This window comes from Hyaena hyaena, unplaced genomic scaffold (genome assembly GCF_003009895.1).
Source record: "Hyaena hyaena isolate Hyena2069 unplaced genomic scaffold, ASM300989v1 scaffold_371, whole genome shotgun sequence".
In the NCBI taxonomy this organism is placed as follows: domain Eukaryota; kingdom Metazoa; phylum Chordata; class Mammalia; order Carnivora; family Hyaenidae; genus Hyaena; species Hyaena hyaena.
This window is the reverse complement of record NW_024081003.1, coordinates 743,086-814,275: the sequence shown is the minus strand read 5'-3', so window position 1 is coordinate 814,275 and position 71,190 is coordinate 743,086. Positions and strand designations below refer to the sequence as shown.

Genomic DNA, 71,190 nt, shown 5'->3' with positions numbered 1-71,190 from the left:
CACGGCAATGAGAAAGAATGAAATCTGGCCATGTGTAGCAACATGGATGGACCTTGAGGGTGTTATGCTGAGCGAAATAAGTCAGGCAGAGAAGGACAAATATCATATGTTTGCACGTATAGGAGGATTAGGAGGAACTTAACTGAGGACCATGGGGGAGAAGAAGAGGGGAAATGGTGGGGGAAAGGGAGAGAGGCAAACCATGAGAGACTCTTGAATGCTGACAAAAACTGAGGACTGATGGATGTAGGGGGGAGGGGGGATGGGCATGGAGGAGGGCACTTGTGGGGATGAGCACTGGGTGTTATATGGAAACCAACTTGACAATAAACTATTTGTAAATTAAAAAATGTTAAAAAAAAAAAAAGACAATAGGAAGCAGGCTACTAAAACCAGACATAAAGCCCAGAAACAGACCCAAATATATATACCCAGAACTTGATATGTGACCAAAGCAGAAGTAAAATAAGCAAGGAAAGGACAAACATGAATACCCAATAGAAATGTATATATTATATATAATATATATTCAATTATATATTATACATATATAATTGAATCCTAACTCTGCTCCATAAATAAAATAATTCCTGGTGGATTAAAGATTAAAATGTCAAAAGAAAAACTTTAATACTTTTAGAAAGAAACAGAGACTATATTTCTGACCTTCGATTAAGAAAGGATTTCCTGGGACGCCTGGGTGTTTCAGTCAGTTAAGTGTCCAACTTCAGCTCAGGTCATGATCTTACAGTTCATGAGCTTGAACCCTCATCAGGCTCTGTGCTGACAGCTCGGAGCCTGGAGCCTGTTTCAGATTCTGCGTCTCCCTCTCTTTCTGTCCCTCCCCTGCTCTCACTCTGTCTCTCTTTCAAAAACAAAGATTTCAAGAACAAATCTTTCAAAAACAAAGATTTAAAAAAAGAAGAAGGATTTCCTAAGTTAGATTTTAAAGAGCAGAAAACATAAAGAAAAAATTAAATCAACCATATTAAATGTTAAAATTCTACTCATCCAAAGACACTATTAAAAATATTTAATAAATACCACAGATTGAAAATGCTAATGGGCAGGTCAAACAGAAAGGATGCCATTCCTTATTATATAGATAGTCGACAAGTCAACGAGAAAAACACAAAGAACTTTATAAAAAAAAAAAAGAGTCAAGAATATGGCAATTTATAAAAGACCAAACTAAAATGGCCATTAAACATATAAAAGTAGTTCAACTTCATTTGGAATCAGGGAAATGTGGCAAATTAAAACCCCAGTGAGATTCACTTCACAACCAAAAACTGACAAAAATTTAAAAACCTCCCAATGTGGATTGTGAAATAATTTGGAGAAATGTCATTTCTTATACACATTTGGGTGACAGGGCTTATAAACTTAATTAGCACCAATATTTTAGAGAGCAATCTGGCAGTATCTGATAACATTGGAAGACATGCATACCCATCAAAACATCACTTTGTGCACCTTAAATACATAAAATTTTTATTTGTTAACTATACCTCAATAAAGCTGGGGGAGAACCCTCAAGAGCTTTAAAAAAAAAAAAAAAAAAAGACCTGCATTTCCTTAGACTCAGCAATTCTACTTACTCCTAGTTACATATCCTAGAAATTGTATAGTAGTTCATATTTTTATATGAACTATCTATGTAGTACTTACTGTGTGCCAGGCACTATTCATAGGTTTTTGTTTGCTTATTTATTGTTTGCAAATATTAACCCATTTAATCCTCATTACAACTCCATGAGTTAGGTACTATTATAATCACCTGTTTACTTTTTATTTCATTTTTGAATCTCATTCTACAACATTGGATTAGTCAGTAACCTTTGTTCAGGATAGCATCTCTTCATGTATCCATGCACAGCTTACTTTCACCTGCTTGTTGGTTTGTTAATTATGTTAATGGGATAAAAACCAGAAGAAATTGCCAGCATCCCTGCTTTTAACCCCTACACCATGCTTTCAGCTTCTGAAGTGACAGGCAGAGAAAGGAAAACAAATAGTATTTCTCAACAGAGAATGGATCCCTATATAAAACTGTATTTACAAAATGAAATCACAGAAGTTAAAAATAAACTATAAAATATAGTCCATATATATAAATGGATCTCAAAATCATGATGTTGAGTCAAAAAACAGTGCAGAACTATAGATAGAGCATGAAACCATTTTAATGAAATTTGAAACAATACTAAGCTATAACAACATGCTTGAAAATAGGAAGTATCAACTTCAAGAAATGGTTAACTAGTTATGCAATGAGAAAAAAATCAGATTAGAAGGGGTAGAAAAGAAATAACAATTATTGTATATTTATTTTAAAAAAATACCAAAAGCAAACATGGCAAAAAAAAAAAAAAAAGTAAGACTTCATAAAGATGATTGGTAGACTCACAGGTAATTATTATAATATGCACTATAATTTCATATATTTTAAAAATGTTTTTTAAGAAAAATGGGTTAGTGTAATGTACTAAATATTCACAACCCATTATAATAGTTAAGGAAGGAACATTATACAGATCAGAATTATGGAGTGACTTTATAGACTGGGTATTCTTTTCACTTTTCACTTCATCCCCAAATGAGACACTTTTTCCAGTCCAAGATTTATAATACTCCTCCTTTCGAAATATACAATTCAAATTAAAAATAATACAGAGAGGGGTGCCTGGGTGGCTCAGTCGGTTGAGCGTCCAACTCAGGTCACGATCTCATGGTTCATGAGTTCAAACCCCGCATCCGGCTCTGTGCTGAAGCCTGCTGTGGATTCTGGGTCTCCTTCGCTCTCTCTTCCCCTCCCCGCTCATGGTCTGTCTCGCTCTGTCTCTCAAAAATAAATAAACATTTAAAAAAATTTTTAATGAAAATAATACTGAGATATTAATATAAGGAAATCCAAAGTAGCTCTGTTTGTACCAGTAATAATTACAGAAAATAAGACAACCTGTTGAGAACTGACTTATATGACAGGCAATACAGTTTTCTAAGACAACTCTCATACTTTTTATGACATATTTTTCCAAATAACTTTTCAGACAAAAAAGGAATGAGAATGCTGTTGTCATATGGGGGGCTAACCAGCCAGTACTGAAGCATGTTTTTATTCTGCCTATTGGATAAATCCAGTGCTGTCACCCCACCCCTACCAAACTCCTAGTACAAATAACCAAAAGACAATTAATTCAACCTATCAACCATATATGACCTGCCACCTCCTTTGAGTAATTTCACCAAGAGCTAGCTGCATACTCAAATGTCTTTGGAAATCAGGCACATAAAAGTAGGAAGTTTCTAGGTACATAGCAGCAGTAGGGACCATTAGCGAGAGTATTTCCAACCCATGAAAAGGCACACAAATTCTATTTTTGTTTAAATATTGGGCTGGGCTATAACATAAGGTTGTTGATAGAGATTTCCAGCCTAAATCTACCCACAAACATTTTAATAACTCTTGGATTAAATAAATCCACACATATTTGCTTCACCATTCAAATAAACTGCATTAATAACTTCATTCAATAGGTTGATTTATGTGTTTTTAGTTCTTTTTAGTGTGTATGCAGTCATTTTACGGCATCTACCCACAGATCCTTTAGATCAAAGTCAGCTCTCCTAAACTCTAGGACAGAGCCTCCCAGTCTTTTCTATTTCTTGACACATATACAAGTGGTATTTAAACTAGCACTCTGGGTAAGAAGGAAAGGCTGTTCACCAAGTTGGGCAAATTGGTCTTGGAATTCCTGTCAACTCTGAGACTGAGAGTCTCAAAACACCTGAACCCCACTCACCATTTTGCGACACACAAATTTGGGAGGTTTGCTCTGGGATATCTTATTCAAATACCTTAAAACAGCATGATACAATGATTAAGAGCAGAGACTCAGAGTTGAACAGTCTGTGTTGAGTCCTTGCTCTATCATTAGCACGTGACCTTGAGCAAATTACTCAATCATACCATGCTTCAGCTACATCACCTGTAAAATGGAAAGAATAAAACCAGTATGAACTCTATAGAGTCGGAAGCCTTAAGTGAAAGGACCAATCATAATCTGTTCTGCACTGGCAGTGCAGAACCTGCTTGGGATTCTCTCTCTCTCTCTCTCTCGATTTGTCCTTCCCCTACTCATGCTATCTCTGTATCTCTCAAAATAAATAAATAAACTTTAAAAAAATAAATAAATGAAAGGACAAACGTATTTAGAATTGTATGTACATACACACAGGGAACATGCCACTTTTCACCTATTTAAATTACCAGCAAAATTCTTAAGAAACATTTTGGCGTACATAGGGGTGTAGTGAAAGATGTTATTAAAAGTTGAAGTGAGGGGCACTTGGGTGGCTCAGTAGGTTAAGCTCTGATTTTTTATTTCAGCTCAGATCATGATCTCATAGTCATGAGATGGAGCCCTGTATTGGTCTGGGCGTGGAGCCTGCTTAAGATTCTCTGTTTCTCCCTCTGCCCTTCCTCTGCGTGTTCCCTCTCTTAAAAGAGAGAGAGAGAGAGAGAGAATAATTTTTTTTAAGGTGAAGTGAGATTGACCATTTTCCATGGCCAAAATGTAGGTCTGGCTCTCTGACTTTTCAATATACAAGGTCAATGGGGATGTCTCTTACAAGTCTAACCCAAACGGCTTTGCTAACACAATAGCAAATATGGTATTGCATTTCAGTCCCTAATCCTAGACTTTCATCTGCTATCTTCTTTCTCTCCGGAGCCCTGCCGAGATTTTTGAAATATTTAAGAATGAATAATTCAAGGCATGGTTCTGAAGTATCTTCTGACAAAACACACATGCCTATACTCACACGTTTGCACAACAAACTCATTCCACCAGGAAAAGAGCTCATTCCTTTATTAGGAATAGATGGCAGCTCTAAAAAATAGGTCATCTTTATCATTAGCTAAATTCAAGTAGTCTTCAAGCAGACTGACCAAAGTTATAGGAACTTCATTAAGATCCACATAGACATTACTCAACAGAATTCAAAATCAGTGTATTGTTTGTTTGTTTCAAAACTTTAATTTTTTGAGCAGTCTTAGCTTTAGTGTCAGAGCAAACAGAAGAAAGTACAGACATTTCCCAGTGCCTCCTGCCACCCCCACATGCATAGCTTCCCACATTCTTAACATACAACACTTGTTGTAACCTATGAATGTGCATGTACACATCAAAATCACCCGAAATTCATAGTTTACATTAGTGGTTCACTCTCAGTCTCACAAATTCTATGGGCTTGAACAGTTGCATAATGACATGTATCCATCATTACAGTATCACACAGTGTGTCTTCACTGCCCTAAAAATCCTCTGTGCTCTGCCTTTTCATCCGTTATCCACTCCCCACCCCCAACTCCTGGCAACCACTGGTATTTGTATTGTCTCAAATCTTTTGCCTTTTCCATAATAATGCCAAATAGCTGGAAACCTAGAGTATGGAGCCTTTCCAGATTGGCTTATTTTACTTAGTAATAGGCAGTTAGGCTTCCTCCATGCCTTTTGACAGCTTGGAAGGTCATTTCTTCTTACCACGGAATCATATTTTGCTGTCGGGATGTTCTACTTATCTATTCACCTACTGAAGAACATCTTGGTTGCTTCCAAGCTTTGGCAATTATGAATAAAATTAACATCCTTGTGCAGGTTTTTATGTAGATTTTCAACTCCTTTAGGTAAATACCATGGGGGGGGGTGGCAATTGATGGATTATGTGTTAAAGTACAGGAAACCACCAAACTGCCTTCCAGAATGGCTGTAACCATTCTGCACTCCCACGAGCACTGTATGAAAGTTCCCGTGATCCACATCCTTGTCAGCACATGGAGTTGCCAGTGTGCTGGATTCTAACCATTCCAATAGGTATATAATGGTATCTCATTGTTTTTCATTATTGTTTTAATTTGCATTTCCCTGAAGTGGAGCACCTTTCACATGCTTACTTGCCCTCTGTGTGTCTTCTTTAGTGAGCTGTTAATGTTAAATATTTTTTCTTCTGTTTTGTTCTGTTTTGACTGACCACATATAAAACATTTCATGATGACAGTATCGTTACCCTGGGCGGCGCCCCTGTATGTGTTACGTTTTCCTGAGCATAGTAGCACCACTTCTGCTGCCCTCTGGCTGTTGTGTTTCTTTTTGTTAGATGAGCCCCAGGTAACTGTCGCTTGTGTCCCATTATAGCTGCCTATAATGGAAAGCGGGAGTGGGGGGGCAGGGGGTCTTCAAACTGGGGCTTTATGTATTCCACAAGGTTCAGGATAACAACGTGGAGCATGTACTTTTATGTATCAATTTGCAGATTCTCAATTTCCACTTCTACTCTTTCCTAAAGTTGATCTGGGAAAGAATATGAGAGTACCAGTTTTCTCCTGCTGCTGCCTTCTCATAAAGTCCCTCCCCTCCCATAAAAAAAAGGGAGCAAACTGGGGCGCCTAGGTGCCTCAGTCGGTTAAGCGTCCGACTTCGGCTCAGGTCATGATCTCACGGTTTGTGGGTTCAAGCCTCGCATCGGGCTCTGTGCTGACAGCTCGCTCGGAGACTGGAGCCTGTTTCGGAATCTCTGTCTCCCTCTCTCTCGATCCTCCCGTGCTAATGCTGTCTCTATCTCTCTCTCAGAAATAAATAAAACATTAAAAATTAAAAAAAAAAAGCAAACCACTTTTACACTGCATCTTTCTAGGGTACACGGTATCAGGGTATAATAATCACTGGGGGGCCAAGAATATGCACAGTTCAAATTTTACCACTATCAATTTGAGAAAGCAAATGACCTTATTGTCCGATTAACAAATTCTTTGGCAACTGAAGTGATTTCCGATGCTTTACTTTGAACAAAACTAAAGAAGGGCCTAATTCAGTTACCAGCTGCTCCTTAAAAGCAATTTTTGATAACAAATTGTTACGTGTGTTTGGCATGTGACATGGAAGCCAGTCAAAGAACTGAATAACCTATTATAATAAAGTAGTTTTTTTAAGTTTATTTATTTATTTTGAAAGGGGGGGGGCAGAAGAGGGGCAGAGAAAGATAGAAACCCAAGTAGGTTCCGTGCTGTCAGCGCAGAGCGCAATGTGGAGCTCAGACTCACAAACTGTGAGATCATGACCTGCACCGGGACCAGGAGCCAGACACCTAACTGACTGCCACGCAAGTGGCCCTGACCTGTTATAATAAAATCTCCTTTTATTGTCGTTTATTACTCATGTGAACCAGATTTCTCAATATTATAACTATAAAAACAACAGTAGAAATGGAATTGTCATTGAAGCCCTGTTTTATCCTGCTAATACGAGTTATTCAATCAAGAAGAGCTAGGGGGCACCTAGGTGGCTCAGTCAGTTGGGCATGACTTCGGCTCAGGTCATGATCTCACGATTCGTGAGTTCAAGTCCCACATCGGGCTTTCTGCTGTCAGCACAGAGCCCACTTCCAATCCTCTGTCCTGCTTTCTCTCTGCCCTCCCCCACATGCACTTTCTCTCTCAAAAATAAACATTAAAAAATTTTTTTAAACACAAGAAGAACTAAAATAAGTCTCATCCATCTCTCTAAGAAGTGCTATTTCCAAGAAAATTGTACTTTTTTAAAAAATGCAACGATTCTCAAATATTTTAATACATTTGAGCTATTTGGATAAATTCTATACTGCTAATAATTGCAATGGTAACAATTCAGTAGAAGATGTCTTAGCACTTAAAGCCTTATAGTCATGGGAGATTTTTAAATAATTATTTTAAATTTATCTGCATTTTTATTGGCAAGAAGTATGATACAATGGTCAACAACAACAAATTGGCACAAAAATGTGTTTCAATACAAAGTAATTCTCTGCAGGAAGGGGAAGGAAATATACATTTAAGGAGAAATATAATGTCAAATTGAGCTGTTGATCTTGTTTATTTCTTGAATGCATGACAGAGGTCTTAAAAATGCTATTATTCCAATTTCATTGGCTACATTTAAAAGAATGATGTAATGGTATCACTGTTAAATGACTATCAGGAAATCACATTATTTGCAACAGTTTAAATTCATGTAAAAATGTTAGATGTCAACTAAAAATGTTCAGAGGCAAATAGTTTTTCAAAATTCTTTTAGGGGATACAAAAACTACAGGAGCTTATATAAACATTGAACTTCTACAGCCTAGGCTTCTTCTTACATATTCATTTGCCCTTTGATCCACCAACCTGCCTTTAGATATTTATTTCAAGGATACACTATGAAAAACATGAAAAGACATACATTGGTTAAAAAACAAAACAAAACAAAAAGCAATGAGAGGCAAGTCATGGCAAGACAATAACACCAAAAAAAAAAAGAAAAGAAAAGAAAAAAAGAAAAAAGAAAAGAAAAGAAAAAACTGGGAAGAATCCAAATGTTCATCAAGAAGTAGCAAACTATTATGGCATATTCACAAAATGGAGTTCCCTACAGCTCTGAAGAAATCTCAAGAATATCCTGTTAAGTAAAAAAAGCAAGATAAGGAAAATGTATATAGTATGCTATCACTTATCTGATAAAAGGTGTTGTAAATATATTTATAAATATATACCCCAAATGGCCTATAATGTGAAAAACAATGAAAAATCTAAACCAAAACTTAAAAATTGTTAATTAAAGGGGAAGAGAAGGTACATGATAGAGAAAAAAGATAGTTTGCATAATTATAAAATTAAATTCTAATGCAGGAATTCCTAAAAACAAAACTCCTAAAATAAATGTGTGGCCAGCTGGAGGCCTGACTAAATAGACAAGGACTACACCAAATGATTTAAAACAAGTAATTTGTATATCCCACATGAAATATATACACAAACAAAAAGAATTGGGGAAGAACATATACTTGACAGTAATCACACTGTTGGTCATAGTTTTGATATTATTTTGAGACTCGGTACATACTGTGAAATAAATGAAAAGAGTAATTATTTGATATACTAGTCCTATCATTTCTGGGGCCCAGAAAACAGAATTCTGGTGAGCAAAGAGAGACAGATGTAAGACAGAAGAAGACAAATGGACTAACTCATCATTTTGAAAACTTCCTAGGTGAACTGTACCAAAAGATGAGCAAATTGAGGATTTAGTATTTTTCTCTTTACAGCAGTATTGGTGGAAATACCACCAATAAAAGAAAAGGAACTATAAATTTATAAAAGAAGAATGAATTCTAGAATCAGAATATCACCATTTTGCACTTCCTAAAAATTAGTGGATCTGTGCATTTTTCCTCAATAAACAAATAAGCCTTCATTATTCCACATCCACATGTAAAAACATACCACACAATCTATGAAGTTCTATCCAAAAGAAAATCTAAATCTGATAGAGCTTTTAAATTTAACTGCCAAATTACAAGGAATAAAAGAACATATTCAATGATACCACTAAATGAATTGTAATCACGGGGATGCAGTCAGCAAACAAGGACCTAGTTTCTTTAGCAAGTGAGTTGAAAAAGAAACAAAAAAGAGAAGGAGAAACCAACAGATCAAAAGAGATTCGGAGCACCTAGGTGGCTCAGTCGGTTGAGTATCCAACTCTTGATTTTGGCTCAGGTCATGATCTTGCGGTTCATGGGAGTGAGCTCCACATTGGGCTCTGTGCTGACAGTGCAGAGCCTGCTTGTGATTCCCTCTCACCCTAGCTCTCTGCTCTGCCCCTCTCTCCCCCTCAAAATAAATAAATAAAAACATTTAAAAATAAACTTAAAAAAAAAGAGAGATTCAAGAGACAGGTCAACCAATTACAATGTATGGATCTTTTTTTTTTTTTTTTAATTTATTTCTAGGAGAGAGAGAGAGACAGCGTGAGCAGGGAAGGGTCAGAGAGAGAAGGAGTCACAGACTCTGAAACAGGCTCCAGGCTTTGAGCTGGCAGTCAGCACAGAGCCCGACGCGGGGCTCTAACCCACGAACCGCGAGATCATGACCTAAGCGAAAGTCGGACGCTTAACCGACTAAGCCACCCAGGCGCCCCTTGTGGATCTTTAAAAAACAAAAAAAAATTAAAAAACAAACAAAAATTATGATATTTAATAGACAATTAGAAATATAAACTTCCTGATTATCTGATTATATTTAAGGAATTATTATTGAAGTTTTAGGTATGATACAAGTTTTAGGTATTATTTAAGATTTATGGGGCGCCTGGGTGGCTTAGTCGGTTAAGCGTCCGACTTTCCCTTAGTTCGTGATCTCGCGGTTCCTGGGTTCAAGCCCCGCGTCGGGCTCTGTGCTGACTGCCAGCTCAGAGCCTGGAGCCTGTTTCAGTCTGTGACTCCCTCTCTCTCTGACCCTCCCCTGCTTTGTCTGTCTGTCTGTCTGTCTCTCTCTCTCTCTCTCTCCTAGAAATAAATAAAACATTAAAAAAAAAAAAAGATTCTCTTCTTAAAAAAAAAAATTTCGATACTATGTTTAGGTTAGGATTCATTTTTTTCTTAATTCTTATCTCTCAGAGATACAAGTGAAATATGTAGAGCTGAGATATTATGTTGTCTTCAATTTTCTTCAAAATAAATGGGTGGGGTATAGATGAAATCAGATTAGCCAAGAGTCTGTGTTTGTTAAGGTTGAGTAATAGGTAAATAAGAGTCCATTCTACTATTCTTCCTAGTTTTGTAGGAAGTTTTGTTTAAAATTTTCCACTATAAAAAGCAAGCCAAAGCTTTTGGTTTCTACCTCAAAATGGCACATTTATTTTTGATGAACATTTTCTAGTTATGAGCTCTTCTTCAATACTATGATACTATAGAATCTTTAAAAAAAATAAAAGTATGTGATTTTAGTATGAAATATTTTATTTTATTTTTTTATAGTTTATTTTTTGAGAGAGAGAGAGAGAGAGAGACAGAGCATGAGCAGGGGAGGGGCAGAGAGAGAGAGAAGGAGACACAGAATCTGAAACAGGCTCCAGGCTCTGAGCTGCCAGAACAGAACCCGATGCAGGGCTCAAACCCACGAACCGTGAGATTATGACCTGAGCTGAAGCTGGACGCCCAACCAACTGAGCCACTCAGGAGCACCATATTATGAAATTATTTTAAAAGTACCAAAAGTAAGTATATGGGGGCACCTGGGTGGCTCAGTTGGTTAAGCATCCGTCTTTGACTCAGGTCATGATATCATGGTTTGGGGGTTCGAGACCTGTGTCCAGCTCTGTGCTGACAGCTCAGAGCCTGGAGCTTTCTCTGGATTCTGTGTCTCTCTCTGCCCCAACCTGCTCATACTTTGTCTGTCTCTTTCTCTCTGTCTCTCTCTCTCTCAAAAATAAATAAAACATGTAAAAAAATATTTTTAAAAAGCACCAAAAGCATAAAAAGTTATATATAGCCATATACTACAAAATATATAATATCAGAAAAATTATTTTCTCCATTTATATTTCCCCCCTGTCTACTTTCTGCTACCCTCTCCAAAGGGAACCTTTTTTGAATTCAGTGATGAACAGTGCCTCAAATGGTAACTAGTCTTCAAAGATAGTTCTCTAGTTGAACAACACATCTCGATGTTCGTGCCTTTGGGTAGGCCCTTGAATTTGGCTTAGCACTAACACTTTGCTTTTGATCAACAGAATGTGGTGAAACTGATACTGTGTCACCTCTTAGGATGGGTCATAAGAGGCCTGGCAATTTCTACCAGAGCCTCTTAGGTAACTCCATTTTGAAGCCCAGTCACTATGCTGTAAGAAGCCCAGACCACAGGGATAGGCCATGCAAAGAAAGAACTCTCAGCTGAAAGCCAGTTCCAACATCAACTTTCAGCCAAATGAGGCATTTTTCTTCAAAATCCAGAGCAACTGAGCCGTTTCTGATGACTCTAGCCCAGTCCAAGCTGCTGTCTGAGTAAGAGAGTTGAGCCAAGTCTACCAGGAGAAATATAAGAGAGAAGAAATAATTGATGTATTAAGCCACTAAGTTTGTGAAAGACTTTTTTACACAGCAATACATAACCAGAATACCACACGTCTTATCCTCTGAGTACTTATTAATAAAATAAAGAACTTTAAAGGAGCAAAAGCTCATAGTAAAAATAATACCTGCCATTTATGGATACCTTTTCACCACTGCACTTGGCACACAGATAAGATACAGACCAGAAGTCCACAAGCAACAATGCAGTAGGCAGCAAATCTGCCTACTTTTGTACAGTCCAGCACACTTAGAATAATCCTACATTTTTAAGTGATTGAAAACAATCAAAAATAAAACTATTTCATGACACACAAAAATCATTTGAAATTCAAATTTTGGGAGCCATAACGAAACTTTATTGGAACACATGCATACTCATTCCTTCGTGTACTATCTATGTGACTGTCTTCAGCTGTTTCCAAGCTGCAACACCAGGGTTGCATAGGTGTGACAAAGACCCCATGCATTGCAAAGCCTAAGTATTTACTGTCTGGCCCTTTTACTAAAAGTTTGCCAACCATTACCATAAACTTACTTACCAAATGCTTCCCATGGAGAAGAAAAACTCATTACAGTAGCTGAATAACAAGAAACTGACCCATAAGAACAAAGGGGAGACTAGCCTTTAAAAAAACATCAAAAACAAAGTCTGGTAAGAAAAAACAATCATTACCCTACCACCAGATAAATTTATCAGTAGATTAAAGGAAAGGTGGGAGAGGAGGAAAATGGTTTCAAGGTCATTTGAACTCCTTATTCATGAGAAGAGAATAGTTAGCATGGGTCTTACAGAGTATGGGAAGTAGGTTTTCCTCCCAGAACAGAACAACTTCAAACTGAAGTGGTGAGGCAGGGGAACAGGGGGTGAGGCACACTGGAAATCAATTATATGCAGAAAACACATTTAAGCATGTCTCCTAAGTTACGCAAAATGACTATATGCAGGAAGTACTCTGCAGATGAATAATAAGAAGATGTTAAGTGCCAACAATTTTCCAAACATTTATATCCATTATCTCCTTATAACTGGAAGGCAGACAATATCTTTAATACCTGATTGTTTCTTCACTATCAAAGGTTGACATTTCTCAAGTGAGCTCTTATGAGGTTCAAGCAAAGCTCTAAACAGCTTTGGTTTTGGAATTTAATCTGTAGACCGTGAACCCCAAGAAAGTGAGGATGTTTTAAAAGTTTAAAACAATAACAGTGGTAAAAACTGGAATACTATTATTTTCATTGTATTAAGGATTAGCAAAATTAAGTAACCACTCAAAGTCACAGAGCAAACACATGGCAGAGTCTGGCTTCAGTCCCAGATGGTCTGATTCCAGGGTTGTGCTCTTGACCTCTACACCTTATTGCCTCTCCAAAAGTTAACTGTGAATAGCCAACTAAGTATCAGCCTAATCATATGGAGGTGGAATCAAAATCAAACAATATGCCATTAGCATCTAAGAATTTTTAAAATCACTCCAGGTAAGTGTCAAATACAGTATTTTTATCACTTCATTTCACATCAGTATTAGTTTTGTTTCTCTTTCTATACTATCTGAATTTAATACCAGTTGAGATTAAAAAAAAAAAACAACTCAGCTCTACAATGCATTTTAATCAAAGCTGATGGACTACTTAGCATGCGTACATAGCAGCAATCAGCATATGCCAAAAGTCTGAAGGAAGTGCAGTATAATTACACAGAAAACATATCCAAAACACTTGAGCTTTTAAAGTAAAAGACCTTTATCCAGCAACTCAAAAGATAACCTCAGAAAAAGCAATCGATTATAGTGATAAAGTAAGAGAGATCTAAAGAACTTTAATAATGTTGTCTCTCTGATATTTTCTAACAAAGAAACTCTACAAAGAAGAAGTACAAAGGCCATGTAAGGAAATGAGTGTAAATTCAAGTGGGAATACAGATGCACTGGACAGTTACTGTTCCATTCAGACTTCAAATGTATTTTTAGTAGAGGGTTATGGTTAGCAACCAGAAATGCATTTTCCCCACAAAATATGTAAGTACAAAGAACACCAAGGGCATTCCTTGGAGCAGGCAGCACCTCTGCGAGCTCATCAAGCACAATGACACAATGACACGAGAGCCATCACGGCCTTGGGGGTTTGTGATCTCTGGTATGTAGTACTGTCCTGGTTTTGCTTCCTACTACAGCTTCTTCTTTACTGACTCTATGAGAGTTTGAACACTGCTTTACTCTCCCTCATATTTTAGAGTGTAATATGGATATAATTGGTTTGATGAAACATTGGATGTTCATGAACAGTATATACATTTTTTTCTATGGACTCATTTGTTCTCAAAATTCCACAAAATGCCCCAATTCCTGCCATTGTTTCTGGCAGACAAATTGTTCACGTTTACTAGACTTAACTAACAAAATCAAGTCAAACAACTTGTAGAACACATCACAAATACTTAAAGCACAATAAACTCAGGCCTATAAACTAATTTATACTTGATACTCAAGAAAATATTTTGAACATAATTTGACCATATATTTGAAACCAACACAAATAAAAATTGCTGTGATACTAGGGAGACACAAACAAAGGCAGTATTCATAGCAGTCAATATTCTTGAGTGTGAATACACACACGTCTGTTCATATACACATATTCATATATGATTCGCACCTATAATATATAAGTGTTCAAGTATGTAAATAGTCCTTCACTATAAATTCTAGTTACAATCAATACTTAATATAATGCCACTTTTGCCAAAACAAAAAATAAAATAAAACAACAAAAAGTAACTGCAAACCTTCTAGTCACAATCACCATTATAATAGAATAACTAGTCAGAATCACTATTATGAATAATTTAGAACATATAAAATCTAATTTTAGACTACAGAGATTCTAATGTGAAATTATTAGGAGGCTACATTATACTATGTCACTTTTTAAATCTAAAATTCTCAAAAGTCATTGTGAAACCCTCCATTTAAAAGAGGATGTTTTACTATTAACATAGTATTAGAAGTCCTGGCATCAGCAGTCAGACAACAAAATGAAATAAAAGGCATCAAAATAGGCAAAGAAGAAGTCAAACTTTCACTTTAGCAGACGACATGATACTCTATATGGAAAACCCAAAAGACTACACCAAAAGACTACTAGAACTGATACATGAATTTAGCAAAGTCGCAGGGTACAAAGTCAATGTACAGAAATTGGCTGCATTTTTATACACAAATAATGAAGCAACAGAAGGAGAAATAAAGAAACTGATCCCATTTACAGTTGCATCAAGAACCATAAAATATCTAGGAATAAATCTAACCAAAGATGTAAAAGATCTATATTCTGAAAACTATAGAAAGTTCATGAAGGAAATTGAAGAAGACACAAAGAAATGGAAAAACATTCCATGCTCATGGATTGGAAGAATATTGTTAAAATATCAATACTACACAAAGCAATCTACACATTCAATGTAATCCCAATCAAAATTGTACCAGCATTCTTCTCAAAGCTAGAACAAACAATCCAAAAATTTGTATGGAACCACAAAAGACCCTGAATAGCCAAAGTAATATTGAAGAAGAAAACCAAAGCAGGGGGCATCACAATCTCAGACTTTAGCCTCTACTACAAAGCTGTAATCCTCAAGATAGTAAGGTATTGGCACAAAAAGAGACACATAGACCAACAGAATAGAATAGAATAGAATAGAGAGCTCAGAATTGAACCCACAAACGTATGGCCAATTAATCTTCAACAAGGCAGGAAAAAACATCCAATGGAAAAAAAGGCAGTCTTTTTAGCAAATGGTGCTGAGAAAACTGGACAGCAACATGCAGAAGAATAAAACTAGACCCCTTTCTTACACCATACACAAAAATAAACTCAAAATGGATGAAAGACCTGAATGTGAGACAGGAAATCATCAAAACCCTAGGGGAGAAATCAGGCAACAACCTCTTTGACCTCAGCCACAGCAATTTCTTACTCGACACATCTCCAAAGGCAAGGGAATTAAAAACAAAAATGAACTATTGGGACCTCATCAAGAGAAAAAGTTTCTGCACTGCAAAGGAAATAATAATAATAAAAAAGAAAGCAACTGACAGTATGAGAAAAGATATTTGCAAATGACATATCAGATAAAGGGCTAGTATCCAAAATTTATAATGAACTTACCAAACTCAACACCCAAAAACTAAATAATCCAGTGAAGAAATGAGCAGAAGACATGAATAGACACTTTTCCAAAGAAGACATCCATATGGCCAACAGATACATGAAAAGATGTTCAACATCATTCATCATCAGGGAAATACAAATCAAAGCCATGCTGAGATACCACCTCACACCAGTCAGAGTGTGAGGAACTGAGGAAACTATAGATGCTTGTGAAGATGTGGAGAAATGGGAACCCTCTTGCACTGTTGGTGGGAATGCAAAGTGGTGTAGCCATTCTGGAGGACAGTGTGGAGGTTCCTCAAAAAATTAAAAATAGAACTACCCTATGACCTAGACTACTAGGAATTTACCCAAGAGATACAGGAGTGCTGATGCATAGGGGCACATGTACCCCAATGTTTATAGCAGCCCTTTCAACAATGCCAAATTATGGACAAAACCTAAATGTCCATCAACTGATGAATGGATAAAGAAGATGTGGCTTATATAAAGAATGGAAATACTACTTGGCAATGAGAAAGAATAAAATCATGCCATTTGCAGCAATGTGGATGAAACTGGAAGGTATTATGCTGAGTAAAATAAGTCAGTCAGAAAGGACAGGTATCATATGTTTTCACTCATAAGTGGAGCTTGAGAAACTTAACAGAAGATCATGGGGGAGGGGAAGGGGAAAAAATAGTTACAAACAGAGAGGGAGGGAGGCAAACCACAAGAGACCCTTAAATACAGAGAACAAACTGAGGGTGGATGGGGCGGTGGGGGAGAGGGGAAAATAGGTGATGGGCATTGAGAAGGGCACTTGTTGGCATAAGCACTGGGTATTATATGTAAGCCAATTTGACAATGAATTATTTAAAAAAAAAAAGAGGATGTTTTAACCATTCACATTAAAATCCACATTTTCACATTTCAATTGATTTAAGTTCTTGGCTTGCCTGGAATTAATACATACACAAGTATGGGGCAGGTATGTGAAAGTAAAGCCTCAATTCTAAACTTGTTAAAGTTTGTAATTTAAGTCTAAAATCATCAAACAAAAATGCTACAATAATTATAAGAATATGACAGAATTGCATATATCTTGACTTGGACTAGTCTATAAGGTTTTCCTGAAACTGAACAAAAATAGTTCTGATGAAGCTAGACATAACTAGGCATGATCATAGAAGTGACAGTGGCTAAAGTGACCACAGGCTTTCTTGGAGGTGCTGTGTGCACTTGCTCTTCCCACATTTTCATGACTCACTCACTCGGCCACTTCAGTCCTGCAGGCTGTCTCCAACCAGTGTTTTCTCTTAGTAGAGACACCATTGTCAGTGTTCTCTGAATCCTTCTTATTACATCAACATATTTAGTTTAGTTTGGAGAGTTTAACACTTCAATAAGTGCCAGTCTTGCCTTTCAAAAATGAAAAAGCAGTTCTTGGATCAAAGCTTTAAGCAAGCTACAGTATCTACCTAGAATTTTGCAGCATTGTTTTATTTTCATCAAGATTTTTGTTTACTTTCTATTTCAGTAAAACCATAGGGTTTTCAATTTGCAATAGCGTTATCAAGTTTCCTTTCAAAGAAAAAATGATATTTGTAAAACATGAGTTGACTTAAAGAACAGTACTTAACGTGGCATCTGGATATAGCAAAAAAAATCATAAGCATCAGAGCCAGATTGCCTAGGATTGAAGGTGAGCTCTGTCTCTTAATCTGTGATCTGTGTGTGACCTTAATCCATTGCTCTAATCTCTCGAATCTTCAATTCCCTCATCCATAAAATGGGATCAGTAACTACACCTGCTTCATAGCAGTTTTGTAAGAATCAAATGAGCTAATACAATTGATGATTTTAAAACCACTGTTTTCACATAGCAGACTGTTAACAAATGTGAACTCTTAACCATTCAAATCCAAGGCAGGAAGATGTACCAAATTTCAATGAGCTATTTTTTTTAAATAACTTTTGTCAATTGGAAGAATTTAAATATCTAGAATATTATTTTCTTTCCTTGGAAAGCACACAAGACAGGAAATGCTACATTCAAGGAACACAAGAGGCCAGAAAAATAACGCACAAAATATATTTACTTGGTAGACCCTGCAACAAAGCTGTGTGTTAGCAAAGTAGTAGCCAAAATTCTGTACTAAGAGAAAGGGTGGGGCAAATTAGATAACCACAAAACTGGGAATCTTATCAAATGACTCCAAATTTGATGCTTACTTTTACCTTGTAGTATTCCTAGTCCAGGCAAGTAATAGTCATAGTTACACCTCTGGGGTCTGGGAAGGCTTGAGCATTTAAAATTCTAGGGGTCCCAGTCTTAATAGAGCTCCAATACTCTCACGAGTTTCACCTCAAGGAACCCCACAAAGGTCTCAGAGTAAAGACTGAAGAAAACATCCTCTCATGTTTCTGGCAGAGAGAGGGACAGGTAGTCATTTTAAAATATACCCTGAGCTCTATTTCCTTAACAAAAGGCAGCCCTTGGGAAAAACTAATTTGCAAAAGCCTAACTAGGTTTTATCGGAGCCTAACCTACCTGAGAGAAAGAAAATGCCCACTGCCAGCATGCCTTAGACTTCCTTTCTCTCCTAAGGTTAAAAAGAAAGGATGAGAAGCACTTTGAAGGCTGCAGTACAGGGACACAGGTTCACTAAAAGACTCAGACTTAATCAGTCTGGCTTCTGTATGGTAACAGATTACAGCTGATGAACTGCAGACACCAAACCACAGATCCAGGAAGCTCAGACTATACCATGTATGATAAATACTAAAAAATCTGCACTTTGACATATCATATCCAAAACTGCAGAAAATCAAACAAGAGAAAATTCCTGAAAGCAAGAGTAAATAAACACCTTACTGAAAGAGGCACAAATATAAGAATTATATACAATTTCTCCTCAGTAACTATGCAAACAAGAAAACAGTGGCATGAAATATTTAAAGTCCTAAAAGAAAAAAAAAACTACCTAAAAATATGTATCCAATGAGATTATTCATAATAGTAATGAGCAGTAAAGACTTTCTCAGTCTAACAAAAATTAGTTTGTTGCCAGTAGACCTGCCTTGCAAAAAATGTTAAAAAGAAGTTCTTCAAAAAGAAGGAAAATGATGTAAGTCAGAAGCTCAAATCTATATTAATAAGAGTGTTACAGAAGGAATAAATTAAGGTAAAATAAAATATTTTACTTTTCTTATTAAATTATCTAAAAGACAAGAGTTTCTCCAATAACAACTTGTTCAGTAATAACAGCGACAATCTATTCAGTCATTATAGCTTACGGATAAGTGAAATGAATGACAACAATGTTATAAGAAGGAGAAACTGAGAATATTGTATCATAAGTTATTTGTATTACTTGTGTAGTAGATGGTGTTATTTGAAATGGGACATGGATTAGCTATAGATTAATATAACCAACTCTACAGCAAATACTAAGAAAATCTTTTAAAGGAGCATAATATTATATGTTAAGAGAGGGGAGAAAAATGGAATCATCATACAAAATACTCACTTAAAACCAGAGAAGGCCAAGAAAAAAAAAAAAATCCCACTGGAAAACAAAAAAGAAACAGAAGAGGGCAACAAATTGAAAAAGAATTTAAAATATGGTAGATATTAAGCCAGCTACATAAATAACCACTTCAAATATGAATGGTCTAAATACCCAAATTAAAAGACAGAGACTGTTAGAATGCACTAAAGAAAAAAAAAAGAAGACCCAAATACCAGAATCCCACTTTAAATATAAACACATACATAGGTTAAAAGTAAAAGGATGAAGAAAGACATGTCATGCCAACATGAGCTAAAAAAAAAAAAAGTAGAGTAAATTTAATTTTAGAAAAAGCTGACTTTAAAGCAAGGAAAAATATCAAGGATAAAAAGGAGTATTACATAATGATTTAAAAGGTAAATATTCTAAAAAGAAATAACAATCATTAATGTACATGTGTCTAACAACAGAATGTCAAAATATGTAAAGCAAGGGGCGCCTGGGTGGCTTAGTTGGTTAAGCGTCCGACTTTCGCTTGGGTCATGATCTCGCAGTTCGTGGGTTCGAGCCCCGCGTCGGGCTCTGTGCTGACTGCCAGCTCAGAGCCTGGAGCCTGTTTCAGTCTGTGACTCCCTCTCTCTCTGACCCTCCCCTGCTCACGCTGTCTCTCTCTCTCCTAGAAATAAATAAAACATTAAAAAAAAAATTAAAAAAAAATATGTAAAGCAAAAACTGATAGGGGTGCCTGGTGACTCAAGTCAGTTAAGCATCCAACTTTGGCTCAGGTCGTGATTTCACAACTTGTGGTTTCGAGCCCCATGTCGGACTCTGTACTGACAGCTCAGAGTCTGGAGCCTGCTTCAGATTCTGTCTCCGGAGCTCTCTCTCTGCCCCTCTCCGGCTCGTGCTCTCTCTCTGTTTCTCAAAAACAAATAAATGTTTTTAAAAAATATAAATCAAAAACTGACAGAACTACAAAGAAAAATTGATAAATCAACTATTATTTGGAGACTTCACTACTCTTATCAGTAATTGACAGATCCAGCAGACAAAAAAATCAGGAAGGACACAGATGAACTAAACAGTAACACTACACAATTAAATCTAATTGCCATTTATAGAATATGTCATCCAACAACAGCAGAATACACATTGTTCTCAAGTTTACATGGCACATTCACCAAGATAGATCATTCTGATAAACCATAAAACACACCTTAACAAATTCAGACAAAAGAAATGATATGAAGTATTCTCAGATCACATTGGAATTAAATTTGGAATTAATTACAGAAAGATAGCTGAAAACTCTCAAAATAGAAATTAAACAACACACTTCTAAATAATACATCAATGAAAGAAGAAATTTCAAGTTAAATTTAAAATATATTGAACTAAATGAAAATGAAAATACAACATATCAAAATATGTGATGCAGTGAAAACAAACAATGGTTCTTAGAAAACTCATAACATCGAATGAATAATTAGAAAAGAAGAAAGATCTACAATCAATAATCTAAGCTTCAAACTTAGAAAACCAGAGAACTAAGAACAATGTAAGTCTAAAGCAGAAGAAAATAAATAATAATAAAAATTAGAGCACAAATCCATGAAATTGAAAACAGGTAATCAACAAAACCAAAAGGGGATCTTTGAAAAGACCAAGAGTTGATTAGGCTCTAGCCAAGCTAGCCAAGAAAAAAGAAAGCACAAATCACTAATATCATAAATGAAAGAGGAGCCATCATTACAGATTCCATGGACACCAAAAGGATAATAAAAGAATATTTGGGTGCTCCTGGGTGGCTCAGTTGGTTAAGTGTCTGACTTCGGCTCAGACCATGATCTCATGGTTCGTGAGTTCGAGCCCTGCACTGTGCTCTGTGCTGACAGTGCAGAGCCTACTTGGGATTCTCTCTCTCTTCCTCTCCCTCTGCCCCTCCCTCACTTGGGCTTTCTCTCTCTCAAAATAAACTAATTTAAAAAAATAATATACGAACAGTTCTATGCTACAGGTTTGATAACCTAGATGAAATGGATTGATTTCTTAAAAGGTACCTTTAAACCTACCAAAACTCATATAGAAAGAAATAGCTATTCTGAATAGGCCTGTATCTATTAAATAAATTGATTCAAAAATTAATAACATCCATAAACAGAAATAATAACCTTCCAAAATTGTTCACTGGCAATGTCTACAAAACATATGAGAAAGAATTTATACCAATTTTCTATAATCTCTTCCAGAATATATAAGCAGAGGGAATATTTCTTAATTCATTCAATGAGGCCAGCATTACCCCAATATCAACACCAAAGACATTACAAGAAAGGAAAAATGCACATCAATACCTCTGATGAACAAAGATACAAAAAGCCCTCAACAAAATACTAACAAATCAAGTACAACAATGTATAAAAATAATTATACATCACAACCAAGGGAGATTTATTCCACATAGCAATAAACCACCTAGGCTGGTCTAACATTTGAAAATCGTTTACTGGGATCCAACATATCAACAGGCTAAATTATATATATATATACATATATATATGTGTATATATATATATATAAGCTTATATCATATCAACATATCGACAGGCTAAAATTTATATATACCTATGAGCTCATCAACAGATATAGAAAAAAGCATTTGACAACATTCAAATTCAGGTATGCTAAAAAAAAATCTCAGCAAGTCAAGAATAGAGAGGAACATCCTAAACATGATTTTAAGAGAATGTACAAAACACCTACAGCCAACTTCATTCTTAATGGTGAGAAATCAGATCCTTTCTCCCTAAGATAAGGAACAAAGCAAGGATGTCACCTCTCATCACTCCTAGAAGGAGATATGCACCCATACATTTATTGCAGCATCAGTTAGTATAGCAAGATATGAAAGCAACCCAAGTGTCCATTAACAGAGGATAGAAAAGATATTGTACACACACACACGGATACATGTGCACACAGGAATATTATTCAGCCATTGAAAGGAATGAGATCTTGCCATTAATGACAATATAAATGGACCTAGTAAGGTACTATGCTAAGTGAAATAAGTCAGACAGAGAAAGTCAAAAACCGTATGATTTCACTTATACGTGGAATCTAAAAAACAAAACAAACACAGAAAAGCAGAAACAAACCCATAAATAAAGAGAACAAACTGGTAGTTGGCAGAGGGGGAGAAAGCGGGAGGGATGGGCAAAACAGGTGAAATGGAGTGGCACAGGCTTCCAGTTCTGGAATGAGTAACTCACAGGAATAAAAGGTACAGCATAAGGAATGTTGTCAATGGTATATGGCATTGTAATAGTATTATATGGTGACAGATGGTAGCTATACTTGTGGTGAGAACAGCATAACATAGAGAGTTGTCAAATCACTATGTTGTACTCCGAAAACTAATACTTCAGTTTAAAAATAAAATTCTGGGACACCTGGGTGGCTCAGTCAGTTAAGTGTCTGACTTCAGCTCGGGTCATGATATCACAGTCCGTGAGTTTGAGCCCCATGTCAGGCTCTGTGCTGACAGTGCCAAGCCTGCAACCTGCTTTGGATTCTGTGTCTATCTGCCACCACCACCCTCAAAATAAACAAAAACATTAAAAAATTAAAAATAAAAATAAAACCCCAACAAGTTATTTTGTGGATTTCAAAAATGTGATCTCAAGTTTATATGGAGAGGCAAAAGACCCACAATAACCAGTATCAAAGAACTGACACTTCCCAACTTGAAGACTTACGACAGAGCTATGGTACTAAATCAAGGCAGGGTGTTATTGGCACGTGAATAGACAAATAAACCAACGGAAAAGAACAGAAAATCAGAAATAGACACAAATACATTCAAGTGTTCTTTAACAAAAGAGCAAAACTGGTTTAATGGAGAAAGGATAGTCTTTCCAACAAAGGGTGTTAGAAAACTGGACATCCATATGCAAAAACAGGAATCTAGACAAACCTTACACATTGTACAAAATTAACTCCAAATGGATCACAGCCCTGTAGGTATAAACCCTCAAAACATAAAACTATAAAACCATAAAGCACAAAACTATAAAGCTTCTAGGCAATAACATAAGGAAAAAATCTAGGTTATATAGAATTTGGTGATGAGTTTTTGATACAATGCCAAAGGCATCATCCATGAAAGAAAATTTTAAGTTGGGCTCCATTAGAATAAAAAACTTCTGCTCTAGGAAAGATTCTACTAAAAGAATGAGAGAAAATATTTGCAAAGTGCATATCTGATAAAGGACTTATATCCAGATTATACAAAGAATTCTCAAAACTAAACAATAAGAAAATAAACAACCCAATTTAAAAACAACAGGGCAAAGGATAAATAAAAATAAAAATGGACAAATGATCTGAATAAGAACTTCACCAAATAAGATATACAGACGGCAAATAAGCCCATGAAAAGATAATCAACATCATATATCATCAAGGAATTGAGAATTAAAACAATGGAAAACTACCTCTTACCTATTAAAATGGGTAAAAGTCCCAAACACTGACGATACCAAGTTCTAACAAGGAGTGGAACAACAAGAACTCTTACACTGCTGATAGGAATGCAAAATGGTACACTGACTTTAGAAGACAGTTGGTAGTTTCTTACAAAGTTAACTACAGTCTTACCATATGATCTGGCATTTATGCTCCATGGTTTTTACTCAAATAAGCTCAAAACTATGTCTACCCAAAAAAGTATACATGAAGGTCTACAGCAGCTTTATCGATAATTGTCAAAACTTGGAAGCAACCAAGACATTCTTCAATAGGTGAATGGATAAACTGTACATTCAGACAGTGGAATATTGTTTAATACTAAAAAATAAATGAGCTATCAAGTCACCAAAAAAACATGAAAGAAATTTAAAACCATATTACTAAGTAAAAGGAGCCAGACTGAAAAGGCTATACACTGTATAATTCCAACTATACGACACTTGGAAACAGGCAAAACTACAGACAGTATAACAACTATTGGTTGCCAGGGCCGTGGGGGAGGGGAAAGGGTTCAATAACCAGAGCACCAGGGATATCTGGTACAATACAGCAGTGGAGGAATCCAGACATTAAATGTTTGTCAAAACCCACAGAGCCATACAACACAAAATCTGAACACCAATGTAGTATGGGTTCTAGTCAATAATAATGTATCCATATCATTCATCAATTGTACCATGCTAACTAACATAATAGAAAAAATTGTGTGTGGGGTTGGAGAAGAGGGTGGTATACGGGAGATCTTTGTACTTTTTACTCCTGTAAACTTAAAACTCCTCTAGAAAATAAAGTCTATTAATTAGTCTATCAATAAAGTCTATTAATTATATAAAGTCTATTAATTAAAGTCCAGTACTTGAGAGCAAAGACAGTGTTTTATTTGCCATTGTAAACTGAGTCTCAACAGAGTGCCTGGCACAAAGAAGTGTGTCAGTATCAGATAAATTAAAGGTATAAGGCATAAAGGGATGTAAGCCCTGAAACACATATGCACATACATCTGGTGGTGGGAGAGAAAGAGATGCGTTTGAAGAAGTCTTTACAAAAGAAGTGATATTCAAAAGATGAGCTTAGGGGCGGCACTTGAGCATCCGACTTTTGATTTTGGTTCAGGTCATAATCTCACGGTGTGTGGGATCACACTCCACGTCAGGTTCCATGCTGACAGCTCATAGCCTGCTTGAGATTCTCCCTTCACCCCTCTAACACCTGTGTCTCTCTGCCCCACCTCTGCTCACCTCTCTCTCAAAACAAATAAATAAAACTTAAAAAAAAAAAAAAAAAAAAGATGGGCACAAAGCACAAGAGACCTTTCCCAGGTGGATAAGGGTAGGAGAATACACAAAAAGAGAAGGATTTGAACAAAAGCACAGGTACAGGGAGAGGCTGTGTATTTGGATCATGGAAAGACGGTTTACTCTGGGGAATTTTTGTTTGGATTTCCTTCTAAATCCAGAATAAAAGTTATTTTAGCTACTATAATTAAAGAGCTACATTGAAAACTGTGAACATTGATAAAGACAAATCTCACTGAAGTGGAGTCTGGAGGCTAGCAGAGGAAGCCTGCACCACTCAATGTCAATTACAGGAAGAACTGTCAATTACAGAGCCCAACAGAATAGACAACATAAAAGAATCCGTAATTACAGGCCCCAACAGGGAAAGATGTACGTTGCATCTCCTGCAAGAAATCAACTACTCCTGCAACTTAGCCAAGAGACCATCATCGCCCTGAACTCCCGCTTCTAATCCTCTCCTGTTAGACCTGCCATAGGTTTGCTGTAGCCTGTATGTCCCAAACTGCAATTCTGTTATTCTTGAATAAGCCCATTTTTGTTGTAAAATAACTGAGTTTTACTTTTTAAGATTAACAAAAGTTTAGGAAATTTATTCTTAAATGATAAATGATAGTTTTTAATATTTACAACTCAGTCCTATTATGAATGTTATGGTATATGTTTTCATGATCTTTTTCTTTTTTAATTCAAGCTTTGCAATGGCTTTTAAACAAAAGACATTAAATTTCTGATATGATGATCAGAGGTTTGAAATTTGAGGACAATGTTGACCACATTAGCACATCTCTATCCTTTAGCAAACAACTGTCCCTAGTACAAGAAAAAACTAGAGAAGTGTACATACAATTTAAAATAAATCTAGCTCCAACGTTAGTAAATTTACTTCAGATGATTAGTTAGGAATGTCATATTTTCCTCTGAAAAATTATACACTATTGCTACATATAATACACATATTCAATTTTTTGTGCACCCACTATAAGACATGAATAGGACATGAAAATAACAATCTTTATCAAGAATCACTAATACCATACCCCACAAAAAATTTTATTTAACACCAAAATACAAGAAAGTTAGATAAATGCTATTCTAAGCATTGAATTCACATTTTTCTAGTTTTCTTGCCATCTCTTCAGGAAAAGTAAGGGAAAACAAACAAAACAAGTGTGAAAAAAAAGTGATTCTTGCAATCTAAGTATAGCTTCTCATAAATAAAGCAAGCATTTGGAGAAACACACTTTGTATTGACAAAGTAAACTATGCAATTAAATATTGCTAAGAAAGAAAATGTCAAACATAGTAAGGACAAATCTTTGGATCTCTAGCCAGGAAAATAAGTCTCAACTTTCCACTCAAGTCATGGATAGTCCTCAATCTTCTCTTGCAATTTCACACTCATCAATATTATAGGGAAAGAACTTTCAAAATGGAGACTTCCAGGTTGAATCTCAATTTAATAACAGACTGCCCAAAGTGTAGCAATGTAATGTGAGTAGCTGAGCTCCTGGGACAAGTGCAAAGAGCAGAGACTAACAGCAGCTTCTCCCAGAGTCAGTGATGTATAAGACTGTCAGGTATTAGCGCTACACACTTTATCCCCTGAGGATCTTTTCTGAAAGCGAATATTGGTATTTTGCTTTTATATTGATCAAAAATTTATAGCCACAAAATAAAACAATGTGGAGCCACTTTTCACCAATCACATTCATAAAGGTAAAGAAAAAAAATAATACTGTGCTGTAGAAAGTTCAGGAAGTAGGCACTCAGGAAGTTATACACTTGGTAGGATAAAAATTGGTATAATCTATCATCTGAAGGGGGATATGGCTGTACTCCAAAAACAAAAGGGACATAAAAATGTCCATATCCTTTGTACATGTTCCACCTCTGATAACATATTGTAAGCCTTACACGGGTCCTGGAAGTAGAGGGTTATTGATGCCTCAGTCTTTAGGACAAGGAAATAGGGCTAGTATGGTCACACTCTCATTTGCCACCTGCATCAGGGAGCAGACTGGTCCTTTGATCCCAGTGTGCCATGTTATAAAAAAGGTTCAGAAGCACAGTGACTTACTTCTCTATATTGAATGTTCACTACCTGCTCAGTAAAAACAATACTATACATGAAACCTTTAAATATAGCAAGAAAAAGAACTTACTATGAGCCAAGCAGTGAGCTTTACAATTTAGTGCTTACAACAACCCTATGGTACCTTAGTACTATTTATTACACCCATTTTCCAGATACAAAAAGATATAAATCAACCAGCTCTAGAGATGGAAATTCAGATTTGTGTGCATTGCAAATGGTTTAAAATGTACCCTTTACCTGATGCCTTGTCATCCTCACAAACAAGCCATGAATATCCCACCCAGGTGACCAGGTACAACTTCCCCTTCTCGTCCACCCTCAACTATGAACTAGTGATATTCAAATGCAAAAATGAAATCCTCTCCCGTCTCTGGTTTGTATGCTCCACCTGATCCCTTGAAGCTCCTGCCCTACATGCCCCGGCATGTTTTGCTGTGCCCCAGGGACCTGTGCACGTAATGAATCTTTTCATAGGCCTCTGTCTCTGTGGTGTACTCCACACCCACACCCAAATGATCATCGAAAAGAAAAAAAAAAAAAACATTCATAAGTAACATAATTATTCCTTACAACACAGTCTGACCTTCATTATTATTCTATAGAAAATATTTGCAATGAGCAGTTTAAAAGAAAGTTACCGAGGGACTGAGGGATTGATATCAAATGAATGGGATTTGCACCATTTTTTGCTTTGGAGAAGAGGCGTTGGGTTTGTTTGGCATTTATTTGACTGTGTTTTCTGATTTTTCAGGACTGAATAACATTTGTTCTTATAATTAAAAAGAAGGTATTGTAAAGAATTTAAACTTTAATCAAAAGAAATGCAGTAATTTAAAGGCTCCAATGAGGCAAGGACTCTACTCTCCTGGAAATAAAATGGATGAGGGTATGACTATCTCAACTTGGGGCATGAAAGAGGAAAATAAACATTCTTAATTACACCCTCTAAAAATATGATTATGATATCATAATAAGCAAAAATCTTGTACAGCTCCACCTCAGTTCCAAATGTAATTTCTAAACGGTAGACCTGTGCAAAGGGACCACAAATCTTAATTAGCACTGAGAAAATTTCCACAAGCAGACACTGAGCCATTTTAGAAACTGGAGTTCTGTAACTACGAATAAGGAACAAATCATAAGATCAAATGTATAATAAATGATGGTATAAAAATGCATGCAAGTAAAAGATGTCCAAGAGAACAAGTCTTTCTGCTTTTTCTTTAACTTAAATTTCTCTTTCCTTGATCTTGTTTTTTGATTTATTGAATATTTTTATTATTAAATATATACTCATTTTAACATATCAAGTGAAAAGAAAATTTAATAATTCCCCCTCCCCTCAAAATCCCACTTCCAAGACAATCAAATCAATCAACAACCTACGCTCAAACATTGTAACTGTCCTCTTCCTTTTTGTTTTCAAAATTTGATCATGCTACACTCTCAATAAATAATGAACATCCTTCCAGTTTACTGAGTGTAGCTCTTGTGAAATTGCATTAATCACATTCCATATAACAGAGAGACCATAATACATTCAGCCAGTCCCATTAAGGTTTAAATTCTTTGTTTCCAGTTCTGCTGCTTTACAAACACTGTTGTAATAAACATCTCTATAAACATGTCCTGACATATGGATGTGTTTGTTTTTTTTTGGTGTTTTGTTTTTGACGTTTTAACTTCTATAGCAGAACTCCCCCAAACTGGGTTGCTAGATAGAGCAAAGGGCAAGCATGTTTTTATCTTATTTTCATAGATAAATAGTGTACATAAGTTCTCCCTCACCTCCCCCCACCAAAAAAGTTATACAACTGACACTCAAATCAGCAACACCTGGAAGGGTCCATATCCTCAATACCCCAAGGAGGATTTTTTTATTTGGGCCAATCTAGTAGATAAAAATGTTATCAAATAGAAAGCAGATCTTTTAATCTCTTAAGACCTGTGAATTTAACATCTTTTCACATGTTTATTGGCCAGTTGCTTTTCCTTTTCTTCTCTCTCTGTCTCTGTCTCTCTCTGTCTCTCTGTCTCTCTCTTTTTTTTCTTTTTTTGCTTTTCCTCTTGTATAAGTGTCTGTTCATACCCCTTGACCATTTTTCCTTCGTACTTTCTCATTTTCTTCACAGTGTCTAACAACTCCTTGCATACTAGAGATAAACTAATTTGTCACGTTACAATAAACATTTTCCCCTAACCTTTCTTCTGATTTTAATTGCGATGCCATTTGCTATATCACTTGGTTATAAATTTTATAAGTCAATCAAAAGAATATAATCAGGGACTATAAGAACCAGATAATGGTGCTTTTTGTTTTATGCATGTGATCTCTGCCCTCTTCACAGATTTTAGCTGCTACCTATCATAAAGAAGAAAGACAGATTAACTTTATTTTATCATCAATTGATTCTATCAATAATCTCTATTTTTAAAAATCACTGTAAAGGAAAAGGGTGGACAAATTCCCACCATTTTATGGTAAGAGTAAAGGAAAATAGGAAGGTTTTTTTATTTTTTTTATTTTTAGGAGAGAAAGAGAGACAGCGTGAGCAGGGGAGGGTCAGAGAGAGAGAGGGAGTCACAGACTGAAACAGGCTCCAGGCTCTGAGCTGGCAGTCAGCACAGAGCCCGACGTGGGGCTCGAACTCACAAACCGTGAGATCATGACCTAGGCGAAAGTCAGATGCTTAACCGACTAAGCCACCCAGGCGCCCCAAGGAAAAGAGGAAGTTTAAGCAAAAGAATGTAATGTTCTTTTGCAAAAGAGAATATATGAGAACAGTCCCTTCTTTACTAGGATAATAAACAGTAGAAATGCATACTATTAACATATATTAATACAGACACAGAAATTCAATATTATTGGCAGATGCCCAAATGATAGTAGCTAAGTGGGTTAAGTGCTTGCCATGGAGGAGCTCATTTCATTCTCTCAACAACCCTATGAGATGGGCACCCTCATTTAAAGATGAGGAAATGAGTCTCAGAGAAATCAATTCCACTTGCCCAAGGCACATAGATACTGTAAGACCTAAGTACTACATTATGCTATTTAGCAGCAAATGGTTGTAAGATCAACTCTTCCAAAAGATAAAAGTATTATTACATATTATCAAACACGTATACCCTTACCAGACTTCTGAAACATTTCTAAAATCTTATATATAGCTACATCTGACTTAGGGCAAAGTATTCTCAACAAAGTCCTTCAGGAGACCATGTTGGCAAACAGTGTCCAACTGCCAAGTATCATTTTGTTAAATAATCATCAATGAGCACCAGGTGTGCTAGATCCTAGAGAGAGAAAGGCATACATGAAAATGGAGAAAAAGCATAAATATGCCCTCGAGGAGCCCACTGTTCAGTTAGTTACAGAAGACAGAATAAATACTTCCAACGAAATGTGATACATGCCATTACAGCGAACTGTACACTGGGGGCTACACCACAGCAGAAGTAAGGGTGACTGTCACTGTCTGTAGAAGGCTAGGAAGCCTGCCTAGAAGAGGGGATGCTGGAACAAGATACAGGAGGATTTACAGGGATTTTCCAGGAAGAAAAAACTGAGACTAGCACAAACTAGCAGGGAGAAAACTTGTACAAACACATGGAAGAATGCAAAGTCCATTTGGAGAAAGATTGGAAAAATAATTATTTAGCCTGGTCACAATGGCAGATGTTTCAGAAAAAAAAACAAAGGGTAAAAATGGTAAGTTGTATTGGGACAAGATGGTAAAAAATCTTCTGTGCAACCCTAAGATATTTGGACTTTACCCTACTTATACTGGGTTACTATAAAAGGTTTTTAAACAAGGGAATGACATTGTATCCTTCTTTTATAAAGATGAGTCAGGATGCCAAATGTCCACTGGAAAACAGTTGGAGGCAAGGAGACAATTTAGGCAACTGTTCAAATGGCCTAGGTGAAAGATAATGAGGGCCAGAACCAAAGCAGTAGCAGAGTTGAAGAGGGGGTGGGATTCAAAAGCCATGTGTGTAATAGAACTAAGAGTATTTGTACCTCATTACATGAGAAAGAGAGAAAGGTCTCATTAATGACTCAGATTTCTAACTTAAGCAATGATCACAAACAGATAAAAGGCTTCTTTAGGAATCAGTGTACATTTAGGTATTTACTTATCCTTCCAAAGAAGACATCAATTTCTGGGCAAACCTACAGCTTAGAATTAGCTCACTGGGAGGTTCTGCAAAACAGCATGTACTAGTTTTGTTTGAGAGCCTCACCACAGTCTGGATTTCAGAACATGGAAACTATGCAAATAAAAATCTCTTTTTTTTTATGTTTATTTATTTTTGAGAGACAGAGAGAGACAGAGCGCATGCTGAGGAGGACCAAAAGAAAAGGAGACACAGAATCCAAGGCAGGCTCCAGGCTCTGAGCTGTCAGCACAAAGCCCAACGTGAGGCTTGAACCCACTAGCCATGAGATCATGACCTGAGCTGAAGTCGGACACTTAACTGACTGAACCACCCAGGCGCCCCTCAGAAGATAGAAATCTTACCAGTTAAGAGGATACTCTATAGAAATGAAGTGATTTGACCAAACACATATACACTGAATAAAAGCCTAAATCCAAATCTCTCAACTTAGAGAGCAATTCATTACATTAATTCTTCAAACACCCAGAGAATTTCAAGCTGCTAAGTACCACACATTGAGAAGTTCAATGGAGACTTTAGTAGATATCCACACAAAGCAAAGCCGTGCCATTTCATACTCAGTAACAGCTTTGCAATCTAACCAGACTTTGGAAAATGCAGCATGGAGCTCCAAGATTTGAATTATAGTGTATATATCTGTTCTGTTGGACCAGCAAACTAAAATAGCATTGCCTGGCATACCTAATGCTTTAATAAGATTAAAAATTGCCAAAACCTCAAAGAGATGCTAAAAATCCCAAATTTCTTAAGAAATAACTTTAGAGGCACCCCTGGGTGGCTCAGTCAGTTAAGCACTCGGTTCAGCTCAGATCATGATGTCACGGTTCGTGGGTTTGAGCCCCGGGTCAGGCTCTGTGCTAAGAGTATAGAGCCTGCTTGGGATTCTCTCCCTCCCTCTCTCTCTGCCCCCCCCCCACTAGTGTGTGCATGTGCATACATTCTGTCTCTCTCTCTCTCTCTCTCAAAAATTTTAAAAATTTTTCAAAAAAGAAATAAACTTTAAAGTACCTAATCATCACTGAGATATTATTTTCTATCACATCATATTTTGCAGATGCGAAATTTGTTCAATGGAAAGCTATCCTGATGCAAAGCAGCACACTGAAACAAATATGTAAAAATCACACCAATATGCTTATATAGCGCTAAATAATTTGAATTACATAAATTACCTAATCATATAATTTCCTCCTTACACAACTGAGATGGATAAAGCAGTCAATATCATTAACCCCATTTTGTACATAAAGAAACAATCGCAGGACAGCTCAGAATCACATTTATAAATCTCATTTTCAAATATCCTGACACTGAGCTTGTTTCTCTTCTATAAGATAGCAATGTTTCCCTTTTCTTACTGTTTTATTTATGTTGTTGAGAAAGACAAAACAGCATTAAAACCAATTCTTTGTTGTCAACGTTTTATTCCATGGTGTTGTAGATGAAACTCTTACACAAGCATTAGGCCTTCCTGTGCAGATTACAGGTAAACCTGAAACTCTTGTCTGCAAGCCACTCACAGACAGGTGGACACTGGGAGCAGCAAGGACGTAATCAATTTCTCTCCAGCTTCTACACCTATCATTAAAATAATTGGGTGTCCTTCTGGTCTCAGCAGAGTTTGCCTATGGAATACCAGCAACACCTCCACAGTAGTGATGGATGAACACTTTGAAAGGCTGAGAATTCTGAGCTGAATTTTTAACCATGATGTCTTTTTAAACAGTCAGAAGAGTTGATAGAAAACTGTACAAATTGTACAAACATAATTATAATCATTTTATATAATTATCTTTCAGAGGTATGACAACTAGTAAATATAAAAGCAAGGTAAACTAAAAAGCAATATATTCCAAATGATGATAAAAGCAGAAGTCAAAGTGATACGGAGTCAAGTACCTCACATGGATGCTAGAAGCTGGAAAAAAATTTTTAAAAAGGATTCTCCCCTAGAGCCTCTAGAAGGAAGGAAGTCCTATTAACCCCTTTTGGACTTCTGACCTTCAGAATTGCAATATAATAAATCTGCACTTTTTAAAGCCATCCCCTACCACCAAAAAAGTGATGTGTCATATTTCAAATTCTACAATAAAAGGGTATATATCTCAAGAAAAATCAGATTTATATCCTTATCCTTTAAAAATAAGATACATGAAGACAACTATATCTAGATATAACCAGATACTGAGTATCTTTTGAATTTATGAAGAATGATAGTTTATCATTTTATAATTAAATATTTATATTACACTCTAATTCCATAAAAACTGTACCATATGACACATCAGTGTCTATTATTCCAAATACAAAATTTTAAAGGACCTTAATTTTTATTTATTTAAAAAAATTTTTTTAATGTTTTAGTTATTTTGAGAGAGAGAGAGAGCGTGAGCAGGGGAGGGTCAGAGAGAGAGGGAGACACAGAATCCGAAACATGCTCCAGGCTCTGAGCTAGCTGTCAGCACAGAGCCTGAGGCGGAGCTCGAACCCACGAACTGAAGATCATGACCTGAGCCGAAGTCGGCTGCTCAACGAACTGAGCCACCCAGGTACCTCAAGGACTGTCCTTATTGACTCCATTTCAGTTTGTGTGATCCATGGCCTCATTTTCTCACTCAGCCTGTGAATCCTTTCACTAGTTTTTGGTTGAGAGAGAACAAATTAAATCATAGATTTTTTTTTCCTTTTCTTTTTAATTTTCTGTGTGTCTAATAATTTAATGGATCATTTATTTGAACATAGGAGCCAAGAGTTTCACTTTATCTTTCCCTTGCTCTCCTGTGAAAATTTCATCCAAGTGAATTGGTATGTCAAGTCTATTTGGCCACATTGGAGGTAGAGAGTCAGGATGGAACTTCAGGATTCAAGGAAGATTGGAAAGGGTAACAAGAGCAGATGGTTAATACAAACTATTCTCTTAATACATTAATATACATGAATTATCTTTTTTTACCCATCTATACATTTCTCGAGATTTACCCTTGTGTGTTGTGTGGTCTATAGTACACAGAAAAGAGTTAGTGTCTAATGAATATTTGTTAAATGAGTATAAAGTTTTTAAGACATTAGCTGTGGGGAGAGTCTTTTAACCATCTCTGACCATTTTGGTGGGGTTATTAGTTGTCAGCCCTGAGGGATGGTAGAGGGGCTCTCATTCTAAAGGAGATTAAGGTTTCTGCCTCATGGAGAGCAGATACTGGTTCCAGAAAAAAAGAAAAAAGTACATGTTATTTCTACAGACAGTCATCCTCTGGAAGAGTACATCCTGCCAAGAAGGACTGGGGTGTAANCTTTTTTGAGGGTTTTTTTTTTTTTTTGGTTTTTGGTTTTCCATGTTTGTTTGTTTGTTTGTTTTGAGACAGAGCAGGAGCTGGTAAAGGGCAGAGAGAGGGAAAGAGAAAGAATCCCAAGCACACACCACACTGTCAGTCCAGAGCCCGATGCGGGCTCAATCCCATGAACCATAAGATCATGACCTGAGTGGAAGTTAAGAGTTGGATGCTCAACCGACTGACCCACCATTCATGTTGATTTTGTTTATCTAATCTGTTGCTTCTAATGGCTACAGATAATTCCATGGTGTGCACACACGACTCTACCACTCCCTCTCCCAGCAGTGGTCACCCAGTTACCTCCCATTCCCCCCACCACTAATAACACAGCAGTGAATAGCCTTGGACACATTTTTGGGGGACCTTTGGGACACATTCCAGTGTCCACCTGTAGAAATAAAATTGCTAAGAGTAAATAACTAGCTAATTTGCTTAAGTAATGCCAGATGCTTTCCAGAACAGCTGCCCTAGTCTAAGTTCCCACCAGAAACACACAAGCTTTCTTATTTATTGTCCCGTCTCTCATTTGCTTTGTCACTTGTTAGCTCCATAAGGATCAGGAACAAGTCCACCCCTGAACCTTGTCTTTCTTTCTCCTAAAATAAGACCATTTGCCCCAACTGCTTCATATGGTTGTTGAGATACAAATTTAAAGAAATAACATGAAAGTTATTTTAAAATATAAACAGCTGTTTACAAATGTCAGTAATTATCCTTTTTTTAACAAAAATTATCCTAATTCTTGTTCTTACGATAATTTCTAACTATCCTGCTCCCCACCCTCCACCCTGTCTTGCCAAATAGTAGAAGATAAGTGAATAAACTTGAAGCATGGAAAATGAAATTTTCTTTTAGATATCTAAACACTGTGGGAGGCTAAAACCATATGCACAAAATGCTTTTTCTTCTTTATTTACTCATCTATGCATTCATTTAATCAAATGTTTTATTAACAGCTATGTCCTTGCCCTCCACTAGTACTAAATTATAAACATTTATATAGCAAATATGCACATCATACACGAGCCAATTTTCCATCTATGCCTTGCATTTTGTACATAAATTTTATTCCCAGATATGAATACTTCAAAGGTGGTGGCTTCTGATGTCCTAGAATAACATTTCCTATTTACTGAGCACCTACTATATCAACATGTCATGTGTATCTCCTCAGCCACTTAGAACAATCTTGCAAGGTGAATGTAATTACTATTACTCCTCATAGAAGGAAACCGACACAGTTAAGGGGTTTGTCATATAGAGCAATTAAATGGAAGAGCTGAGAAATATCAGTACATTTCTCTTAAGTCCTCTTTCCACTCCATCTCATTTCCTCCTAAAAGATATGTTCAAAGGAGGTGTCTGGTGGTTCAGTCAGCTGAGCATCTGACTTCATCTCAGTTTACGATCTCACAGTTTGTGAGTTTGAGCCCCGCATGGGGTTTATCAGGACAGAGACTGCTTCAGATCCTCTGTCTCCCTCTTTCTTTGCCCCTCCCTCCTCTCATAATAAACATTTAAAAGATATGTTCAAAGACATCCTTAGTAGAGGGCAGACTACTGACCCAGTTGTAAGGATATGACCAAAATACCACAGAAATTACAAAAATGCAGACACAGTTCAACAATAAACACTATCATTTATTCAATATTTATTATGTATCAAGTACTTTGTGTGCATTACTTACAATTTTTATAAAAAATATTGTAAAGGCGGTGACTTCATCTACTTCAATGGTGTAGAAACTGAGATTTGTCTTACTAAGGTCACACAGTTTAACAACTAATAAAACACAGACTAAAACACAGGTCTTACTTAACTCCAAAACACTGTGTTGTTTTGTTTTTGTTTGTTTGTTTTTTTTTACCATAAATGAGCACTTCTTGGAGGGTAATAAATGTTATAAAATTAGATTGTGGCAATGATTTTCCAACTCTGTAAATATACTAAGATTTACTGAGACATACACAGTAAGTAAAATTACAATAAGTAATAAGTAAAACAATGAGATAAATTATATCTCAATAAAGCTATTAAACTTGTGGTTTTTTCTTTGTAACTGTACTTTCTTATACAAGCTTGTAAAGTCTTTTTTTTTTACTTTTTAATAGTTTTTCTATTTTTGGGACAAAGAGAGACAGAACATGAGTGGGGGAGGGTCAGAGAGAGAGGGATACACAGAATCTGAAACAGGCTCCAGGCTCTGAGCTAAGCTGTTAGCACAGAACCCGACGCAGGGCTTGAACCCACGAACTGTGAGATCATGACCTGAGCTGAAGTTGGACGCTTAACCAACTGAACCACCCAGGCGCTCCACAAGCTTGTAAAGTCTTACTTGACATCAATTTTTTTTCTGTGTTAATGCTTTTTATTTATTTATTTATTTATTTTTACAAATAGTTTATTGTCAAGTTGGTTTCCATATAACACCCAGTGCTCATCCCCACAAGTGCCCTCCTCCATGCCCATCCCCCCTCCCCCCCACATCCATAGTCCTCAGTTTGTTCTCAGCATTCAAGAGTCTCTCATGGTTTGCCTCTCTCCCTCTCCCCCACTATTTTCCCCCTTCTTCTCCCCCTTGGTCCTCCATTAAGTTCCTCCTAATCCTCTTATACATGCAAACATATGGTATTACTTGACATCAATTTTTTCTCACCTTTCACTCACCTTTCCTCCATAGTTAAAAATCATAGTTTTCAAAAATTCTCATATTAAGCACGTGCCAAATTATAATTCTTCATGGATTTTCCCTTTCCCTCCCATTCTGATCTGAGATCATACTCTAGAGATGTGAAGAAAGACATGAGTTGTTTCTTGTACAATCATATACTGCCTTTCGACTCTACAATCCTACTCCTAGTTATTTAACCTCATTCACACATGTGCAAAAAGGTGGCAGGGGGATATATTTATGTCAACAAAAAGATATATACAAAAATGTTTATAGCAGTTTTATCCATAATAGCCAAAAGCTGAAAACAATTCAAATGTTGAATGTATGAACAATTTGTGGTACATTGTATACACTGAAATACTACTCGGCAACAAAAAGGAATAATCTACTAATACTGACAACAACATGGAAAGATAACAAAAAACATTATGCTAAGGGAAAGAAGCCAGGTACAAAAACAAAACAAAACAAAAAACATATGGGCAAAAATGAATCCATGGTGAAAGAAAACAGAACAGTATTTGCCTGGAGGATTGCAGGGAATTTAATTGGGAAAGAATAGAAGTGAACGTAGGATGACAAATATTTTGACATGATTGGGATATAACATTTGTACCCTTTACACTTAAATATGGTGAATTTTATATCACAAATTATAAATTGTAAACCTCAAATTGTAAATTATATATCAATAAATGTGGTTAATAAACATGTACACTCACCAACACATACACAAGGGGAAGAAAAATCTATTACGCTTAACTTGACTTCTAAAGAAACAAGGTCTTAAAAGTCATGTTTCACCAATCTAACATCTAATAATCTAGTTATAAACCTCAGTTCTCTCATTTCTAACTCAGATATCTGAGGATCTACTTGGTATTTATTTTGTTCTCAGTGGAAAACAGAGAGCTGATTAATCATTCTCAGTATAAGAGTCCTTCCTTTACTTAAAAGTTCATTTAATATAGCTTAAAGTCCAAAACTGTGATGTCCCAGCTTTAGTTTTCTTTTTCAAAATTACTTTGGCTATTCAGAGTTTTTTCTGGTTCCACGGTACTGCCACAAAAAGAAAGACACAGATCAATGGAACAGAATAGAGAACCCAGAAATGGACTCACAAATGCATGGCCAACTAATCTTCAATAAAGCATAAAAGAGTATCCAATGGAAAAAAGACAGTTTCTTCAGCAAATGGTGTTGGGAAAACTGGATGGCAACATGTAGAAGAATGAAATTGGACCACTTTCATACGCCATACACAAAAATAAATTCAAAATGGATGAAAGACCTACATGTGAGACAGGAAGCCACCAAAATCCTAGAGGAGAAGACAGGAAGCAACCTCTTTGACCTCAGCTGCAGCAACTTCTTACAAGACATGCCTCCGGAGGTAAGGGAAACAAAAGCAAAAATAAACTATGGGACCTCTTCAAGATAAAAAGCTGCTTTAGGGAAGGAAAGAATCAACAAAACTAAAAGGCAACTGACAGAATGGGATATTTGCAAATGACATATTGGATAAATGGTTAATATCCAAAATCTGTAAAGAACTTATCAAACTCAACACCCCAAAAATTGTTTTCTTCAGTGAAGAAATGGGCAGAAGACATCAATAGACATTCTTACAAAGAAGGCATACAGATTATTAACAGACACATGAAATGATGCTCAATATCACTCATCATCAGAGAAATACAGATCAAAACCACAATGAGATACCACCTCACACCTGTCAGAATGGCTAAAATGAACAACTCAAGAAAAAAACAGATGTTGTCAAGGATGCAAAGAAAGGGGAACCCTTTTGGATTCTTGGTGGGAATGAAACCTGGTGCAGCCACTCTGGGAAAGAGTATGGAGGTTCCTCAAAAAATTAAAAATAGAACTACCCTAAGATCCAGCAATTGCACTATACAATATTTATCCAAAGGATACAAAAATGCTGACTCAAAGGGGCACAGCCACCCCAATGTTTATAATAGCATTATCAATAATAGCCAAATTATAGAAAGAGCCCAAATATCCATCAACTGATAAATGGATAAAGAAGATGTGGTATGTGTGTACACACACACACACACACACACACACACACACACACAATGAAATACTATTCAAAAATCAATAAGAATGAAATCTTGCCATTTGTAACAACATGAATGGAACTAGAGTATATTATGCTAAGCAAAATAAGTCAATCAGAGAAAGACAAATATATGATTTCACTCATATGTGGAATTTAAGAAATACAACAGATTAACATGGGGGAAGGGAAGTAAAAATAAGATAAAAACAGAGAGGGAGGGGGTACTTGGATGGCTCAGTCGGTTAAGCATCCGACTTCAGCTCAGGTCATGATCTCAAGGTTCGTGGGTTCAAACCCCGCGTCTGGCTCTGTACTGACAGCCAGCTCAGAGTCTGGAGTCTGTTTCAGATTCTTTATCTCCCTCTCTCTCTGACCCTCCCCTGCTCACACTGTCTCTCTCTATGTCAGAAATAAATAAAACATTTAAAAAAATTTTTAAAAAGAACAGAGAGGGAGGCAAACCATAAGAGGCTCTTAAGTACAGAGAGCAAACTGAGGGTTGCTAGAGGGTAGAAGATGGAGGGATGGGTTAAATGAGTGATGGGCATTAAGGAAGGCACTTTTTGGGACGAGCACTGGGTGTTATATGTAAGTGATGAATCACTGGGTTCTACTCCTGAAACCAATACTACACTGTATGTTAACTAACTTGAATTTAAATAAATAAATAAATATAAAACATTTTTTAATTAATTTAAGAGGCCAGCTACACTATGATATCATGAAGAGTAAAAACTAGCTCTTATTTATCCATGTATCCCCATGTGTGCCTAGTATCTAGTAAGTACCAAATATTATTGTAAACAAATCAGTGATTCAACCAAAACAAGTCAGTGCCTTTTACCATATGTAAGTGGTGTGCTGCAGCCAGCTAATATTAGCTTGCCAAAGAGCCACTTCTGTACATGTCTTCCCAATTGCATGTCCATCTCCCACTGGCAGCTTGAAACTAGTCATGATGGAAGTATTCCATGATATTATAATTTTTAAGAAATATATATTTAGTCTTTAACCCTGTTTCTTGCCAGAAAGCTCCTAAAACCCTTAGAATTTCCTAAGTGAAGAGAGGAGTAATAGTGTCTTGTTATGTTATGAGAGGACTTTTAGAAAACTCCTAGGAGGGGCTTCTGGATGACTCAGTCGGTTAAGGGACCAACTTCAGTTCGGGTCATGATCTCACTGCTCATGAGTTCAAGTCCCGTGTCAGACTCTGTGCCGACAACTCCAGAGCCTGGAGCCTGCTTCAGATTCTGTGTCTCCCTCTCTCTCTCTGCCCCTCCCCCACTGGTGTTCAGTCTCTCCCTCTGTCTCTCAAAAATAAATAAAACATTTTTTTTAAAAAACCTCCTAGGAAGGGGACTGGTTGCCAGTGGAGTTGACTATGGGATTAGAGAGTTGAAACTTTCAATCCCACCCCCTAACCTCCAGGGATGGGAAAGGAATTTCAAGTTTAATCAATCACCAATGGCCAATGACTTAATCAATCATGCCTGTGTAATGAGGCCTCCATTCAAACCCAAAAGGAGGAGGTCCTGAGAGCTTCAAGGATGGTCAGTACATGGAGATACAGTAACAGTGGCATTCAGAGAGAGAGAGCACAAAAGCTCTGAGCCTTCTTCCCATACGCTGCCCTGTGCACCTCTCCCATCTGGCTATTCCTGAGTTATATCCTTATACCAGTAAGCTACTAGTATACCAGTAATCTAGTAAATAAAATGTTCCTCTAACTTCTGTGAGCCACTCTAGCAAATTAATCAAACCCAAAGAGGGGGTTATGAGACCCTGCAATTTATAGTCAGTTGGTCAGAAGCACAGTTGATAACTTGGACTTACAATTGGTATGTGAAGTAGTAGGGCAGTGGGGTAGCCTGTGACTGAGACTTTAACCTGTGGGATCTGATACTAAGTCTGGGAGACGTTGTCAGAAATTAGTTGAATGGTAGGACACCCTGCCGCACTGCTTGTTTGCACAGGGGAAATCCTACTGCCCACACACACTGGAATTTGGGACCAGAATTCTTGTATTTACATTGCAGAAATGGGTAAATGCTATAAATCAGGGCTTTTTTTTTTTCGAGAGGCAGTTTACCAGCATTCCACTGATTGCATCTCAAGTTGAAGGAAGAATGGGCGGAAGGAAGGACGAAAGGATGTAAGGGAACCTAAAGAACCCACAGAGTCCAAGCAGATATCCCACCTGCTCTCCACCTACATGTGAAGTATCCCTCTTCTTATATTCTCCATTCAGATTCCTTGTCATTGGTGAGTGTCCAATTACCAGCCCAAACTCACTAAGATAATCTTTCCATTTCAGACATCATCAGTTGCAAAAAAGCACGATTTCTTTAAAATCAGATTTTCTGAGGGGCGCCTGGGTGGCTCAGTCGGTTAAGCGTCCAACTTCAGCTCAGGTCATGATCTCACGGTTCGTGGGTTTGAGCCCCGCATCCAGTTCTGTGCTCACAGCCAACTCAGAGCCTGAAGCCTGTTTCAGATTCTATATCTCCTTCTCTCTCAGACCCTCCCCTTCTCACACTGTCTCTCTCTCTCTCTCAGAGATAAATAAAACATTAAAAAAAATTAAAATCAGATTTTCTGAGAAAAATAAATCATTTAAAATAAACAATACATAAGAAACTTAAAAGCTTCAGCATTTGGGCAATTATCTTAACATCAGGAATGTCAAAATATGAGGGAGAAAACGCTTCTGAGAAACAAGGAAATATTTTATTACTAATTATCTACACCTCTATCTTAATATTTAATTTTTTTTCAATCATAGACTATGTGAGCTGGAATACAGCTTAGAAACCCTTTATTCCAGCTCCCTCCTTCCAGGAGAGAAAGCGAAGCCAGAGAGGAAATAAGATTCTGAGGTCACAGAGCTAGTTAGCTGGAGAACAGGGACTCCATTCCTGACCTCCTGATGTCATCATCATTGCTCTGCCCATTGCTCAAACAGACAGGAGTTCCAATCCAGTTTCAGCCCTTACCAAATTACAACTTGCATAGCCTTTCTGTGAAACTATGAAAGCTCAGTTTCTTTGTGTATAAAATGGGTGAGGTAATAAATCCTACCCTATGGCTTGTTCTAAGGTATACAGTATCCACCACGAGAGGCACAAGAAATCATGGCTGCTATTACTAAAGATGCATATGCCTTCTCCATCCAGTTGGATTATGAGCTTTTTTACGTGTAAGGGTATTTATTTTCAGAACTATATAGAGAGGTCAAAAAACTGGAAGCAAGGTAAATGTTTATTAATAGGGAAAACAGTAAATAAATTTTGGTCTATCCACACTGTGGTTATTAAGCAGCCAATAACAAGAAAAAGCTAGAGTACATTTCCAGATAGTTCTTTGTGCCTTTTTGCACGTTTCTATTCTGTGGCATTTTTCAGTGCAGACACTGGAAAGTTTCTCCATTCCTGATGCCCCTCTCCTAAAACTCTTAGGTGCTTTTGTCTACATTTTCCCTTCTTGATTATAAACTAAAGCCCAAACTAAATTCAGACACATGATTAAACCAAAAAATCTAGGCATGGGAACATTTCGGGTACTGACTCTGTGTAGGTCTTGTACTATGCAAATCTAACTAACTTGGATTATGAACTTCTTGAGAGTAAAAACCAAGACTGTGCAACATAGTGTGCTTTTCACTTGATAGCTCAGAAGTATTGTTCAAATGGTTAAAGCTGCTCCTGAATCTGAATTCCACATCCTTTTCATCATTTATTCAATCACTTATTAAACAAACATTCACTGAAGGCTTAATGCGTGCTAACGAGCAAAGCTGCAGTCACAGAGCTGCTTTTTGCCAAGGTTCTGTATAAAATGTCATGACATGGGGCATCTGGGTGGCTCAGTCAGTTAAGCATCCGACTTCAGCTCAGGTCGTGATCTCAGTTTGTGAGTTTGAGCCTCGTGTTAGGCTCTGTCCTGAAAGTTCTGAGCCTGGAGCCTGCTTCAGATTCTGTGTCTCCTTCTCTCTCTGGCCCTCCCCTACTTGTGCTCTGTCTCTCTCTGTCTCTCAAAAATAAATAAATGTTAAAAAAAAGATTAAATTTTAAAAAAATGTCATGACATTAACAAAGGGGAAGAATAGTAGCAGACTCTTGCATGGCAGACTCTTGGCATCAAGCCTTCACGTTACCCAGAGGAACTGCATAGTGCAGAAATGCAGTTCCGTGCTACCAGGACAAAATAGCTCCTAATGAATCACTGTAGTTATCTCTAAAACACTTTGGGAAACAGCCTTTCCAATTCGGCAACATACAATTCTTTATTCTACAATGGCATTTAAGTTAACTTCCATGTCTGAATATTCATGCCTTACCCAAAAAACAAAATGAACGCTAGAGCCAATTTTCCAATATTTCTCTTTTCTAACTCCAAACACCAGTTCACTTAATCTCTGTGTATTAATAATATACATTATTAAGTATTAAAGAGTGTTTATTCAAAAAAAAAATACTACTACCTACTCAAGATCTGAAAACACGTAACTTTCTTGTAACTGCTTTCTTCCTGCCCAACATAAGATACTTGCTAATCAATCCATTCAGGACTTTCCCAAAGAGGAAATTCAGGAGTAATTTCTATAAAACATGCTGGAATCGATTCTATTTTGGTGACATCGATCTCACTCCAAACAGGAACCTAATTGATTCCTGGAAAAATCTTTGTCCTTTTGAATAGAAACTCATTGGAAGATATAGAAGACACAGATCAATTGGAAGATAAATCCATTTGAAAATTTGCCCACTTTCAAACACACTGAGACAAGTGTCCAGGAATACTTCAACCGTGACTATAGACTTTGAAGATGTTAACACATCCTTTATGGTCCAGTCAGAAAAAAAGATACTGAGAGACTGCAACTTAACTTTGTCAGAACGTTCAATTTATAACTAACCACAGTTGGGCTTCTAGTACTTAAAATATATGTCTCATAGGTAAAAATAATAACAAATAAATTAAATTTTTTTATTTTTTAAGCTTATTTATTTATTTTGAGAGAAACAGAGACAGCATGAGTAGGGGAGGGGCAGAGATGGAGAATCCGAAGCAGGCTCCACACTGTCAGCACAGAGCCTGATGCAGGGCTTGAACTCGCAAAACCATGAAATCATGACCTGAGCTGAAACTGAAAGTCAGACGCTTAGCTGACCGAGCCACCCAGGCATCCCAACAAATAAAATTTTTAAGTTAAAAAATAAGATTTAAAAATGTTTAATAGAAAGTAGGTAATATCAAATTAACCTTAAAAATTATATCATGGATAAAGGCAATTTAAAAATTTAAGCTGTTTTCACAAATTTAAACTGTTGACAGTAGATGAAATGAAAAAATCAAAATTAAATGGCCCTATTCCAGGTACTTTTATTGTTCAAGCATTAATCCAACACCTCCTTGGCATTCACACTGCCTTGCATCTACCCTATCCAAGGGTAAGTTATGTGAACAGCCCTGTCAATATATACAGGAAAGGTTACTTCAGATCTGATTAGATCATTAGTAACCTAGATCTTCTCAGATGGGTAGACTTTAGTAAGGTTGGAGACAGTGTAGCAAGGCTAAACATGGCAATTAAAATTTATTAACTCATAAACATTAAAGAATAAAAGTATCAGGTTAGTTTGTCTCATCAACTTCAAGTATTTAGGTTATTCAAAAAAGTAAAAATGCCACTTGCATAGGCTAGAATTTCACACGCTCTCCAATTTGAATTATACTGGTTTCCTATAATTACCTTACATATTCTATAAAAATTTGAAACAAACAAGTTACTTATTAGAAATCAAGCTAAGAACAACCCTGAGAGTCCTTCTGGACAATTATATTATTTTCAATTACCAAAATATTAATCTAGAATTAAGCAGACTCACTTGCTCCATTAATATCGTAGAAGAAAAAAAAAATTTTTTTAATACTGAATAAAGGAAAACCACAGTCCTAATGTAACCACCACCACAAAAATGCAAACAAATTCAGTTTGTTTCCTTGGATTCCAAAAACACACCACTGGTCTTTATATTGTCTGAAGGACTTTAAGCTACTTTCTCTGCTACGGAGCCTAACATACCACTGTGTAGATTACAAAACAGATATTTATTTATGCTTTAACAAAAAGAACACTGAGAACCATCATAAATGGTTCATCATAAATAAACATTGATTTAACTACAGTTCAGATTCACAACTCACTTATTCATCCTCCAGTGATTTGAGAACTAAGAGAAATCACCCCTCTAGATATTAGTAGTTGGGTTGAAGATCCTCAATAGATTGCTTTATTTTCAGTTTGTATTTCAGAGCTATGATTTTAATTTTACATTCACTTTCAATATCGAAAATCTGCTTCCTTCAAGATGCTCCCGATTGAGCCTAGGTCAGCAGATTATAAGGATGCCAGAACTGCTAAGGCAGCAATCTATGTCCACTCTGAAACCGTCTCCCTCCAATTTTCCTACCCCAGCCTCTCTGCGTGGCCTACCCTCCTGGAATAAGGTCTGGTTATAACCTTAGGATGACTCTCAACAGGGGTTTTAAATGGAAAGTGGTCTCTTCCAAAATTAGACAAGCCACACTTATTTTCAAACAAGCAAAATTAAAATTCAGAATCAAGTTAGCAATAGAAACCACTAATTAACTTTGCCAAGGCTTAAGAGTCTTCTTTTGAAGACTTCCCCTTGATTCCCTGAGGATTTTGGCAACTAAAGGAAAGACATAAGGGCCAGAATATTTGTATGTTTCAAACGCAATTCTACGAAATTTGAAACTAAGTAAACTATTGCCTTCAAGGGTACTCACACATACCTCATTTTTTCAAAGGTAGTAGTTCTCATTTTTCTAAAATAGGTCTTGCATTCACATGGTTAAAAAAAAAGGGGGGGGTCCCCAAAGGTAGTGAAATTAAGTCTCCCTCTCCCCCTTCCCTCCCCAAAACCAACTACTGTTTCTCGAGGCCCCTTCCGTCCGCATTCTATGTACGTGAAAACATACGCAAGTATTTTAAACCAATTATCCTATATTATACACCCAACGGCAGCTGCAAAATTGCTGCTGAACGCCTCTGGGCTAAAAGGTGGCAATCTGCTCGGGAGTGCGTGGTGGGAGGAAGGAGACTTATCTCGAAGCTGTGGTTTTGCACATCATGCACCCAGTTTTTAGCTCGTATCACTTGCATGCCTATGGCAGGCGGTCGACGATCAGGGGAAGAGGTAAACCCATCACAAGCCATCCCCAGACACTGCCACTATATCCGTACTGGTCTGGCTTTCATCTATGTCCCAATCTTTAGGTATATTTTGTATTCGAACTGGGTTAAAATGAAGTATCTTAGCTCACCTTTATAAAAAAAAAAAAAAAGCAGCCTAATTCTGACGGTAACTTTCAGCACCAGGTGATTTCCTCCTAGCGAAACCCGCAGCCCACTTCTGTCTTGCCCTTAGGAAGGGTTCAGCCTGGCACCGAGTTGGAGGGGCGAGCCAAGACCAGAAAAGAAAGCCCAGAGACGGGAAGCCCGAAGAGGTGAGGTCGTCCCGAGCCCTGGGCCGCGCTTCTTTTAGAGGCAAATGCTTCGAAGCTGAAGCCCGAGACCCCTGGGCCCCCAGGCGTCCTTCCTGGGGATGCTCGCGCGCTGGGGCACACCACCACAGCTCGCCCCTCCGACCCGGGGCGCGGCTGGGCCCCCACGACCCGCCGGGACCGGGTCCCCCTCCGCTCGCCTTCCCGGGGCCGCGGGACGCACCCCGGAGCGCAGGCGTCCAGGCAGCCCCCGACGCCCCGCGGCCCCCGGGGCCCCCCAGCGCTGGGCCGCCCGCGCGCCCCCGCCGCGATGGAAGCCACAGGTAGGGGGGCGGAGCGCGCTCACCTGCGCAGGAGGGGCGCTCTCGGCGCCCGCGGGAGAGGAGGAGGTGGAGGAGGCCATGTTGTCGGGCTGCGGCCGCCGCTCCTTCCGAGAACTCGGCTCTCCGCTCCCCGCCCCGCTCCTCCTGCCCCCAAAAGTGCGACTTCTGGAGAAAAAGTTCGGCTGCTGCTCAGCAACGCCGAGCGCGGCCCCGCGACGCCCGCCCCGTGGCTGTCTCCTCCCCCTGCTGTGTCCTCCGCGCCCGCCAGGTGCCCGCCCGGGCGGGAGTGCGGGGGGCGGGCCCCGGCTCAGGTAGGGGCGCGGCGGAGGGGCGAGCCCGCGCCCCGCCGGCCGCCAGCCGGGCGAGCATGCCCGGTGGGCGGGCGCCAGGGGGTCGGGGCGGCCGCGGGCGGGGCGGGTGGCCTTACCTGGGGAGGAGGGGAGCCCAGGTAGCTCCGGGAAGGGCGGGCGGGCAGGTCCTGGTTCCCGTGGGCTGCTCAACACGGTTCCCCTAGCCACGTCCGTTGAACAAAATAGTAAGAAAATCTCTGATTATATGATTAATTGGTGCTTATCGAAGCTCAAGTGAATAAAATCATAGAGCAATGTTGCTTCTGCTCGTTTATTATTATCAATCTATACCATACAACCCATAAGAAGCCATGTTTGCCAGGCAGACAGCTTCAGAACAGGGTCCACAGCCTCCGGTCCTCCCCACCCGGGCCCCAGCAGCACACGGACTGACTCAGCTACCTGTCCAGTTAAAACATAAAATTCCAGAGCCGTCCGGGATGTGAGGTAGGCACTCAGCCTGATCTAGCAAAGAAATAGGGGACAGGACCTCTGAGTGTCCTTGTTTCTAGAGGCGTAAATAACCAGGCTTGCGGAGCTCCTGTCCTGGATCAGGCTGAGGGACCGTTGGCTTCAGGTGGCTTCCCCCCACGGCATTTATTATTCGAATTCAGATCCGGGTGTGGAGCAATGTCTCTCAGAGGGACAGAGCCTCTCCCTGGAGTCAGGGGAGATGCCTTCAGTCTGTGCACCGAGCAGGGCCAGGGCATTAAAGGACAGCCAATCACATTGGCAGGAAACTTATTCCCTTTTCAATTCTTTTTCAGTTCTTCTGATTATAACCAGAAGAAGGTGTTCTGACCCTAAACTATTTAACAAAGAGCAGGCCCCAAGCTCAAAGCCCTATGTAAGCACTGGAATCCAACTAGAATTTATAGCATTGTTAAATTTTCATTGTTTAGTTTCATTGTTTATTGTTACTGTTACTTTCTATTTATGGCAAGTGAAAGCGGTTTTCTGTTTATGGTAGGGATTCAGTTTCCCTTTTAAGCAAGTACATGTAAGTGTTTTTAAGTTATGTAGATAAAGATAGTAATAATTCAGGTGGGACTGAGATAAAATTCTAGAGGTAGGTCTGGGATGATTGAAATGCACAATGTTTACATCAAGTTGCAGAATAACTCCTTAACCAGAAACTAGTGAGTTAGCTGTGCCTCTATTTTAATACCTCACTCACTTTCTCCATAACACACATAAGGCTGGAATAACATTTATTGGTACCAGCTCTATGTTGGGCTCTGTGCTAAGCATCATATTCATAACATCACATTTAGTCCTCCCCAAATCATTGCAAGTCAAGGAGTACAATCTGGAAATTGGGTCTTGGGAAGATTATTTTGGCCAAGATTACAAACCAATAGATCACTACCGACTCTACAGTTTGGGCATTCTTTTTTTTTTTTTTTTTTTAAGTATTTATTATTGAGAGACAGAGACAGAGTACAAGCTGGGGAGGGACAGAGAGAGAAGGAGACACAGAATCTGAAGCAGGCTCCAGTCTCTTAGCTGTCAGCACAGAGGCCCACGCGGGGCTTGAACTCATGAACCATGAGATCATGACCCGAGCTGAAGTCGGACGCTTAACCGACTGAGTTGCCCAGGCGCCCCTACTTTGGGCATTCTTAACCTGAGTTTTAAAAACCACTTTGGGGCACCTGGTGGCTCAGTTGGTTAAGCCTCCAACTTCGGCTCGGGTCAAGATCTTACAGTTTGTGAGTTCAAGCCCCACGTGGGGCTCTGTGCTGACAGCTAGCTCAGAGCCTGGAGCCTGTTTCAGATTCTGTGTCTCCCTCTGTCTCTGCCCCTCCCCCACTTGCACTCTGTTTCTCTCTATCAAAAATAAACATTAAAAAAAATCCTGATTAAATAAATAAAAACCACTTCAGAATTTAGCATGTCCATATATACCCTGAAATTTTATATTAAATTCAACTTTTCAAAGAGATCTAAATGTGTTCCAAAAGTTTTAAGAGCCACTGTTATCATTATTTACAAAACATTCCCATATCTTGGATTATAAGGTCCAGAGAGGCAAATGCTCTGTCTTCTTACATCTTTACTGTGCCCAGCCTGGTGCTTTATCCCCTCAGCTTGCTCAGGAATCAGTTGAACTCAGTTAAATGTGGGAAGCACATAATTCAGGCTAAACTAATGGGTGGAGGTAGCTTGGGAAGAGCATCCCTTTGGTAAATCCTACACACACACACACACACACACACACACACACACACACACACACACACAGGTATTTTACAAGCCAGCTCCCTGGCACCCTTACAGCCATAAGAGCCATCTTAAACAAGTGGCAGGGAGCCAACCAGGTAGACAAAGGAGGGAGGATGGTGCAAAAGCCCAGCAGGAAGTTAACACAAGAAGTTAGCACAAGAGCTGAGCCCAGAAAGTCATGCTGTCTTGCAGAGCTCTTCCAGTCCAGTCTGTTTCTCGGTCTGCCTGCTTCTGAGAAACAGTTGTGTTCACCTCAAAGACATTTCTCATCCAGAGGCAGGCTGCAACACCACTGGAAAAGCTGAGAGTCTGGCAGCACTCTCCTACCTTTAAAAACTAAAATTAAACCTAGATCTTTCCATACTGCCATGACCACTTCTAATTTGGGCCTTCTACTCTCTGTCACTCCTGTCACAGCCGAGTGTCTTAAAAGGACGGTGGTCCCTTGCACAGTCCTCTGTCAGGGTCGCTCTCTGCCCCTCTTCAATAACTGAAACTGCTCTTCTCAAATCACAGTTGACATCCTATTGGCCATGTCCATTGCAGAGTTTTCTAGACTTCATTTATCTCAGTTGATCTTTCTAGGGCAATTAACATGGTTGAGTTTCTTTTCCTTCCCCTTAAGTATTTTCTTGGATTTTGACCTCAGTCTTCCTTACCTCTCATACAGGCATTGTCTCTCTGTGATCTCATCCATAGCAAGGCTTTCCAGCTATCACAAAACAACTCCCAAATCCAACTGAGCTAATTTCCCTAATCCCCAAACCCATATTTCATCATGTCCAAAATGGAATGCCAATCAACAGAGACCCCGAGGCCAAGAGAGGAAGCTTGCAGGTCTTGGAGGGGAGGAGGCTCTGCACCCCCTCCCCCCCAGTCCAATCAGATACTGAGTCCTAACTAATTCCTTAAAATATCTCTAAGTCTTCCCCACTACACCCCTGCCTTTGCCCTTCCAATCACTACAAGTTATTGAGCAATTACTATGTGCAAACCATGCCAACTTTCATTTTCTGATCATCTCTCATTAGACAACTACAGAAGCCTGAACTTGTGTAGTGCTTCAGCTCTGTCATCTGACATTATGATTTTTCTATAATTTCAAATCTGTTCACATGATTACACACTGTTAAAATCTCTTTCTAGCTCTCTTATGCTTCAGGATAAAGGTTAGATTTAGCAAAGGACCCTGACCTCTACTTCTACCTGATCTCAGCTGTTCTCCATCAGCATTTCCATCTCCATGCCCTTCTCAGTTTCAGACACACCTTACACATAGCCATTCTGAATCCTTTCCCCCCAAATACCAAGTCCATTGTCTTTCTACAGGCAGTCCCTACTGCCTTGAAAACCCTCTGCCCCATCCTCCAGTCCTCTATCTTCTCTATCATCTCTGTGGGGTTAACTCCTATTCATCCAGCAAAATTCTATTCAGAAAATACATCTTTCAGGAAGGCTTCCCTGACAACTTTTCAATTAAAATGTGGTTCAGTGGCACCAGGCTGGCTCAGTTGGTAGAGCTTGTGACTCTTGATCTCAGGGTCATGAATTTGAGCCCCACATTCGTTTTAGAGATTACTTGAAAAAAATAAAACAAAAAAAAATTTAATGTGGTTCATCACCCTTTCTTTGTTCTTCCAAAACAACCAGCAGTATAACTGTAGCTATTTTGAAGAATAGATCTACACTTTTCTCAAATCAGAAATCTTAAACATTACAATAACTAATAACCTACACCAAATTGATGTGAGGCTATTTATAGTCTTTATTCCATTTAATGTGAATAGTCACATTTTTTTAAAATGTTTTTTCATTTATTTCTGAGAGTGAGAGAGACAGCATGAGCAGGGGAGGGTCAGAGAGAGAGGGAGACACAGAATCCGAAGCAGGCTCCAGGCTCTGAGCTAGCTGTCAGCACAGAGCCCGACGCAGGGCTCGAACCCACAAACCGCGAGATCATGACCTAAGCGAAAGTCGGACGCTTAACCGACTAAGCCACCCAGGCACCCCAATAGTCACATGTTTTAATTGTGGAGTACTGCCCCACACCCTTTTATGGCTATTATACAATATACAGCATGTGCACCTTATTAACATTCGAAAGATTTAGGATTGTGACACTCACCTGCCTTCAAAGGTTTCAGATTAGGTATATAGATCTATATAACCATTGCTTTCCTTGTCTGTCTCACCTTATAATCAAAACATTCTTGAAGTGTCAACTCTATCTTTTTCATGTCCAAATCCCCAGTATCTAACACAATGTCAGGCTCAATAGAAGTTTGCTGAAAAAATTAAGGATATATTTATGAGCTTGGACTGTATTTCATCGGACTGATTCCCAAGGTCGAAACCTGATGCCTTTCCCTGCTTCCTGCTTGGCTGTTCCTCCTCTGTGCTACTCTATACCTTGCATGCACATCATATTTCTCACTGTATAATAATTGTTTGCATAACTATGTCTGCAGTGAGACTGAGCAGGTTGAAAGTGAAGATGATGATGTATTAATCTCTGTATTTCTGTGTTTGCAGTAACCAGCACAATGTCAGATATGTTACACACTGGCTCAGTACACTCTGTTCAACTATAGAGAATAGAAAGTGTCAGCAGAGGAGAGAGGAAAGAAGGAAAGATAAAAAGAAGAATGTGGAAGAAGTCTGGGTGAAGATGATTTAATCTCTGTTAAGAGAACCCTAGTAGAATATTCTGAATTCTATCACTTCACAATGTTTGTCATATTTGTGCATCACCTTTATTACTTAGTATTTTTATTTACATTAACTTACTCTTTAGCTCACAAATTTATTTTTAAAAGAAATATTATCTCATTATGTTAATGGAAAAGCACTTTCACTTGTTCCCAACAAATATGATGAAAACAAATAATTGTAAATTTCTTGATTTATTCTGCATTCTGCCTGAGTCCTCGGTCTTAAATTTTAAAAAAAATTTAACAAGGGTTTAGAAGATACAAGCACTGGCACTAGATGTAAACTTTCTCCTAACTGTTAACAAAAGTAGTGAATATCTTGTTTTTAAGCCATCTAATGTTACCTCAAGAACCACCACTAGAAGAGCTCTTACCCCTTCTTACCTTCACTCTGCTTCTACATTTATATATTTCTACACAACTCCAATTAGACACTCTATTCCTTCCAGAGTAATTACAACTATTATCAGACTCTAACTCAGAAGTGTGTTTAAACAGTAGGAATTTCCCACCTGGACATTAGCAAATGAGAAAAGTTGACTTTTTACATGATCTCTATGGAATCTGCAATAAACAGGAAATAAGAGTTATTACAGAAAGTTTTTGCATGTGAGAAAAAAAAATTTAAGTTCAGGAGATTATGGTTAGTGAATGTGTATTTGTTTCACAAGATAAGCAACTAACAGAAAAACATTTCTCAAATAAAAGAAACATATTTGGTTACCACTATCCATTGGGACTCACTGTATATAGGAATATGTCCCTTAATTTGTAAATTTTATGAGAGAAAACAGCTCACCAAGCACAAAGTTAAACCAAAATATTTTCTCTCTTGTGGCTTTTGGCCTTTCTCCCCATTTATGGTCTCTACTGGGTAGAAACTCATACTTCTAAATATACAGTTAAAGATCATGGCTTAGAAATATTTTTATCAAGGTCAACTAGAATGAGAAAACAATGTTTGTGTATTGGGTAAGTTTTTACAATCCCATTTAGAATACGGTTAAATAATGTATTTTAGTGTCTACTTCCATCACTTAATTCCTTAAATTTCTTCAACATTTGAAAGGAAATAGAGATTATTTGGGTATCTCCTATGGAATGAGAAACACTGTCTGAGTTAACATATTTTAAAAACCCAATTACATGGGACACCTGGCTGGTTCAGTTTGTGAGCATGTGACTCTTGATCTCAGGATCATGAGTTTGAGCCCCACATTGAATGTAGAGATTACTCAAAAATAGAATTTTTTAAAAATCTCAATCATAAAATAGTTTACAAAAATGGGTAATAATCATAATCATAATAAACTTCATAGTAGAGTTACAGAAAAGATCATTGTGGTAAACTCTACTTTATTTCCACATTCTGATATGATCATAATATGATTGATCACTTCTCCTTACTTTGGTTTGGAATTTCAAAAACACATAACGTGATGATAATATGAATAATAGTAATATCAATCCTCAAAAATACATATAAAAAGTTATCATAAATCAAAACTAGCAATGAGAGATAAATTAGTAACTTTCAGCCTTAAAGTAAGAAGGAAAAGCAAACTTATTACCCTTGCCTGAATTCCCACCTAAATGAGCTGTGTCGATTCTCATTGAGGGTGCTTTGGAAAGTAAAGAGGCACTTTGAGTTGTTCATTGGCATACCGTCTAGGACACCAGAGAAAAGGAATGAATGAAAATGACACCTTGAGAACAAGATTGCAGAGAATAAAAAGGAACAGACTTTCCTTTAAAATGTTTTCCTTGGGGCGCCTGGGTGGCTTAGTCGGTTAAGCGTCCGACTTTCGCTTAGGTCATGATCTCGCGGTTCGTGGGTTCGAGCCCCGCGTCGGGCTCTGTGCTGACTGCCAGCTCAGAGCCTGGAGCCTGTTTCGGTCTGTGACTCCCTCTCTCTCTGACCCTCCCCTGCTCACGCTGTCTCTTTTTCTCTCTCTCCTAGAAATAAATAAAAAAATATTTAAAATAAATAAATAAATAAATAAATAAAATGTTTTCCTTTTGGGGCGCCTGGGTGGCTCAGTTGGTTAAGCATCTGACTTCCGCCCAGGTCATGATCTCATGGTTCATGAGTTTAAGCCCTGCATCAAGCTCTGTGCTGACAGCTCAGAGCCTGGGGCCTGCTTCCACTTCTGTGTCTGCCTCTCCCTCTGCCCCTCCCCCACTTGCGCTCTCTCTGTCTCTTTCAGAAATAAATAAATGTTTTTTAAAAATTTAAGTAAATAAATAAAATGTTTTTTTTTTCCCCACATACTCCTTTTAGTTCCCTCTTGCTTCGTTTTGATTCTGATAAACCAGAACCAAGTTTTTTTAATTCAGATGTTTGCATCCTTGTCCTGAACCAAGGAAAAAAATAACCATGAAGCTCCTTAACCTACTGCCTGCATGCTTTGCTCCCACATCCCATGGAATCACCCGTTTCTGTCTTTGTGTTTTACAAAGCCGTTTCTAGTAGCCTTCTGCAGGACTTCTGCATCTAGGAATTCTAATTGTATACCACTGTGTGATATAGAACTTTGAACTTCAAATCTGAGTTTTTAAATTCAAACAGGAAAATGAGTAAATAGTTAAGTGTGACTTGATGAAAATAGAAACACACCAGTACAACTCCCCAACACTGACCCAAACTAGCTACACCTTCCAAGAGCATCAAAACTTTCCAGGCACGAAGACATGCTATAATTGATCATTTTATCTTAGCCACTCTTATCAAAACCAGTGTATAGCTTGCTTAAATTTTACATAGAGAGCCATATGAAATTCTTGTGGACACTCTCAGGACACTGACACACTCAGACTTCGGGATCACCAACTTAGTTAAAACTGACAACCAGTGACAGTCTTCACAATCTTCAGTCCAGTGCTATCCTTTCTTTATAAAATCGTATCATCAATTTCTCTTCTAAATACATGTGCTTCCACATATAATTGAGCAAGCTTCTGTACTGCAAAAGGATGCCACACCCAGGTGCCATTCACATGACAGTTATGGTAGAGGTGAATATTTATATTTTGTGTTTTTGGCAGATAGCCCTAAGAAAGCCACTATATATTTTTTAATTCTCAAGTTAGTTAAAATACATGGCTTCAGGGGTAGAACTCAGTGATTCATCACTTATGTAAAACACCCAGGGCTCATCCAAAAAGTACCTTCCTTAATGCCCATCACCTATTTAATCCATCCCCCTGCTTCTCCACCCCCATCAACTGTCAATTTATTCTCTGTATTTAAGAGTCTTATGGTTTGCTTCCCTCTCTGTTTTTATCTTACTTTTTCCTTTCCTTCCCCTTGATCATCTGTTAAGTTTCTCAAATTCCACATATGAGTAAAATCATATATCTGTCTTTCTCCAACTGACTTATTTCATTTAGCACAATATCCTCCAGTCCCATTCACGTTGTTGCAAATGGCAAGACTTCATCCCTTTTCATTGCCAAGCAGTATTCCATTGTAGATTATACCACATCTTTATCCATTCATTGGTTGATAGACATGTGGTCTCTTTCCATAATTTGGCTATTGTTGATAGCACTGCTATAAAACATTGAGGTGCATGTGCCCTTTGAATCAGCATTTTTGTATCCTTTGGATAAATTCTTAGTAGTGCAGTTGCTGGGTTGTAGGGTAGTTCTATTTTTAATTTTTTGAGGAAACTCCACACTATTTTCCAGAGTGGCTACACCAGTTTGTATTCCTGCCAATAGTGCAAATAGGGTTCCCCTTTCTCCACATCCTCACCAACATCTGTTGTTTCCTGAGTTGTTAATTTTAGCCATTCGGTGTGAGGTGGTATCTCATTGTGGTTTTGATTTGTATTTCCCTGATTATGAGAAAGAAAAACAGTATTTATAAAATATTTCCTACAGATGGAGATAAAGTATCTTGAAGAAGGAGAGAGTCTTACTTTCTTCTCATAAAGATATTCACACGCTGTCCTGTAGGTCTTCCTCAAAAGGAAATATTAAACTCAAGGTACCGTGAAAACAGGAATTAGTATATGCCTGCTAGTATATGCAACTATATATCCCAGCACCTAGCACTGGACCTAGCACATACTAAATGCTAAATTAATACTTGTTGACAACCTGACTGAACTCTGTATTTTAGGTATGGGTCTTCCAATTAATTGAAATATATTGCTTATCCTCTCCATTACTTATCCTCTCTTACACTGAATTTATAAATCTATAGTGAATGTTTTTAATAAAACTATTGATGAATAGAATGGAAAGATAGAGACATTATATAAATATTACATGATATTAGTTGTTGGTTTATATGACAGTGACATTTTAAGTATTTCAAATAATTTTATTGATCACCTCTTTATAGCTGGGGGCTTCTCTTTCACAGACCACTTGAAAAATATACTGCATGAGATGCCACTAATATTCCTCTGAATGCACTGCTCCCTAGGTGTATAGATACTGTCTTACATTCTTTCTACTCTTTGTTACAGTCTAGATCAGAGTCAGCAAACTTTTTCTGTAAAGGGGCAGAGATGAAATATTTTAGATTTTACAGACCATATGGTTTCTGTCACAACTACTCAACTTTCCTGTGTACAATGACAGCAACCCTGCTGAAATGAGCATGGTCATGTTCACATAAAACTTATTAACAAAAATAAGTGGTGGGCCAAATGAGCCACTTTGCTGACTACCAATCTAGATTGCTAGCACGCTATCCTTTGGCTTTGTAGTAGGCACCCTGTTTTATCTCAGGTAATCTTCCAAACAAATCTGCAAGATGGATATTACTAGCTGCTTTTTATGGGTGAAGAAATTAGGACCTAGCAACCCAAATTAACCAGTTCCTCCTCGCTAGTTAGCCAAGTAGTCAGATCTGTATGTATTATCATTCTGCTCTTATTCAGAGACCGTCTCTGATCTGGAATACCCCCATGCATCCTAACTGGTCTCCTGGCTTCCCTCCCTCCATCCTATACTTCACTTTTGTCACCGCATGAAGAATGTGCTTTTTAAAATGCAAATTAGATCACATGACTCCCCTGCCGAAAAGCCTCTGGTGGCTTCTATTGCCTTTGGAGTTAAAACCAAACTCCTTATTCTGCCAACAAAGTCTGCCATGGTCAGGCCCCTGACTGCCTCTCTGATCTCACCCCCTGCCCCAGTACTCTTCTCCTGCAGGCTCTTGCCACACCAGCCTAAATTCTGTTTCTGAAATGTGCCCAGACCCTTCTGACCTCATGGCTTCTCCACCGGATGCTCCTTCTGCCTAAGCATCTTCCCTGCCCTTCCCCCCAGGTCTTCCTGTCACCTCCTTCTTAACATTTGGGTCTTACCCTCGGGGTCATATTGCCGCAGAAGGCTTCCTAGATCCTCCCATCTATGCTTCATCATCAATCATGTTTTTCTTTGCACAGCACTCATTACTATGTGAACTTTCTAAGAGATCATTCAGTGCCTGTCTGTCCCACTGGAACATAAACTCTGTAGTCACTTTCCCTTTTATTCACTGCTATATCATCAGAGTGTTCAATAGTGCATGGTAAATAGTAAGAACTCAAGAAATATTTATAAATATCTGCTTAATGAATGGTTGTTAACAAAAATCCCATGCTCTTCATCACAATTTACCACTTCCCAGGACTGGTTGAGGCTATTTCTCATGCATCACATCATAACAATTGGTTGGAAAATCATTTGATTTGTGTTGCTCCATCCACATTCCTTAACTTATATTATAACCCCAAAGACATAAATAAACTAAAACAAACTATTTCAACTCTGTTGGCCATTTAGTTCAATGCAAAGATGATGCTATGCTCCATTTAAAGAACAATACCATTGAAGACAACAGTACCATCTCAATATGGCTGAAATTTGGTTCTTTAGATAAGCAGCTTTGCTAAATGGTTTAGCTATTAGAATGCCATTCTTCAGGGGTGCCTGGGTGGCTTAGTCGGTTAAGCGTAGGACTTTCGCTTGGGTCATGATCTCGCGGTTTGTGGGTTCGAGCCCCGCTTCGGGCTCTGTGCTGACTGCCAGCTCAGAGCCTGGAGCTTATTTCAGAGTCCGTGACTCCCTCTCTCTCTGACCCTCCCCTGCTCACGCTGTCTCTCTCTCTCTCTCCTAGAAATAAATAAAACATTTAAAAAAATTAAAAAAAAAAAGAATGCCATTCTTCAAAGGTCTCATTGAAAAAATGAGAAAGTTACAGTCTACAAGGGAAAAACTTTTGTTTCACACCCACATTCAGAGGAAATCAAAAGGTTTTTCCCCATAATTATGTCTTGCCATGAATATGATCATATGTATATCTACTCTCAACTAACTTGTAAGTTCTTCAGGATTAGGGACCATGTTCCTTTGGTTTCCATCATGATGAAGACACAGACATTTAATATATACTCAATGTCTTAAATCAAAAATAAGGAAGGGAAAGAAACAGTGGAAGTGATTGATTTCAAGGCAGTTGAAAGCCTTCTGAATCCCCAGATTGGTAAAAGGAAGCAATAAGCATTTGATTTGCAATACTGAAGAGCATAGTTGTGGTAAAAAAAAAAAAAAAAAAAAGTCTGAATAAGGATTTAGAAGGGCTACTCTCAGATAGCAAGGATTCCTGTCCCTTCAAGGGTCTTTCTATGGGCATGGAGGAGGGCACTTGTGGGGATGAGCACTGGGTGTTATATGGAAACCAACTTGACAATAAACTATTTAAAAAAAAAAAAAGGTCTTTCTGGCTGGACTAAGAATCAAATTGATATGAGATAGATTAACAGGAGAAAATAAATTTTAATAGGCATATATATGGGTTATCCACATAGACATGGAAATGCCAAAGACAGACAGACAAAATGAGGTATATATGTCATTCTGAAAGAGAGGAGAATAGGGGCCTGGGATTTCAGAGCAAAGGAGTGCATTTCCAGGGTAAAAAGAAGAACAGATGTTTAGTAATTAGCTATTTGCCCTGCCATACAGATGGGTCACTCAAATAAAATTTATCTCTGCTAATAACCCTTATTCTGAGAAAGACCTCCAATTTAGATTCTTCTGTGTGGCTAAATGAGGGACAAAGTTTCTCGTGAGCCCACTGGGTCTCAAGTGCCTTTAGCTCAAAATAATCTACATGTCAAAGTGGCACATTCAGAGGATGAGAGAGTCTGTCCTAAACCTCTCCAGCTGCCCCATCTGAAACTTCCATGGGAGTTTCACATATAAAAAGTTGAGCTGGCAAGTTATTTCATCTCACTGATCCAGTCTCTTAGTCCTGACAATAGGTCAGTGCAGTCAAACTCATTTCAGGGGCATGATATAGGTATGTTCTCAAAGTTAGACCTATGGTTCAAGTAATCAGGTATTAAATAAAAGGCATTTCTATGGAAATAAAAGAAAAACAATGGTTAATAAGTGAACCAAATGTTAAGCCGGGTTCTGAGTTCTGAAGGTAGCCAGTTGAGAAGACTTCTAGATGTCAGACTTGAAGTATCTTCAGATAGAGTGAGAATAAGTAGTGCAATCTCATAGATCTTCCTGGTTTGCAGTTCAAACATCTCTGATGATCTTTTCGAGTGGCCCATAGAGCAATAGTACAAAGATTGTCTATGTGTGAGCTACTATGGTGATTTCTTTACATCAAGTCATTTATATTTGGTTGCATGACTTCAGAAAAAGGGCAATTTTAGTCCTCAAATGATTCTAGGTCAGAAAGGTAGGAAAAGATATCAAAAAGTTAGCTTGGACATTTGTAGCTAGGCATTGGAGGACACTAGAAGAAATCAAGACTAGTCCATTTTACAATGAATAGTATCAAAATCTAATATCTACAAAGATGTGCTTTTGAAACATAATTTCTCTACATAATCACCCTCATTTTTACCAAAGATAGCCAAATTAACACTAATTTGTTTGCAAAAATAACTCTAGTTTCAAAAAAAATCCTCAACCTAATTATTTACATAAGTGTACCAAGAATAGTGATTGGCCATATAGACCTTTTAAAACTTGATTTGTTGGAACTTTTCATAAGGAATATCTAGATTTAACTTCTAATAGTCTGAATCTCTCAGGGCCAGAAGCCAACCCATAGATTTGAGTGAATTCTTCTCTCTTTGAGATCCCCAAAATATTCTGAGGTTCCTGTACCCACCAGGAAGTGACCTCTGTAAGCAAGGTATCAGACTGACATTTCCAAGGGGATTTATTGGCTCCATAAAGCCAGCCTGAGTTCCTTCAAGTTATCTGATCACATCTGAGTTTATGCAGTTCCTTCTCATATATGACATTCCAGTCAAAGCCTTGGTAATATATCCAGTGTTTTCATTTGTGTCTTGTCATAAGAATAACAGATTCTTATTGAACTTACTCAAATAAATACATTGCCACAAAAATATAACAATACGTAATGAGAGTTTCTGAACTCTGCAGGGTTCTGGTAGGGAGAAAAGATAAATGTTTTAATTGGTTCACGAAGGTATAATTTTATCAAATTGCTGTTAAGTCAGCTTAAGAGAGAAAGTTTTCATAACTGGAAAAAAAACATTAAAAAAAAGTCAGCAATGTTTCAAACAACAAGTATTAAAAGTGTAATTCTTTTCCTCAAATCATTGAGTTTCATGTTATTAATTCTTGTCCTGTCTGAATCCAAGTACTCCACTAATTCTGGAAATTTTTATCTAGTTCAGTTTTATGATCTTAAGCTTATCAGAAACCTGTACTCAGAGTTTTTTCCATGAGTCTCACTGAAGATGAAGCACATTTGCAGGAAACTTTCATGGAGCATCTGAATACAAGCATGACTGTCTGTAAATGATAAAAGGCTTGAAATAGCCATGATTAATGATCTGATTTGACTATACTGTACACCTGAAACTAATGCAACACTGTACATTAACTGTACTGGCATTAAAATAAAAAACTTAATAAAAACCCCACACATACACCGCATTTATACCACACAAACTACACACAATTTATGTATATACCATGCATTCTCCCTACATAAAGCACAAATACAACACACACACATACACACACACACACATACACACACTTTATTTGATTTCATTATAATACAATTGAGAAGGAAATTGGGTCATTTTTATGGTATACAACACTTCAAGACAATAATATATCAGGACATCAGATTTCTAGTAGCTTCATATAATTTTAGAACACTTGTTTTAATAACATATCTATATAAATATAACCTAATAGTGTTTAATACCACTTATTTGACAATGCGTCCCAGATAATTTAACATACCAAAATAAGTCTAATTAACTTAATTTCTCATAAATTTTTTCTCTCTTGAAATGTTCCAAGGGCCTGCTGGAAAATTTTAGTTAGATTATGGTCAAAAGACTATTTTATAATTTGGTTTTGGAAACTAAGTCCAAAAAAAATATCAAAAATTTGAACAGTTGATGAAATAGAATCACAGTCATTGTGAAACGGAATTTAATGATCCATTTCATCAAAGTGACAATGAAAGATATCAAAGACAAATACAGAAAATCATATTGTGAGTAAAATTTAGTTCTTTTAATATTAAGACTCAGTTTCCTCAAGTAATAAAAGACCTGATAAACATAGGAAATTATTCTGGCAAATCTGGAATCATTGTTTTTTTGGCAGATGACTTAAAAGGTAAAGAACAGCTTTTGTTTACATTTATTTTTTGAGAGAGAGACAGAGAGAGAGAATGCACAAGCACAAGTGAAGGAAGGGCAGAGAGAGAGAGAAAGAAAGCGAGAGAGAGAGAGAGAGAGAGAGAGAGAATCCCAGACTGGCTCCTTGCTATCAGCATGGAGCCTGACTTGGGTCTTGAACTCACAAACTCACATGCTGAAATCAAGAGTCAGACACTTAACCGATGAAGCTACCCAGGCATCCCTTGTTCACAATTTCTTGTGAGGAGCAAATCAATAGTTCAAGAAAACTTTGTACTTCTAACAAAGAGAAAAACTGGATCTCACTCTTATACCTGTGTACTTCCATTTTTTATTAAAAATTTTTTTTTTATTTTAGAGAGAGGGAGAGCAGGAGAGATAGGCAGAGACAGGGAAAGAGAAAGAATCCTAAGCAGGCTCTGCTCCACGCTTAGTGTGGAACACAAGACATGGAGCTCGATCTCATGACGCTGGGATTATAACCTAAGGTGAAATCAAGAGCCAGTGCTCTACAGACTAAGGCACCTAGGCAACCCCTCAGCATACTTTTAACACTCATTCATTCCTATCTTAGTTAGTTTAGTCCTGAGCATGTATACAATTCTTTTTCAAAGATTTCCCTTCATAAACCTTCCACAATTTTCCTTTTTATTCAGATTTTGTCCTAAGACCTCTCTAAATAACCAGTCTCATTTTAGGACAAAATTACTTTCTTTTCCCTTAATAAAAATATATTCCCATTCCTCATACTTTTCTTATCAAAAATACATCTTATTTTTCCTTGCATACAGAGTTACTTATCAAAGACATGATAAAGTTTATAATTTCAGGGGCAAAGAAGAATGTAAAGAAAAAAGTTTTTAGAGTTTCTATGTAATTGCTATTTAAAATTTACCCTTGGATGCCTGGCTGGCTTAGTCAGTTAAGTGTCTGACTCTTGGTTTCAGCTCAGGTCATGATCTCACAGCACATGGGTTCGAGCCCTGAGACGGGCTCTGCGCTGATAGTGCAGAGCCTACTTGGGATTCTCTCTGTCTCTCCCTCTCTCTCTGCCTGCTCTCTCTCCCTGCTCACGTTGTCTCTGTTTCTCTCTCACTCCCCAAAACATATAAATTAACTTTTTAAAAAGTTTAAAATTTACCCTTTTTTAAAAAAAGTGCAGAACAATTTTGATTCAACATCCTGATTATTTTTAATAATATCCACAAACATTTTGAAAGAAATAGACAAGATTTCAAGATTAGTTAAGATGAGTGGGCTTGAACTTGTTTCTGGCCCTATAGTTCTAGTTTTATAGAGATTTAAAAGATAAGGACAGTCGTTCCTACCTCACCCAAAGAACTGGATTATACCTTGAATATCAAAGGATTAGTCCATCTTTTTAACTAAATTCACTTCTTTATATCAGGGAGGATTTTAACTAAAATGGGAACCAAAAGATTTATGCCTTTGTAAAGTCTGTAAAAGTATTTTAACAAATGCCTTTAACCTTGGCTTCTGTTAAGCCCTGAATATTGGTCTTTTGCAAATCAGTTGTAGGAGGCCTAGTAGGAATTTTGGTCATCTGTTTCCTCAGAAGGGAAGGTTGTGAATATGGCCAAATAATCATTCTAATTACTCTCTAAATTTAGTGGGATCTTTTGAAATTAGAGGTAAAAGGGCTTTATAATTTAAAAGCTCTGTTGTTGTCCAGGGTACACAAATTTTTTGTAGTGGGGGGGGGGTCTAAGATAATCCTGCAAAGGACATTGTACAGGAATGCCTGAGGATAGACTAAGCCTGATTATAGAGCCTGGAAAGTAGGAGCAAAGTGAGGCAATCTCAGGTGCTTTTGTTAAATTCATTTTTTGCCTTTTATCAGTTATGTGAGCAACCTGTACACTTTGAACCTAGAGATTAAGCCAGAGTGACCTCTGTAAATTTTGAAGGAAAAGGGAGTTAAAGCAGACAGATGCAAACAGATTTTAAGATGGGGAATTTAGAATGGATGTGGACATTTCTTTTTTGTCTATATCTAACTTCTGTTCTTTTATCTTGTCAAGGGAGTCCCTGAAATTAGCTGTTATACTCATAAAACAATTGAGAGCTCTTTATAATATATGTATTTTAACTATACCCAATTTAAAGAATCTGTTGTCTGGCCATTGACCAGTAGGATCTCTTAATAGTGACTCAAACCAAGAAGGCTTTTATAAAAAAATGTTTATTTATTTTTTGAGAGAGAGAGAGACAGAGACAGAGAACACATGCAGAGGAGGGGCAGAGAGAGAGGGAGACACAGAATCCCAAGCAAGCTCTAGCTCTGAGCCATCAGAGCCCAACACAGGGCTTGAACTCATAAACCATGAGATCATGACCTGAGCCAAAGTTGGACTTTTAACCGACTGAGCCACCCAGGTGCCCCAAGAAGCCTTTTGATGGCTTAACCAAAAATGCAAGAGATGTCTAGAGAGGACATAGATAATATAGCCCTCATAATCCAAAAGTTTGCTCCCAACATTAGTCTAAGAAAGGAAAGGCTTTTTTTGCACAGGTGGTAAGGATGGTGCAGTGAAAATAGTGTCTCCAGTCTCCCACGAAAATGTGAGGTGCCTCTAGTCACAGCCTCAGTAATCTGTGATGCCAGGTAGGTGCTTCTGGAACTTTCTAGCACTAACGAGCAATGACAGTTGACACAACAAAGGCTCAGCCAGACACAGAGAGAAACTAGGATCCCCAGTCTATTCGATTGACCATCAAGGTGTACCTGGTGAGTGCACTCTCCAAATGGTGGAGACCGTAAAGAAGATTCTCACTGATCACAAAGCCAAGCTCTTAGGACATAGCACAAGACAAAAGGAAAAATCTAACAGCTTTATATAAGCCTTGGGTCTCTTGGAGCCACACTAATACCTAAGAGGGATATGCCACAGTGTTTTGTTTTACAGTGGACCTCACTGCACAGTTTTCTTAAGGTTGACAGGTGACCTGGTGTCAATCCAGAACCCATTCAGTGACCAAATTATCATACCACAGAAGTCTTACTGAGATGGTGAGCACTCTCAGAGCTGTTAAGTGGTTATCTTGGGCCCACGATTTTCACAGCTTTGGCTTCCAAGATGATCCTTAGCAACAGATGACAAACAACATAAAAGACAGACAAAGAAAAACAAAGACTATCTCTGGGAGGAAATGGATCAGTAACCAAAGAGTACTCTGCCAAATTTAACCAAAGAGTCACCAGGCTAGTACCACAAATATTTTCTCCTGCTAATCTAAATTTAGAAAGAAAGAAAGATCTCTGCAGACAGAGATTCCAGAAGACGTCCATGGCTAAGAAATCTCACATTCTGCTGGCTATATGTCAGATGTCCCAGGATATGTCCGCTGCAGCACTGTCCAGGCAAACAACATCCAGCGAGTTAAAGTATCCTGCCCACCATGCAAACTTTTCAGAGCAAGAATTCCTGTCCCCTCAAAGGACCTTCTGGTTGCACTAAGAATCAGACTGACAGACTGGAAAACCTTCAAAAACATGGAGGTTAAAGAACACCCTACTAAAGAACAAATGGGCCAGTCAGGCAATTAGAGAAGAAATTAAAAAATACATGGAAACAAATGAAAAAGAAAATACAACAATCCAAACTCTATGGGATGCGGCAAGGCAGTCCTAAGAGGAAAGTACATTGCACTCCAAGCTATTTCAAGAAACTAAAGCACAAGTGCAAAATCTAACAGTGCACCTAAAGGAACTAGAGGGAGAGCAACAAGAGCACCCCAAACCCAGTAGAAGAAGAGAAATAATAAAAATCAGGGCAGAAATAAACAATATAGAAACCAACGAAACAGTTGAACAGATCAATGAAACCAAGAGGTGGTTTTCTGAAAAAATAAACAAAGTTGACAAACCTCTAGCCAGGCTTCTCAAAAAGAAAAGAGAGAGCACTCAAATAGATGAAATCATGAATGAAAATGGACTTATTACAACCAACCCCTCAGAAATACAAGCAATTATCAGGGAATTCTATGAAAAATTATATGCCAACAAACTGGACAACTTAGCAGAAATGGACAAACTCCTAAACACACACTCACTACCAAAATTCACACAGGAAGAGATAGAAAATCTGAACAGACCCATAACTAGTGAAGAAATCGAACCAGTTATCAAAAATCTCCCAACAAATAAGAGCCCTGAGCTAGATGGCTTCTCTGGGGATTTCTACAGGACATTTAAAACAGAATTAATACCCACTCTTCTCAAGCTATTCCAAAAAATAGAAATTGAAGGAAAACTTCCAGACTCATTTTATGAAGCCAGCATCACTTTGATTCCCAAGCCAGATAGAGACCCAGCAGAAAAAGAGAACTACAGGCCAATATTCTTGATGAATACAGATAAAAAAATCCTTAACAAGATACTTGCAAATTGAATCCAACAGCACATAAAAAGAATTATCCACCAGGATCAAGTGGGATTCATTCCTGGGTTACAGGGCTGGTTCAATATTTACAAATCAATCAATGTGATACATCACATCAACAAAAGAAAAGATAAAAACCATATGATCCTGTCAATAGATGCAGAAAAAGCATTTGAAAAGATACAGCATCTCTTCTTAATAAAGATCCTCGAGAAAGTTGGGATAGAAGGAACTTAAACATCATAAAAGCCATCTATGAGAATCTCTCAGCTAACATCATCCTCAACGGAGAAAAACTGAGAGCTTTCCCCCTGAGATCAGGAACACTACAGGGATGTGCACTCTCACCACTGTTGTTTAACATAGTGCTGGAAGTCCTAGCATCAGCCATCAGACAACAAAAGGAAATAAAAGGCATCAGAATTGGCAAAGAAGTCAAAGTTTCACTTTTCACAGATGACATAATACTCTACATAGAAAACCCACCAGAAGAAGACTTCACCAGAAGCCTACTAGAACTGATCCATGAATTCAGCAAAGTTGCAGGGTACAAAATCAACATACAGAAATTGGTTGCATTTTTATACACCAACAATGAAGCAACAGAAAGAGAAATCAAGAAACTGATCCCATTCACAACTGCACAAAAAAACATGAAATACCTAGGAATAAACCTAACCAAAGATATCAGAGATCTGTATGATGAAAACTATAAAAAACTTATGAAGGAAATTGAAGAAGACACAAAGAAATGGAAAATGCTCATGGATTGGAAGAATAAATATAGTTAAGATGTCATTACTACCCAAAGCAATCTCCACCTTCAATGCAACCCCAATTAAAGTTGCACCAGCATTCTTCTCAAAACTAGAACAAAAATTTGTTTTTTTGTTCTAAAAGATGGCTTTTATGATGTTTAAGTAAGTTCCTTCTATCCCAACTTTCTTTCTTCTCAAAATTAGAACTATCCTAAAATTTGTATGGAACCACAAAAGACCCCAAATAGTCAGAGTAAAATTGAAGAAGAAAACCAAAACGGGAAAGAGTATCCAATGGAAAAAAGATAGCCTCTTAAACAGATGGTGCTGGGAGAACTGGACAGCAATATGCAGAAGAATGAAACTAGATCATTTTCTCACACCATACACAAAAATAAACTCAAAATGGATAAAGGACCTGAATGTGAAACAGGAAACCATTAAAACCCTAGAGGAGAAAGCCGGAAACAACCTCCTTGACCTCAACCGCAGCAATTTCTTACTCTACACATCCCCAAAGGCAAGGGAATCAAGAGCAAAAATGAACTATTGGGACCTCAACAAGATTAAAAGCTTCTGCATGGAAAGGAAACAATCTATAAAACTAATAGGCAACCTATGGAATGGGAAAAGATAGTTGCAAATGATATATCAGATAAAGGGCTAGTATCCAAAATCTATAAAGAACTCACCAAACTCCACACCCGAAAAACAAACAATCCAGTGAAGAAATGGGCAGAATATATGAACACACACTTCTCCAAAGAGGACATCCAGATGGCCAACAGACACATGAAACGATGCTCAGCACCCCTCCTCATCAGGGACATGCAAATCAAAACCACACTGAGATACCACCTCACACTGGTCAGAGTGGCTAAAATGGGCAAATCAGAGGACTCTAGATGCTGGCAAGGATGTGGAGAAATGGACACTCTCCTACAACTGTTGGTGGGAATGTAAACTGGTGCAGCCCCTCTGGAAAACAGTGTGGAGGTTCCTCAAAAAATTAACAATAGAACTCCATGACCCAGCAATAGCACTGCTAGGAATTTACCCAAGGGATACAGGAGTGCTGATGCATAGGGGTACATGTACCCCAATGTTCATAGCAGCACTCTCAACAATAGCCAAAACATGGAAAGAGCCTAAGTGTCCATCAGTGGACGAATGGATCAAGAAGATGTGGTTTATCTATATGATGGAATGCTACATGGCAATGAGAAAGAATGAAATCTGGCCATGTGTAGCAACATGGGTGGAACTTGAGGGTGTTATGCTGAGTGAAATAAGTCAGGCAGAGGACAGATACCATATGTTTGCACACATAGGAGGATTAGGAGGAATTTAACGAAGGACGGTGGGGGAGAGGTAGGGAGGAAAACCATGAGAGACTCTTGAATGCCGAGAGCAAACTGAGGGCTAATAGGGGTGGGGAGGAGGGGGAGTGGGTGATGGGCATGGAGGAGGGCATTTGTGGGGATGAGCACTGGGTGTTATATGGAAACCAACTTGACAATAAACTATTTAAAAAAAAGAATCTGATTGACAGAAGACACATTAACAGGAGAAAATAAAAATTAAAGGCATACATATGGGGAATCCACATAGACATTGAAATGCCAAAGACAGGCAGGCAGAATGAGATATATATGTCATTCTGAAGGAGATGGGGGTAGAGGTCTGGAATTCAGAGTAAAGGAATGCATTTCACAGTGTGATTAGAAGAACAGATGTTTGGTAATTAGCTGTTTGCCCTGCCATACAGATGGGTCATTCAGATAAAATTTATCTCTGCTAATAACCCTTATTCTGGGAAAGACCTCCAACTTGGATTCTTCTGTGTTGCTAAATGAGGGACAAAGTTTCTTGTGAGCCCACTAGGTCTCAAGTGCCTTTAGCTCAAAATAAACCACATGCCAAAGTGGTGCACCCAGGGCAAGGGCAGAGGGGGTGGAGGGGTCTGTCCTGAACCCCTTCACTACTCTGACTCCTTGGACAATAACTTCAACTTTTCCAGCCTTGGTTACCTCCATTAAATATGAAAAAGGTTTAAACTGTGAATCTTTAGGGTACCTTCCAATGTTACCATTCTGTGATTTTGCCAAGACTTTAATCCCAGCAGCTCAAAGATAAGCCTGAAATTCAGTTAAATAAGACACATTGCGGCATTAACACATTAGTACAAGAAATATAGCAGAAAAGAGCAACCAGAATATGTGGAGATGCTTGGACCTACATTCTTCATTCATTCATTTATACATTCATTCATTTAAAAGTACATTTTTGAGGGTGCCTCAGTCAGTTAAGCCTCCAACTCTTGGTTTTGTGTCAGGTCATTGATCTCATGGTTCTTGGGCTCGAGCCCCATGTCAAGCTCTGCACTGACATTGTGGAGCCTGCTTGGAATTCTCTCTCTTCCTTTCTCTGCTCCTCCTCCCCTCCCCCTTTCTCTGAAAACAAATAAACTTAGGGGCACCTGGGTGGCTCAGTCAGTAAGAATCTGACTTCTGCTCAGGTCATGATCTCACGGTTTGTGGGTTCAAACCCCATGCTGTGCTCTGGGCTGACACCTTAGAGCCCAGGGCCTGCTTCATTCAGATTCTGTCTCTCTCTCTCTGCTCCTTGCATGCTCACACTCTGTCTCTCTCTCTCTCTCTCTCTCTCTCAAAAATAAAAAAGCATTAAAAAAATAAACTCAAAAAATACATTTTCAAATTCTCACAGATATTTTACTAGATTAATCCTAGAGATATTTTTAAGATATGCAATGCATTCTAAGCTCTCTAAACAAGCAGGAAAGAGAGAGCACAAGGCTTGGAACATTCCTAACAGTACTCCATGGAATCTGCCGAGGTTTTTTTGCCAGGACATGATGGGTCAGCCACAACACTTTTAGATATATAGATGTATCCTTCCTAGAAATAACATTTAAAGGTATGAGGACATCGAGGACAATCTAGTCAATGAGTGTCATCAATTATAAGATTATTTTCGATTAGACACTGCACAGGAAGCTTGAAACACCCTGAAATCTTAGAGTTCATATATGAAAGAAAATTGATAGTGGTTTTCCTAAAGTAGAGAACAACCTGAAAATTTACAGGACATTATCAATAATTATTATAAAACCAATACAAACTTTTCTAAACAAGTTCAGGTCAACTGAATTCTTTCCATTTTCTCTATAGAAAATTTTACAAAGCTGTTGGGGTGCCTGGGTGGCTCAGGAGGTGGAGCGTCCGACTTTGGCTCAGGTCATGATCTCACTGTTTGTGGGTTTGAGCCCAGCATCAGGCTCTGTGCTGACAGCCAGCTCAGAGCCTGGAGCTTGTTTCAGATTCTTTTTTTTTTTTTTAATGTTTTATTTATTTCTAGGAGAGAGAGAGAGAGAGAGACAGCGTGAGCAGGGGAGGGTCAGAGAGGGAGGGGGTCAC

At 37.9% G+C, this 71,190-nt stretch overlaps 1 long non-coding RNA gene across 1 annotated transcript; it reads left to right on the top strand.

Annotated features, from left to right (window-relative positions):
* The first annotated feature begins 47,810 nt into the window (after positions 1–47,810).
* LOC120244123 lies at positions 47,811–53,008 on the top strand. The gene is made up of 3 exons (XR_005531469.1): positions 47,811–47,960; positions 48,767–48,846; positions 52,758–53,008. It is a non-coding gene; the product is annotated as an uncharacterized LOC120244123 (long non-coding RNA).
* The last annotated feature ends 18,182 nt before the right edge of the window (positions 53,009–71,190 follow it).